We start from the raw sequence: 72089 nt of genomic DNA, 5'->3' as shown, positions 1-72089 counted from the left end.
AGAAACCTATGACTTGTGGGTTCGAATCCCTGTTCGCCCCGATTATGTTTCTAGGTTTGTCAGCACCATACCCTTGCTCGTGGGTTTCACCGAAGTGGTTAACGTCTGAGACCTGAGACTCCTCACTCTCTCAAGATTTTGAACATAGAAATATTTGTTTGAACAGTTTTACCAGCAATTAGAAGCTGAGTCCACCTGTTCGTTTCTGTGAACATTGAAACATGTACATTCTGTAAACTAATAACAACACTTCTCACAATCAAGCACATGTTGAGGAACAATCCATTCTTCATCTATACGCGCATGTACATCCAATACATCCTCGATTATCAAGTGTATTATAATCTGTTATGTCTACCCTGGAGATGCACCGCACCATAGCGTCCTTTAGAGCCCGAATCAGATGGCGAGATGCTAATAATAGCCACTTTGTCAAATTACTCATATTAGCGAGAATTGGAGATGGTGACGTCACTTCCGACATGAAGCTTTATGGTGGTGAATGGGTTCAAGATATTTATCATAATAAAATGGAGATATAATACACTCGATAAAAGAAGATGGTCCCGGTATAAACATTTGAATATTCTAAACAAATGTTCTTTTTATAACGAATATCTTGGTAATGCTTACAATAACAATAAATATATGTGTATATCTATGTTAACGAAATTACCGATTTGTCAAATGAACGGTCAGCCGACTTCTTTTTCCCACCAATTCTCTGCAACAGAACATAGCTTTAGTATAATTGATTTTTGTATAAAGGACGTTGGGATTGCCTTACGGTTAGAATGGTCGATGTTAAAGGTCCGGGACCGATGTCCTCCATGTGTACAACATGTGAAACCAAGTTAAGGCGTCTCTCGCCGTGATATTGCTTGAATATACATACATATCATTTATACATCTCATATATTTTGTGCAAACAAAGCAGGTGTGTTTGTCATGCTGTTGTATATGCGTGTTTCCATCCCATAAATTTGTTTTTCAGTTTTCATGTAGGAACAGGTTTGCATGCATCTGATACATGTTAAACAAGTACATGTGATTCTTAAAAACAACACAATGTCAATATCCAACTTCGTGTTAATAAAACACAGGATATCATAACTTGCAGTATGTGCATGTTTACAAAACCGCTGTATCGTCATACAAACTTATCAAAGAGAAAAGAGACTGTAAAGGTTATTCCACTGTTTACGTGAAAGTTTATAACATGATTTATTACGGTTAAATGTTCCATATTTCAGAATAGGTGACATGTATACGTACTCGCGGTAAACAGCAAGCGCATAAATGTGCAATCGTCTGAAAAAATGAAAACGAGCACCATTTCAGCAAATGTGTTCACAACTTAACTAGATACTCTTAAAGTCATTCTTAAAAATGATTATGATTTCAAAGTAGACCCAATTCAACTTGGGTAGTAAATAAAGAAGTTGTTATCAATACCATGTGTCTTCTTTGTCATCCGCCAACTTCTAAGTAATGCCTATCAAACGATTATGATTTCGTTATGAAATGATAGCTGCATTCCTGCACATGCTTTTTACATGCTTACCGAAAGTTTAACTGTACATGGTTGATCAAACATTTGACCGTTAATGTAAATCTTGTTTTCGTATGAGTTATTAAAATGTGTACATTACCATCAGCAAACACACGCCACACTGCAAAAAATAAATAAAAGGCGTTAAATTGATCTATTTACTCACTTCTTTCCTCAATGATAAATACGCATGATCATTCACTACTACACCTTCGTCGTGAGTCCGATTCAGGATACGCGACGATTTAAACAGCCTACCATTCAAATTACACCAACTAACGAGAGAAATCTCGTGCGATGTTTCTGATGAGAGAGATGTGGAGATGGAGATACTGAGGTCACTTCCAGGACGAAGCTATGGCGAAGCACAATGTTAAATAATAAAAATGTTAAAAATAAAAATAAATAATAAACCTGTCCTTTAAGATTCTTTTGTTGTTAATAAAGGGATGAAACAAGAAATTCAGAACATTGACACCTTCACACGAAGAATCATGTCAGACAATAGATCCCACCACCCTCGCTCTTAAGCTAGCCAAGGATGTGGGACATAATCTCAATGTCAATGTTGATTTTGTTGATGGTTCTGTACTGCTGGACAGTACAGAAATGAGTGTCAACCAAGCGAAGAGTCATCGAAAATCGGCCCAGACTCAGTTTTTCAAGGAGACGCTATCAGAACGACCAATGCATCGAGTTTATGTGCAGTGTGTTGAGAAAATAAGTGACCCTTCAGGATGAAGTCGGCTGGCCTGAAAAGTCACTTCCCACTCGGAACCGTCAATGTGTGATTTTGCTTCAAAATGTAAATAAATTATGAAATGTAGATTATGTAATGAATTTAAGAGAATGTTCAACATACTGTCAGTGGATGCCCTGCTTTGGCACAAACACAATATCTTAAGCGATAAGATTGTATTACTGTCTTCGCCATGCTTGTGGTTTTGACACAGAGGTCCATCCATGGTACGACCCAGAATATGTAGAGGGCTTCATGGAAAATGAGAAATACAAACGTAGACAACAAACCTGATCTTGTCCTTTTTGATAAATCCAATGAAATCATTTATATTATTGAATTGTCTGTACCTTTTGACACAAATGTGATTGGCAAGATTCAGGTAAAACATGGCAAATATGCAGACCTAGCTTTGAAAACGCATGCATCCCAAGTACCAAGTTGTCCGACTCCCAATTGTTCACGGTGCCTTAGGTTTGGTACCTCCAAAACTGTTGACTGACATTGGGAGAGTACCCGGATTTGCTACCAGGAATACAGCCCTTCTGACAATCTGTGTAAAATAATGAATAATTGTCGAGTGACCGAGGTCCGAGCAGAAGTCGAACCTGTGTACCTATCTACATATCACTTTGCCATGTTTCAGTTCTGTGTACCTATCTACATATCACTTTGCCATGTTTCAGTTCGGTGTACCTATCTACATATCACTTTGCCATGTTTCAGTTCGGTGTACCTATCTACATATCACTTTGCCATGTTTCAGTTTTGTGTACCTATCTACATATCACTTTGCCATGTTTCAGTTCTGTGTACCTATCTACATATCACTTTGCCATGTTTCAGTTCGGTGTACCTATCTACATATCACTTTGCTATGTTTCAGTTCTGTGTACCTATCTACATATCACTTTGCCATGTTTCAGTTCGGTGTACCTATCTACATATCACTTTGTCATGTTTCAGTTCTGTGTACCTATCTACATATCACTTTGTCATGTTTAAGTTCTGTGTACCTATCTACATATCACTTTGCCATGTTTCAGTTCTGTGTACCTATCTACATATCACTTTGCCATGTTTCAGTTCTGTGTACCTATCTACATATCACTTTGCCATGTTTCAGTTCGGTGTACCTATCTACATATCACTTTGCCATGTTTCAGATTTGTGTACCTATCTATATATAACTTTGCCATGTTTCAGTTCTGTGTACCTATCTACATATCACTTTGCCATGTTTCAGTTCGGTGTACCTATCTACATATCACTTTGCCATGTTTCAGTTCGGTGTACCTATCTACATATCACTTTGTCATGTTTCAGTTCTGTGTACCTATCTACATATCACTTTGCCATGTTTCAGTTCGGTGTACCTATCTACATATCACTTTGCCATGTTTCAGTTCGGTGTACCTATCTACATATCACTTTGCCATGTTTCAGTTCGGTGTACCTATCTACATATCACTTTGTCATGCTTCAGTTCTGTGTACCTATCTACATATCACTTTGCCGTGTTTCAGTTCTGTGTACCTATCTACATATCACTTTGCCATGTTTCAGTTCTGTGTACCTATCTACATATCACTTTGCCATGTTTCAGTTCTGTGTACCTATCTACATATCACTTTGCCATGTTTCAGTTCTGTGTACCTATCTACATATCACTTTGCCATGTTTCAGTTCTGTGTACCTATCTACATATCACTTTGCCATGTTTCAGTTCTGTGTACCTATCTACATATCACTTTGCCATGTTTCAGTTCTGTGTACCTATCTACATATCACTTTGCCATGTTTCAGTTCTGTGTAGCTATCGGCAGTCTGTAAATAACGGAGTCTGGACCAGACAAGGACATCGTGAGCATTGATCCACACAATTGGGATACGATGCCATGCACCAACCAATTAAGCGAGCCTGACCACCCAATCCCGTTAGTCGTCTCTTACGACAAGCATAGTCGCCTCTTACGGCAAGTATTGGTTGCTGAAGACCCATGCTACCCCAGATCTTCACGGATCCAGCATCAATGGCTATCATAGTGGCTACCATTGTGACTCTCATCTGGATCACATGGTCTTTCAGTCGCAGACTCTTGTCCAGATTCTACTGATTACAAGCCGGCTTGGTACCGTTATACAAAGTGAGTATACGACTGTCGTATATACGACTCATATAGCTTTACGTTAGTCTTAGCTCTACGGTGACTTTGTGAAATGGGGTCTAGTCACCTAAGTGCGTGTCATTTTTTCAGTCGCGGGTTTGCCTGATTCAGACGACATGTATATTTACAGGCCGCCGTTATATATATGTATACATTTCTGATGGAGTCGTAAAACACGTCTCACTTTTATCAACAAATTAATACATTACCGCCCCAACGCATTTATCCCAGCACGGCATCTGTAACAAAACCAATCGAAAGTGCATTTACATTCATGAGACGAAGCTGTGCGACACGAGGTCTGTAAGTTCGAGCAACATAATAATAAATAAAGGCGACCAAACCCTTTCCATGTTCATAAGAGCTCTCAGTCAAAAGCAGAGTCGACTGTACCATACCTACTATATCATGAGCATGTGTTTATGAATCACTATCAAATAATGATGTTACTAGTCGTTCCAGAAAAGGTGGCATCCATCACAAACACATGCAAAGACAAATCAAGTATTCACCTGATAAAACACGGGAACATATGGTATAAATCAAAATAGGGAATGGGATCGGACATCATTTTTGTCACTGATAAAACGAATTTGGAAATGTCCTCAACATGTATACCATACAATTTTTGAAAGCTTTACTGAAACAATTTAGCAATCTCAATAGACGAGTGTAAACACAAATGTGAAACATTATTTCTGTTCATGCATGAAATACACATCGATGAGTGCATATTAATGGCATACGTTTATCCTACCTTGAAGAGCCTGACTATGTCTGTCAACCAACGCTCGCAATTGCCTCGCATACCATGAGCCAAATGTAAGGTTGAATGTGTCTGAGAAGGAAACATGTGAACAGCTCACAGGAAAGATAAATACAGTCAGACGGAAATAGGAAATCTCGCCAGATGACAGGGCGCTATCTGAACATACAATAAGGATGCAAATTGATGACAGTGACTGTACTGAAGCTATCATACATGCATGCCGTTCGGGTTGGTGCATCTTCCCGAATCAAGGGCCTTAACTGACTATAAAAGTCCAGTTTCCACCCTTGCCGAACTAGGCTGTACTCTTCGTTACATTGTGGCTGGACTTACGAGTCTATACATAGTCCAATCACAATCGCGTAACGACCTAGACATCCGTTTCTAAAACAACATGGACATCACCGTGCAGACGTCCGTCGACTGCAGGATTTGCAGAGCATGTGTCCAATCAAATGGGGGTCGACAGATATTTTCAAAATTTTCTTTTGTGTTCAATCAAGGTGCTCAAGTAATTTAATACACTTTGCGAGTTGTGACCCGTTTCTTGATCTTGATTATCGATCAGATCCTCTTGTGTGGGCGCCGCCATTCTGTTTGAAACAAATGCAAGTGATATGAGAGGTGGAAGCTGATTGGTCAATAGTAGGGACATAGAAGGGTTATAAATAATAATTGCTACTGGTGGCGATACGATCGAGCCCAGAAATTCCAGCCTAGTTCGGCAAGGGTGTTAAGTGGCCTTTTATAAGTGGGTGAACCTAGTGGTTAAGTTATGTGCCCGTCTCTCCGATGCCCCGGGTTCACTTCCCCTCATAGGTACATTGTACAAAGCGTCAACCGCATTTCAGGCGTCCCCGAAGCGTGTTGTTGCTGGAATATTGCTCAAAGAGGCAACAACAACCATACACGTATGACTACGAGACATGACAAATGCATACGCTCTTCAAAAAAATGAAACGCACAGGTAGTATGTAGTTCATTGAACCTAAATACACAAAATATCCGGTATAAAAAATGGATATATATTGGAAAATGCTGGTGGCCTGATATTCGACAAACGGTGCGTCATTGTCGATTTGCAATGCCTTTAACGGCATTGTTTTCACACTTGTTAAAAAATGTCATGGAGAAAAACAGTAAAGCAAAATGCTAGTGCAAGTAATGGCATTCGTATCTCGTGGTAGTGGCTATATAAAGGCAAGCATGCATAAGCCAATAAGTTGTCATTCAATTGTCAACATTTTTCGAAATGTCGAAAATGCCGAGACTCAGCGCTGCCGATCGGAGCATCGCCATAGGACGTATCCAAAGAGGGGAATCGCAGTCTTCTGTTGCACGCCACTTCAACGTCCACCACAGCACCATTTGCCGCCTTTGAGCCCGATACACACAGTTCAGTTCCACTGCAGACCGTCCGAGAACCGGCCAAACCAAGAGTTACCGCCCCTGCACAGGATCGCTTCATTCGACTGTTCCGCCCACGTCATCGCAATGCCGCAGCTACGGAGACTTCAGGACGCATCCCTGGTTTGAGGAGGATATCGGACCAGACTGTCAGGAACCATCTTCGCGAGGCTTGAATCCGACCCAGAAATCCAGTTATTGTCCCTGTTTTGTAACAGATCCAGCGACAGCGACGCTTGCGTCGGTGTCATACCTTACAGCCTTGGAATTTCTTCTTCACCGACAAGATGGAGGACAACGTGTTTATCGTCGTCGAAATGAGCGGTTTGCCCCGTATTGTGTACGTGTACGTGAATTCGACGTGAATTTCGGTGGCGGTAGTGCCATGGTGTGGAAGGGGGTGGGGTTGACAGCAAATCACTGGATGAATCAAATTCTTCAACCTCACCTTCTTCCAATCATTGACCGCCAGAGGGAGCTGTTTCAACAGGACAACGCTCCACCGCACATACTCTTCCTTCATAATGCCAACATCAACGACCTGCCCTGGCCGTCGAGATCTCCAGATCTCAACCCAAGGGAACACCTCTGAGATGAACTCCATCGACGTGTACGTCAACATCAGAACACGCCGCAGACACTCACACAACTGGCCAACGCGTTACAAGCAGAATGGCGCAGAATTTCCCAAGAAGAATTCGTACACTTATCCAGTCAGTCCCGAGGAGATGCAGAGCCGTGATTGCTGCCCTGGGCGGTCACACGAGATATTGAGTTCAGCGCAACCTTGTGGCCTTATGTGACATGACAATGAACAGTTTTCAATGTCTTTGTACACCGACAACATGTGACTATCGAGCTTCAAAATTTCATATTTGTATCTATGATATTAAATCAAATATATCGACTTTATGAGGTTCGATAAATGTACTAAAAATCTACCTGTGCGTTTCTTTTTTTGAAGAGTGTATACATCCAGAACTAGAAGACTGAATAAGTTTCAATTCAATGGGAAGATCCTGCTGTGTATGTACATCCTAGTTGTAAATCATAGAAATAACTTTGCAAAAAAGTCCATCTTTTTTTTAAATGCCCTACCTCCATGGCAATAAGAATTGTCCCAGGAACCTTTGCTTGTTGTAAGGGGCCACTTGGTTGATTGAAGTTTCCTGTCCCCAAATGCGTGATTATTGCTCATACAATAACTGGTTTGTCTGGTCCAGACTCCTTTATATACAGACCGCCGGCATGTAGATGTCATATTGCGGAGTGCGGTGTCAAACAACAAACAAATTAATATATGTCTTCAATAGGATATCCAATCTGATTTTAAATATGATAGCCAAAAATATCTTTGTAGTACATTGCTTGTTCAGACGGTGTACCGGTTGTGTCACCACATTGTGTCACTAATTGTGTCAATCCGGAACGACCCGAGTTACGACTCGTGTCCTCTGGTGGCCATTTCATCAATTTAGTTCCCCTTTCGCGCACCTTCTTATACCATATGCGCCTTTGTAAGTTTGCAAGAATTTATCCTAAATATAACAAACAATTCAATCTGGAAATATGCACCAAACTGGCTTACATTAAATGTGCCCTTTTTTATTTAATCTCGTGTTAAACGGAAATACAAATGAAAAACGTATGACGTATAAATTGTTTTATTGTTCCACAAAGCAAATCACATATATAATTGATGAATATTAGATATTTGGCTAATTACATTTTCGAGTAACCTACAGTTGTTATTTACGCTGTATAATAGATGCTTGATGTGGGCACTGTTAATGGTGGTTTTATACTTTGTAAAAGGCTTTCCGTGAACATAAGGAGGATATCCTGTATGGATTAAAGGTATTGCGGAAGATATATGTCAAAATGTTTTAATGAATTTATTTAATTACACACATTCGATTTTTTCTAATTAATATTTACATTCGTAAGATAAGATCTACTTCTGTACTTGGGCCCTCATAGTGAGTTAGTGATTGAGTTTAGTTTAACGCCACTTAAAACGGCGTCTCCATTTGAAAGGAGTAAAGCCTGAAGTGATGCTGGTCTTTACGCTTTCAACTTATTTATCATATAAACAAACGTCGCCACCAACTCATGCCCAATATGCCCAGGGCTCACATTTCGGTAAGTTACTCTCAATAATCTCTCGATCCATTCGTGAGGTCTCGCGATCTCAATATATCCAACCATGATTTTCCTTAAAACATTTTCCGACCAATAAATCTCGAAATAAGGAAAACAAAAATTGGTAAGGGGAATTTGCCACCGCCAGTTTCAGTGGACATGAACACATCCTTTCCATCAAAAACGTTTTGGGGTTTTCAGCGTTGAATTTCTTGCAAACTCAATGGTAATCAATGGAACTGGCCGCCATGTTGTTGATATCGACCCCAACATTGAGGCTGGTTTCTAACTCCCATTCTCATTGGTCCGTTAGACCGAACAGTCTAGCAAATCAAATTGGTTGTGGAAATCAGGGGCGCGTAATTTGAGATCACGTGAACCACGGGAATGGCTCCAGGAGTTTGTCTACCAACCTGCTAGTCATATAACTACAGGTGGTATCCCTATTGTTGACATCAACTTTCGTCAGTTCAAATTATTTAAATATAGCTGAAAATATCGTGAACTGCAATACCAATTTACAATCATTATGAATGCTATCGAAGCGTATGTCAAACATGGGCTAATAGAAAATAGGAAACTGTTGATTGTCTTTCAGAGTAGGTTAAGTCAGTGGGTATGGTGTCATTTTTAGAATGTACACACCGAAAACTGGACACAGAATTGCAATAAAGTCATACTGTACTGGCCAGCCGTCATCCATAGTCTGGCTGCCCTACATTGCATGTTCGTACTTTTTCCAACTGACAAGGCCTATATCTGTAACATGTAAGCATCATTACATTATTTATTTGATCAAAGAACTTGGTATAAGTAACATATCAAATAAAGTCCACATGTTTGGTAACAGAGGAGTACATCTGTGACAAACATGCATCAGCACTATCACCTTTATGCTAGGTTCTAAAGCCTGAAGATATGTCCATTCCTCTTTTGTACTGGATGTCAAATAACATATCTGTAAAAAGAGGGACATAATGCTATAAATGTACCTCATATGCATTAATACAATCAAAGAACTGTCTTCACATGATCCATAAAAAGTATTTGAGACAAGTGGATTCTCAAATACTTGAACTAACTTCAAGTTTAGCAATCTCAGAAAAGAAGCAACTGCAATTACGTCAAAATATTTGATTTTTCAACTTTGTACACCGCCATCCCACACGAAAAACCTGAGGGGAAACTTCGTTCTTTGAACCATGGGTTTTTTTTCATTAAACGTGGTGATCAGGGTTAACAAGAATGTGCAGTCAATTTACTCTTACAATATAAACGATATTCCAATATCGAGTTTCTGTTCGTCTGGGCTAAAGAAGGAGCCTTCACCTCCCCTGAAGTGTGAAAAAACAAGCTTTTGGAGAAGACACTTGCCAAGAACTGTCATATTCTCGTGTTCAAAGCAGTGTTCCACGGCAATCGGCTAAAGTACTTCTTGATCTTCTTAAACTATTGGATTTGTTTGCTTCCACCGTGTCGATAAGAAACTTCCGTAATCTTTGTATCATCTGCATATTCTGACTCGTTTCTTGAAAGCTCTTGCAGTCAAGTGAGTACACCAGTGTGCCGCTCTCTCCAATACGACTTCTGGTCCTTGAAGATAGATGTGGAACATTGCTGATTGTGATTGCTGAGTGCTTGTAGGCACTTTCTATCACCACCAGAAACACGTCATGTCCATCTGAAGAACATATACTGCATATTTAGTCACTTAGTGGTTGCCAATATATTTTGATCAACGCATTCTTAAAACTGTCATCGTTAGGAATGCAGAAGTTTAGAGGTACTGCGCTAACCTTTATCAAACAATTGATATGAAAACTGCACTCTGTTTGACCGAACGCATATCTCAAATTTTGAGGTGTATGAGAGGGAATAGTGATAGCCAATTTTATGATGGATCATTTCTATGAATAATACACACTGCACTTTTTAAAACAATATATTTAATAAATCACTGTCTACATATATATCTCTCTGCTTATCATATGATAAAGTAAATTTAAACGACCATCTCTCAGCGAGTGAGTGAGTTACAAGTTAACGTCGCACGGGCATTATTTCAGCCATATAGCGACTCCATCTTTCGGTAAGCATACTAACCCAACACATAGTAAGACATATTAATACAAGCATTTGAACATGTTCCCTAAATAAAGCAAAGGTTACCTCTGGCTTGTCTGAGGATTGAATTAGCATCCTCATCAACACGGGTGTAGCAAAGTGTGAACACAATGAGCGGGCTGACAGACCTGACGTCAGATCTGGCACACTTCTGCAAGGGGAACTGCCCTACGTCCTGCACGAAGGTCAGTGTGTCTTGTTCCATGTGACTCCCAGGTTCAAAATAGAAGCAAACTGAAAAATGGTACGTTTATATCTGCAGTGTGTTTACAAACGAAGACATATTACCCAAAAACTGAAAAATGAAGCGTAAATGTCTAATCATATGTACATGTTCTACAGTGTTAATACAACGGGATGTACCACCTTACCCCTTACATTATGTTCTTGTATCTTGACAATGCCGGATATAGTACCACAAATGTTCGCACTTCAACTCTCTGTTATCCTCCTTTATTTCTGTGTTGCAATTCAGCGGCTTTTCTATTCAAACATTTATTAGTTAACAGTTTGTACCAGAAGTGAAATTCTATGTTGGAAAGGGGGGCACGGGTGGCCCAGTCGTCTAAGGCGCCGCGATTCGCTGTGCAGAGTTGCGTCCCTTGGGCACGCCAGAAAACCTATGATTGTGGGTTCGAATCCCGGTTCGCCCCGATTATGTTTCTAGGTTTGTCAGCACAATGCCTGTGCCCGTGGGTTTCACCGAAGTGGTAAACGTCTGAGACCTGCATCACTTCGGGTTTTCCTCCTACATTAAGCTGACACGCCGTGATATAACTGGAATACTGTTAAAAGCGGCGTTAAACCAAACTCACTCACTCACTCACTCACTCACTCACTATGTTGGAAAGCAAGTTGTTATCGACTGACAATGATCAAAGATTTAAAAGCTTGTTAGAGTCTGAGGAGTATTTGTATACAATAACACAAAGACAATTCCGTTAAATATTTGTTATTTTCGTGAAAATCTGTCGAAGTTAAAAATGAGGAACGAGCTATACAATTCATTATGTGTACGTTCATGATGTAATTTAAAGCGAACATCAGTTTTTCTTATTTTGTCCCATGTATTATGACTTACGACAACAATGCACCTTCTAGTCCACAAGAAACACTGTTGTGATTACGTTTGTATATATACCATGCCTACATGAAGCGCGCTGTATCAATAGGCGCAAGTTGAACGCACGTGCATATGGTCCGGCCTAGAATACAGCAAACTACTTGACATGGCCGCCTTTAAAATGCACAAGTCCAACGTGAGGAATCCAAACGTTTTCATATTTAGCTATCCCCAAGCTACTCTTCTATGACAAATTAAAATAAACAAATAATCATGTTGTTGTGTCCTGTTACGAATGACGCTTTGTTGAAAACATCATACGTGACCGACCATGAGATAAGGAACCTTATGGGTGAAAATTTTCATTTTAACTTTTCATTATATTTTTAAACTACGGCACCTTCGGAATATAAATATACAATTCACAAGCTTCAATTCATATTTGTTACAGAAATACATGACATCACACATGGCGATCTTCACTAAAGGAAGCTGACGTCAAACGTCTTGATGACGTCATAGCACAAGTGTACCCTAGCACCCAAAAGGTCCCTTTTCTCTTGGCGGGTCACTATATTATATAGGGTCACAATATGTTATATTAGTAATTATATTTACCTGGCTCATTGAGGAAGGGATGTCTCTGAAAAGTGACATGAGGCAGTATCATATGTCTATCAGCTGGCTTGACATCTGCCATGAACCGTTTTATTCCACAAAAGGCAATTTTATTGTCATTTCGGTAATCAGTTGATGCAAGGTTCATGTCAAAGAAGAACACACAAGCGTCTCCAATTAATCTCCTTGTGCTTTCCGCTATGAAATCGGACAAATGCTTGTTTTTTCCAGGGTGTCTATTGCTGACTTTAACCGTGACCACAAAAACATCATCGCCACCTGCAATGAACGTAGTAACAGGAGAATTATATCAAAGATTTGCAATAGTAACGGGTGTCCATTATGACTGAAGGTTAAGGAGCTGGTTCGGGTATTTTTGCGGTATTCTTTTGTAATTAATTTCAAAGCCGAGTAGACACCCAGGCCTCCTAATTAACGTTTGTGAGGGACCGATCATTAAATATTCGGGGAAGTTGTTAGGTGAGGTGAAATTGGGTTTAACGTCGCGTCGAAGATTATTGCACTTATATAGCGACGTGCATGCATGTGTGTGTGTGTGTGTGTGTGGCTGCTTGTACTAGTCCGGACTGATGCCGATTTAAAGTGCTAGCCCACTGAGATACAATGCCGCAGTTTAGCATGAATACCCCACTCAGACACAGTATACTGACTCCGAGCCGACCAGTCCTTGTTTTAGCCCCTTAATGCCGAGCGCCAGACAGGGTAACAACAAGTACCATCTTTTAACGTCTTTTGGTATGACGCGGCCGGGGATCGAACCCCGGACCTTCCGCTCTCCGGGGGGACGCTCTACCACTAGACCACGGAGGCGCTGGAAGGTGTTAGGATTCTGTATTGGTAAGTAATAATTTTTCAGCTACAGTTGCAAAATCATATTAATTTGAAGTTCAGAAAAGAGGTATTTTCATCGCAGTGAACATAACACTTGATATTTTACTGCAGTGAACAAAAACACTGAACATCAGACATAATATTTCACTGCAGTGAACATTACACTTCGACGGAACTATTGTCTTACAAGAGTAACCTCCCCGCCAATTAGCTCCCTTTATCGCAATTGTCTAGCCCGTACACAAACTGTTGACTTCCTATTGACGTTAGTTCCGCATTGACAAGGCAAAATAGTGACAGATGGTTATTTATGGCGTTACATGTAATATTGCTTCTTGTCGAGTGGTGGAAAATATTACTCTTGAAATTGTTTTGTTGTAAACTGTAAATTCTCATTTAACTCGTCAATCGAGGCTGTTCATTCCGAAAGGCACAACATTTGTTACTTGACATCAAATATTTTTTTGTTACTTTTGTTTATATTTTTTCAGATTTTAATTTAAATTACTTTAAAGTCGCACTTACAAGGGATGGTGAAACGACCCTGTGTGTTAGGTAGGGAAATTTTACGTTTCAAGGTTTTCGATTTGTTATGAAATAATTCAATTTTCCGGTAGCCAACTACACAAAAAAGTATTTAATAAATAGGATTTTCCATGTGTCGAGTGAAATATCATTTTCGTCTCATCTCAAGAAAATATCACCTTTTCCCCGTTACTCGATGAGAGAAGCATGATATTTCACTCGTCGCATGGAATATCCTCTCTATTTTTGTTTTAGGCCAAATACTACTTTTTAAAAAAATAAATAAATAAACAACATATTGCAACAATGCATTTTAGTGACAGACAAATGTCCTTGTTTTATTTTTTAAGCATTCTCTAGGACAATTTCTTTTTTAATCTTAGTCATCACCCCCATCCCAGAATATAAAATGGTCGGTCCCTAAGTTTCAAAGCCAAGTAGACAACAATTTGTAAGTCATGTGTTATGTGTTGTTAAGAAATGAAATCAAATGTTAATTTGTTTAATGCCATTGTGCGTATGGGTATCCTTCGTTGAATTGTGCATGTCAAGAATTCAAATGAAATGATACCTCTAGCTTCTTTAACGATGTCATTGACAGCCTTATCGATGGTAGTTGTGACCTCGCAGAAAAGAAGTAGGGGGCTGGCTTGGGAACGAGCTGACACCTTTTTCAGATTCAGCTTACACTTCCGCCTGACTTTGTCTTTTACCTTCTGAATCAGGGCCGAATCTTCCATCGCATAATATGAAACTAAAATTCATGTTTATTTCACTGCACGTTTCCCAAAGAACTGATTTGTCTTATGTCAACTGAACATCGTTACACAAGTGTTTGAGATATATCTGAGGGTGAATACGATATACGATGACCCAAGGTAAACGTCTACACCCTATATATCCTCTGGCTTTCCTCCCACGTCATATTCAAACACATGAATTATGAAATATAACTAAACATTCAACCCGTATTTGTATACACCACAGTGATCATGATCATGAAGGAATATGCATTGTGTGAATGCACGTGTATTCCTTGTTGCCATTAAACAAGGTGTGTTATGAGACCCTTTATCATTATGAGTGAGTGAGTTGCCCCGCTTTTAGCAATATCACAGTAATATCACGGCGGGGGCACCAAAAACGGGCTTCACATATTGTACCCATTTGGGGAATCGAAACTCGGTGTGACGAGGCCAGGCTACCCCGCCGCCCCTTATAATCATGAGTGAGTGAGTGAGTGAGTGAGTGAGTGAGTTGGGTTTAACGCCACTTTTAACATTATTCCAGTTATATCATAGCGTGTCAGCTTAATGTGGGAGGAAAGCCCGAAGTGATGGAGGTCTCAGACGTTTACCGCTTCGCTGAAACCCACGAGCACGGGTATGGTGCTGACAAACCTAGAAACATAATCGGGGCGAACCGGGATTCGAACTCACAATCATAGGTTTCTGGCGTGTTCAAGGGACGCTTATCATCATGAACAATATACATGTATACATGCAGGAGTGTGATTTACAAGCTGATTTAACTTTTGTACACCTATTTTAGGATCCTGATTAATGAACTTCGGCACAAAGCATCACCTGATGTCGAGCTACCCATGTTTCATCCAAGGGGTGTGTCACGGTCATGCTTCATCCAAGGGGTGTGTCACAGTCATGCTTCATCCAAGGGGTGTGTCACAGCTATGCTTCATCCAAGGGGCGTGTCACAGTCATGCTTCAGTCAGGCCTAACAGATAAACGGACACTCCCGCATTCACTATAAACAAACTTGACACGCTACCACTGTAACATTGCATGGCATGGCACATGCTTAAGTTTATACACGGGCTCTTACTGCCTCCATGAACGTATATGCAGTGAAACCAAAATACTGTGTTATGTCCTCGTTGTAAAATTCAAACAACGCATAGTTACAAGAAGGAAAATAGATGTCATGCTTACCTCGGTATTAGCGATTGTATTGTGTAAGGGACCTTTGAAATCACATTGTGTAGATAAGATGCTGATACGTAAACAATACGCGTTAAGGTCACCAGTATCGTCATATCAAATTTCATTTCCAGTGGAAGGGACAGACTTGACACATGATACCTGTACTATGCGCTTAATACTCAATGTGTATGTACAGACAGGTATATTCTACTCCCATACTAACACCAGAAATCGATCGATGCATATCTTTCCAATGGCGAAAAACAGGACTGACGACACGTCACTTCGTATTATGCCAAAATGACGTAATGAGAAATGACGTCATAATGCAGCGAACTCATGGATTTTGACAAAGTAGACACAATTTATGGATTCTGTTGATACAATTACCTATTGCCATAGATACACATATTCTACTGTATGTATAATTTTTCGATATATAAAACATGGCTTTCAAAGAACGTTGCAGGTAACTAAAGACATCTATTCAAGCTTGATGGAAATAAGTAGTATTTGTATGTATAAGGTGTTATCGAACAGAGCAATGATCTTTGAAGACGACCATATACATTTATTATCTATTCATTATAATAGTATAAGACAGTGAAGGGTAATATAACACTGTGAATGTGAAATGTATGGTTTCTCGATGTCGTTTATAATCGAGTAAAAACCCACATTGTTTTCTCGAACGTGCATTTAAATTGTCTAGTGGCCTCACATCCCCATTTTAAAAGTCCAATTGCTTATATCAGCAGTTACAATACCGGGATTGTCAATAAAAATAACAAGCAAAAGCATAAGCATAGAGAAGGACGTTGATCTGTAATTCCCCTCACACGTGTGTGGTTGTTTGAATGTATCAGAGGCATGTTTTACTGGCTTGGAACCTCCGATAATCCAAACCGTGTTGAATATATTATGTAAATGTGCAACACAGATATGTTTAGAATGCAGATGTAACCACAGAACAGAGAATAAATGACGCAATTGCAACAACAGTGATTTTCCACCACAAAATGATTATCACAAAGCCGTTTTAAGTTATTAAAATAATATTTGACCCGTGAAGATCCGGGGTAGAAGAGGTCTTCAGCAACCCATTCTTGAGCTAAAAGGCGACTATGCTTGTCGCAAGAGACAACTAACGGGATCGGGTGGTCAGGCTCGCTGACTTTGCTGATGCATGTCACCGTATCCCAAATGCGGTGGATCGATGCTCATGATGTCAATCACTGGCTTGTCTGGACCAGACTCGATTATTTACAGACCGCCATCATATAGCTGGGATACTGCGGCATTAAACAACAAACAAACAAACAAACAAACAAACAAACAAACATTAAAATAATATAATTTATTACAAAACAAAAAGGAGAATGTGTTATTGACAACAGAGTATGTTTATATCGAGATGATCGGCACCTACATATCATCATTTGTGTATATTTTGTTCGTGGTACATTGTAGATCACGGTGAAAACTTGAAGGTAAAATTGTATGTGATAAAACCATGAAAACGATTCGTCATAGTCATTCCGTTGATTGATATAATACAGGTAAATTAATTCAAAATATAAAAGTCAATGATATATGTTAATATATGTTCACCAATGCGACGCAAACTGATTTTAAATGCAGGGTTTATTCCTGAAATAACTCATACGCGACCAAATTATATTTTTCAGAGGGACATTAAGAACATGGAATTGAGTTAATACACGCACAGATAGCAGAGCCCATTTCGTTTCATATACATGTAGGTTTGAAATACCAGCTGTACAATGAACCCTGGTACACGAACTCACTCAATCACAGACAGAAACAATGTAATGTATGTCACAATGCATGCAAATATACAATCATTCACACGTACGCGATCCTAATGATCTACGTCGTGTAAGCTAGATTTCTGGTACATTTTAGAGTAAAGAGATCGGATGTACATTAATTTACAATTAATGCCTCTGTAAATTATTCTTAAAGATAAAACATCAGTTTTTGTCATCACAATACGTATAAAGCAAACGACAAATGTCTGTCGTCTTTTAAGATCATAGCCATAAGGCTTGCACATAACTGATTGTCGAGCGGCAATCAGACAGTTTCTTGGAGCACGTCGTTGTAAATGTTTATGCAAAGATTAAGTGCTTAATCAATTTCAACAACTGCGTCCAGTAAGAAGTGACGTAATCGCCTTAACATGTCCATATTGTCATCTGTTTCCTGGAACTTCCTGGAATCCGTAGAGTATGTAAGTATTCCACACCCACCAATGCGGCGCCTGTTCTTAGCAGAGAGACTGAGGGTGTTGTTGTAGGGTGAGCTTGGGTTTACATTTTTGATCACCACCAGAAACACATCATTACCCTCTGAAAACAGACGAACATAAAGGTCATCACTTTTCATACTCCAAATCAACGTGAACGGAATACGTTTTGTGTAGCGTTAAAAACATTAAAAGCATCTGGATAATCTTGAAAGTGGTACTATATTAAGCTTCAGCATTTGAAGCATGATACACATTATTTATATGCAATTCGAACGTCAATATCGCAACCAAACATTTAATGCGTAAATGGTCTCTTCTAACCAGGAACAGAAAGTAAAGGTTATTATTATTAATTTGGTGATGATTTGTTTTCTTTATCTGGAAATATATAATAAAACAGTGTAAATTCCTGTCTCTATCTGTCCAGTCTTTAGGTTTTCTGTCATGTTTCTGATTTTATTATGAATCATTATGTATCCAATACAAATGGCTTGAAACATTTTAGAATATATTCTCGTGAAATACAATCTTGGTAAATGTTATCTAAGACTTGTTTATATGAAACATTCATGCTTTGAGATGTTACTTGTCTAAAGCTGACCTCTAGCCTCGCTGAGAGCTCTGCCTGCATCTGCGTCCACTGAACTGTTGTTGAGACAGAAGACAATTAGAGGACTGACCGCTGTAACGTCATCAGTTTCGGTGTCTTGGAGCGACACGTGTCCAGAACGCTGAACAAACCTGATCATGGCCTTGCCAAAACGCTTATCAGCAACAGCAGAGTGGACCCGGAAAGCGACTGTTGGAAGAGGGTACTCCCAATAATCATATATACACCTGGACAAGAGTGAAGCACCACCCAATCTTTATTTTGGTGTATTCATACTTTCTTTCATATAAAATGTGCATGTCTCTTTCGGAAATATAAAATTGGGGTACTCATGTAATTTACCTTGATCCATCAACATAGGGTATATATGAAAGGGATAGATAATGTGCCTGGATCTATCAACATGGGGTATATGTAAGGGAGTGATAATACACCTGGATCTATCAGCATGGGGTATATATGTAAGGAAAAGATAATGTACCTGGGTCTATCAACATAGGGTATATATGTAAGAGATAGTTAATGTACCTGGGTCTATCAACATGGGGTATATATGTAAGAGATAGTTAATGTACCTGGGTCTATCAGCATGGGGTATATATGTAAGAGATAGTTAATGTACCTGGGTCTATCAGCATGGGGTATATATGTAAGAGATAGTTAATGTACCTTGGTCTATCAGCATGGGGTATATATGTAAGAGATAGATAATGTATCTGGATTTATCAACATGGGGTATATATGTAAGAGATAGATAATGTACCTGGGTCTATCAACATAGGGTATATATGTAAGGGATAGATAATGTATCTGGATTCATCAACATGGGGTATATATGTGAGAGATAGATAATGTATCTGGATTTATCAACATGGGGTATATATGTAAGAGATAGATAATGTACCTGGGTCTATCAACATAGGGTATATATGTAAGGGATAGATAATGTATCTGGATTCATCAACATGGGGTATATATCTAAGAGATAGTTAATGTACCTGGGTCTGTCAACATTGGGTATATATGTAAGGGATAGATAATGTACCTGGGTCTATCAACATGGGGTATATATGTACGGGATAGATAATGCACCTGGATCTATCAACTCAAGTGTATATGTAAGGGATAGAAAATGTACGTGGATCTATCAACATTGGGTATATATCTAAGGGTTAGATAATGCACCTGGATCTATCAGCATGGGGTGTATATGAAAGGGATAGATAATGCATCTGGATCTATCAACATGGGGTATATATGTAAGAGACAGATAATGTACCTGGATCTATGAACATGGGTATATACCTAAGGGATAGATAATGTATCTGGATTCATCAACATGGGGTATATATCTAAGAGATAGTTAATGTACCTGGGTCTGTCAACATTGGGTATATATGTAAGGGATAGATAATGTACCTGGGTCTATCAACATGGGCAATATATGTACGGGATAGATAATGCACCTGGATCTATCAACTCAAGTGTATATGTAAGGGATAGAAAATGTACGTGGATCTATCAACATTGGGTATATATCTAAGGGTTAGATAATGCACCTGGATCTATCAGCATGGGGTGTATATGAAAGGGATAGATAATGCATCTGGATCTATCAACATGGGGTATATATGTAAGAGACAGATAATGCACCTTGATCTATCAACACGGGGTATATATGTAAGAGATAGATAATGTACCTGGATCTATCAACATGGGGTATATATGTAAGAGAAAGATAATGTACCTGGATCTATCAACATGGGTATATATGTAAGGGATAGATAATGCACCTGGATCTATCAACACAATTATATATGTAAGGTATAGAAAATGTACCTGGATCTATCAACATGGGGTATATATCTAAGGGATAGATAATGCACCTGGATCTATCAGCATGGGGTATATATGTAAGGGATAGATAATGCACCTGGATCTATCAACACAATTATATATGTAAGGGATAGAAAATGTACCTGGATCTATCAACATGGGGTATATATGTAAGAGATAGATAATGTACCTGGATCTATGAACATGGGTATATATGTAAGAGATAGATAATGCACCTGGATCTATGAACATGGGAATATATGTACGGGATAGATAATGCACCTGGATCTATGAACATGGGTATATATGTAAGGGATAGATAATGTACCTGGATCTATGAACATGGGTATATATGTAAGGGATAGAAAAAATACCTGTATCTATCAACACGGGGTATATATGTAAGAGATAGATAATGTACCTGGATCTATGAACATGGGTATATATCTAAGGGATAGATAATGTATCTGGATTTATCAACATGGGGTATGTATGTAAGGGATAGATAATTTACCTGGATCTATCAACACGGGGTATATATGTAAGGGATAGATAATGCACCTGGATCTATCAACCCAAGTATATATGTAAGGGATAGAAATTGTACGTGGATCTATCAACATGGGGTATATATCTAAAGGATAGATAATGCACCTGGATCTATCAGCATGGGGTATATATGTAAGAGATAGATAATGTACCTGGGTCTATCAACATAGGGTATATATGTAAGGGATAGATAATGCACCTGGATCTATCAACACAAGTATATATGTAAGGGATAGAAAATGTACCTGGATCTATCAACATTGGGTATATATCTAAGGGATAGATAATGCACCTGGATCTATCAGCATGGGGTATGTATGTAAGGGGTAGATAATGTACATGGATCTATCAACACGGGGTATATATGTAAGAGAGAGATAATGTACCTGGATCTATCAACACGGGGTATATATGTAAGGGAAAGATAACTTATATGGATCTATCAACATGGGGTATATATGAAAGGGATAGATAATGTACCTGGGTCTATCAACACGGGGTATATATGTAAGGGAAAGATAACTTATATGGATCTATCAACATGGGGTATATATGAAAGGGATAGATAATGTACCTGGGTCTATTTACATAAGGTAAATATGCAAGGAATAGATAATGCTCCTGGATCTATGAACACGGGGTATATATGTAATGGATATATAATATACCTGGATCTATCAACACGGGGTATGTATGTAAGGGATACAAAATGTATCTGGATGTATCAACATGGAGTATATATGTAAGGGATAGATAATGTACCTGGATCTATGAACATGGGTATATATGTAAGGGATAGATAGTGTATCTGGATCTATCAACATGGGATATATATGTAAGGGATAAATAATGCACCTGGATCTATCACCATGAAATACTCGTGTAAGGGGAAGATACATCAACAGAGAGTGCATGTGTGAGGGGTAGATCATATTCCTGAATTCATCTTCATAGAGTAAATATGTAAGGGGTAGATAAATGTACCTGGATCTATCAACATGGGGTATTCCTGCAAGCGATATGCCTGTTGTTTTTGGTCACTTCCATACTTTATGGGCATTTTTATTTTTCTTCCAAGACAACAGCAGTACAGGGTCGAAGCTGTTGGGGTGTCATACTCGTCTGTAAATGAGGTTGATAAAATTTTAAGCAGTATTATATGATTAAATAATAATAATCCTACAGTGAATCTGTATTTACCCTTCTTATCTAACAAGACCGGTGTTGCTTACAGTTGCTACCACTGTTCAGATAAAATGTAGATAACACTATCACCCTGTTATAATGTCACAATCACCCCGTTATAACAAAACCAGGTACTATATATAGTAGAAGTTATTAATGTCAGTATGATCTTTACGCTACCGTGTTAATGGCAAGGTGATCCGAGGAATGAAACTATTTATGTCTAATACACATGTACAATGTACGTACATAAATAAAGTATTTAAGATAAACACAATCAAAAGCACCTTATTATAATCAACTAAACAGAAAAATACAGTGCAGAACTGAACTTCTTAGAAATATGACGTATTCATTTGGTATCCCATTTCATACGTACATGTAGCTTATACTGACCGGGAAGCTATTTTATTTATTTCAATTCATATCGTTCGAACGGGGACGTGCAATAAAAAATTAATAAGCGTTTAAGGAAGAACCGATGGATGCAAATAGGGAATAGATACAGGTACATACTGAACATTCGTGTTTACTACTTTTTTCATTGGGGCAACGGGGAAGCCGAGTCGTTAAAGCGTTCGCTTGTCACGCCGAAGACCCGGGTTCGATTCCCAACATGGGAACATGATATTGCTAGAATATTGCCCAAAGCGGCGTAAAACCATACCTACTCACTCAATTTGTTCATTAAAATGTTTCATGCCAACGTTATAACTCAATAAATATAAATGACAGAGTAACATACTAGTAGTTCCCTTTATTACGTTTATAGTTCTCCATGATCAGTGGTAAGATCCATAGAAATAAATAATAACAATAAAATGAAGTGTTTGTAGTCACAATTTCTACCTGCCTAAAATTATAGACTCAACTCAGGGTGGCTTGATATACGAGGCGCGTTCAATAAGCTAACTACGATATGAATATTTTTACTTGAATTCTCAATGACAGTTTTTTGTTTTCCAACCTGAGTGCTTTCACGTGCTTGGTCGTAGCAGCTTGCAACTACACCAGAACACTAGCGCGTGCTCTGGAATAGGTTTGATACATTTGACATAGTTTGGCCTACTTCATGTTACTTTTCTCAGCCTCTCAAGTAAAAATTTGCGTGGACGATTATAGTAGTATTTGAATAAGATTAAGGAAATTAAAGATTTCTTACCGCCATATAGAAGAGGCTGTGAAGATCGCTTCCCTGAAAAAACCGGCACATCGTTTTAAGTATGGATATAACGATGAATGAGTGAGGGGTAGCCTTGTGATAAAAGCGTTCGCTCGTCACGCCGAAGACCCAGGTTCGATTCCCCACATGGGTACAATGTTTGAAGTCCATTTCTAGTGTTCCCAGCCGTGATATTGCTCGGTTGTTGCTAAAATCGACGTAAAACCAGACTCACTCACCCACTTATTATATCAGACAGTCTCTTCGATGTGAATAGTGATGAAATATGAGAAAGCAACTGAATTGATCAACACTAAAGGGATCAAAAGTCAAATAATGATGAGTGATTGAGTTAAAATTTGAAGTCACGTCAGCACTATTTCATCAATTTATTGACCAAGTTACGATTCCTTCAATACGGTATAGCCCCATCTCAGTATGCAGAACCTTTGATAAGATCGCAAGGAAAAGTCTCCTTGTAAAAATAGGTTAGAGTGAGTTTTTTTGTGTTTGTGAGTCCGGGCCAGACAAACCAGCGGTTCGAACCACAACATCGGGGAACCGTGACACACAACCTAGTCACACCTTGACCCTAACCAAGCTTAGTCAGCTCTTCGGGTATGCGTGGCGTGTGGGCGATCTATTCGGGTCTGGAATCGAACGTCTGAAGTCTTGAATGAAGGAAAACAATGATTGCTTGCATGAGCCATCAATTTAGTACTAACGCAGGCTCCTGAAACACATACATGTAGGTCAGATACGTTGAATCCAATTTCCATGAATTACTGGTTAGACTAGCCTCAATATATATGTAATTATAAATTGTTAATGCTAAAGAATAACCAGCCTAGATTATCTGCTGAAACAGATGCCATTTGGCGTAAAGGGCAAAATAAATGTGGAAATTTAATGAATGGATCACTGAAATTCAGTGATGACACCAGGTGTTCGCGAAAAGGAAAGCATATCTGACCTACCGATAGCACCCTCCATTCATACAATTTGAATAAAAAAGTAAATATTTATTGCCTGACGCCGCACAACAGTACTCCGTCAGCCTGTAAACAAACTAGACGATCAAGTGATCGATGAACCAGAAGTATATTGTATTGTGCTTAAGAGATAACTACACGATCGTGACATGTTTGATAATGTGTCATCGTACCGCGGTGTACCTTCTATGAATCATGTCGCAGTGATTGCGTGCCTTCAGTTGTGCCATGAATCACTGACAGCGAGTTCAAACCCCAGATGTGCCCTGTTTCGATTGTTGGTCTAAATACAACGACAGAACCCATTCCATATTCATAAGAAATCTCTGCAAAAGGCAGAGTCGATTGTACGATTCCGACTATATCGTGACCATGTGTTTATGAATCACTGTCAAATGTAGATGATACCAGATGATACCAGATGATACCAGATGATTCCAGATGATACCAGATGATACCAGATGATTCCAGATGATTCCAGATGATACCAGATGATACACATGCAAAGACAAATAAAAAAATCAGAGGCGACTAACGGGATCAGGTGGCCAGGCTCGATGACTTAGATGATGTATGCAACGTAACCTAATTTTGTAAGACCCGTGAAGATCCGGGGTAGAATAGGTCTTCAGCAACCCATGCTTGCCGTAAATATCGACTATGCTTGTCGTAAATGGTGACTATCGGGATCGGGTGGTCAGTCAATCACTGGATTGTCTGGTCCAGACTCGATTATTTACCGACTGCCGTCATATAGTTGGAATATTGCTGAGTGCGGCGTTACACAACAAACAAACAAACAAACACTAACCTACATACGCGACGTTAAGACGTTACATCTCACCTGACTGTGTCCCTCCCATGTTGTATGTCATCAAAGGCCAATCAGGTAATATACATAATCCTTGCTGAAGTTTGAGCTACGCTAAATGGTCTCAAATCTGATGATTTGTATGGAAAATACCGTCAACATTTAACTGTTAATACTTATGTCTGATGTATAGAGATATACGATATGGCAGTTGAGTCAATCACACGTGGATGAGGGTCAAGATAAGTGTGCCTATGGATACGTACATATCATACACATGGATATTCGTAGCATTGTTGTTCACGAGCTATCGCACATACTTACCATATCTACTGTCTATTAATACTATAATTTCGTTTGAGGTATCGGCATTTCAAGATACATATAATGAAATGGCACAATTGTTAAATTAAAGTCAAATGGAATAAGCATGTATATGAATCTATGCATGTGTTTTTGAAGTGACATTTAGAAGCTGTAGTATTAGTTAAGTTTGTTTGTTTCAATTGTTGCTTAACGCCGCACTCAGCAATATTCCAGCTATATGACGGCAGTCTGTAAGTAATCAAGTCTGGACCAGACAATCCAGTGATTGACATCATGAGCATCGGTCCACGCAATTGGGATACGATGACATGCATCAACCAAGTCAGCGAGCCTGACCGCCCGATCCCGTCAGTCGCCTCTCACGGCAAGCATGGGTTGCTCAAGACCTATTCTATCCCTGCGGAACTTCAGGGGTAGAGGGCGACTTAATTGATAATTTAGGAAGACTCGCTGACCTAGTTGAGTGCGTATCAGCGAACCCTGACGGCCTGAAACAATGCTTACAATATCAGTCACTGGTTTGTATGGTCCAGACTCTATTATTTTCTTGTCGCCGTCATTGAGCTGAATATTGCCGAGTATGGTGTTAACAAATAAATGTACAAACAAATATTATTTTGATACGACGGTTGGGTACAGATACCAGTACCTTATAAGCACCTTAACTGGTTATATGTATCTGTAACGAAACGTCGGATCGCAAAAATATACTACTCAAAACAAGTTAAGGACCACCATATTCTTTCATGTTACTATAGTTAATCTGTCATGGCATAACAGATTAACTATAGTAATATGAAAGAATCGGGTGGTCCTCAACTTGTTTTGAGTAGTATATAGAAGTCGAAATCCATACGTCAATCCTGTCTTCCTTGTATTTACCTCTCTCTAACATATTCATGAGTAAATCGGTTTGCTATCATAGCATGCACATACCTAATGTTGTCATTGTTGATACCGCGGCCGTATCAGTGACACTGATAGCGCGTGAGCGTCTGGATATAGAGAATCTCACCCGAGTGACTTTTGATATCAAATATATCAACACTCGTTGATAAAAGTGGAAAAAATCCGAGGCTTGGCGAGGATTTTTGCCACTTTTATCAACGAGTGTTGTCATTTATCTTTCCAGAAACCCTGTTTCTCTCTTCAATTGAATAACAATGTGGATGCCCTTCGATCGCTGATGTTACTTTGACCGAGTATCACAATCAGATAGCTATCTGGTGATCACAATACGGCTGTTGTGTAGCTCTAAATGGCTTTCGACTCGGCTTAACACAAATATCTATAAAGTCACTGTCACTTTGTGATGGATTTCGAACTTAATTTACATATAAATCACTCAATGATGTATGCAAAATAAACAAAATATTAGTTTCTGAAAAAACTTTTCCCCATTAACGTCTGAACCGAAACCTACATCCCCTGCCCTGCTTCGTAGCGGGTAGGAAGATAAAGCATCTCATCTGCGAACAAAATGCATTTACGTCCATTCACGATGGGCACTAACAACACAACCTGACACTTGACATCATATGATTGGTTGGTTGGTTTGTCGTTTAAGGCCGCACTCAGCAATATTCCAGCTATATGACGGCGGTCTGTAAATAATCGAGTCTGGACCAGACTATCCAGTGATTGACATCATGAGCATCAATCCACGCAATTGGGATTGATGACGTGCATCAACCAAGTCAGCGAGCCAGACCACCCGATCCAGTTAGTCGCCTTTTACAAGCATAGTCGCCTTTTACGGCAAGCATTGGTTTTTGAAGACCTATTCTACCCCGGAATCTTCACGGGTCGACATCATATGAACATACGTTTTGTTGCCATGAGAGTTGTCTGACACCGCAACATGATGGTTGCTTTGTACCTACACTAACTAGGAGTCCTCGTGGGTCTTTTTTAGAAATAATATAACAATATCATATAAAGAAAAAGAGATGTTGAAATGATAAAAGAAATGGAAATCTATGGCAATCGTGTGATCACTCAGCCTGTCTAAATGCCACTTAGATAAACATATATGATTCATACCCAACTTTATTCCATATGCATATATTATTAACCTTCAGTTGTGATATTTTGTGCATATTCTTTAAATGTGTTGTCACGTTGTCATACAAGTTGTTTGAACGTCACCCTGTGAACAGCGGTTTCCCCAAAGGGTTTTACCAGTCCCAATTGGGAATTAAATTATATTAAGTCTATTTCAGAGTTATTTGTCACAGGTATATTTATCACTGTTTTAAAACATGACTTGAACATATCATTAATCGTACATGTGAATCTGGATTGGCAACTTTTAAAATATAACATCGTAAGTAAGGATAAGATATATGGAAGAAAAACTTCTTTATTACAATTAGGAGCGACGTTTCGGTGTAGGTTCTAACACCGTCATCAAGCAAGTGATGAACAGAGTTTGGTAGAAAAGCATATATACATGTATGAGGCAAAGTTTATACAGTTGGGTAGATTAGGATGTTGTTACACTGGGGTGGGGAAGCCTGTTACGTTTTGTTTGTTGTGTAACACCGCACTCAGCAATATTGCAGCTATATGACGGCGGTGTGTAAATAATCGAGTCTGGATCAGACAATCCAGTGATTGACATCATGAGCATCGATCTACGATATTAGAATACGATGACATACATCAACCAAGTCAGCGAGCCTGACCACCCGATCCCGTTAGTCGCCTCTTACGACAAGCATATGCATAGTCGCCTTTTAGGGCAAGCATGGGTCGCTGAAGACCTATTCTAACCCGGGTCTTCACGGGATGCATCGTATATGTATCAAGTGCCTTCACCAATCTGGAATTAATCTGCTGACTACGTGTTGGGAGATGATTCTCTGCACACCATCTGGCGGATTTACACAGTGTACACACCGGCTTTTCATTCGTGACCAACTCGTGTTATTCCGGGAAAAGCCGAATAGCAATTCGTGGCCCTCTCATGGCTATTTTTGCGACCGGGTTCCGTCTTGGCGCAAAGGGGCATACCTAAACCAATTGTCAACTCGTTGCGTAATGGTTCACATATATTTCTACATTATATATATTTCAGATGCAATTTAAAGCACACCGAGATGTTCGGAATTATACAGTATGCTTGAACATATTTAAATCTGTATTGGGTAAATGTTTAGATGCAAGACATATGTAAAATCAAAAATTATTTCTGAGGGTTTCTTTGACGAAGAACTTGAAATCATACGCGTATTCTGATTGGTTTGTCGTATTTTCGCCCATAGCATTCATGGATAGGAGGACGAGTCTTCTTGCAGGTTACGGAGAGAGACGAGTGGTGACGAATGACCGGCTTTTACATTTATATCTCCACACACACAAAACTACCTTACAGTGTAGGTAAACTATGGTTATAAAGAACTCAAAGTGACCACTAATTTTAGTTCGTTATAACTGTAGTACATGTCCATTGTCTCAGTCTCGAAGTCTGGACCTAAAATGTTAATGGACTCTTGACAGTGGAATAGTCTCCAGTTAAGTGAGTGAGTAAGTATTTATTTAACACCACTTTCAACAGTATTTCAGTTATGAGTACACAATGCCATTTAGAAAGTGGTCAAATGTAACAAATGTTATATTTGGGACAACACTTTCTTAGTGAAGTACATCCGGGATTCGAACCCACACTTGCCAGTGTGAGGCACCCACTCAGCCACCGAGGCTTCCACAAAAATGAAAGTCCGACAACTGGTAGTCTAGATCACGTACTTTGAGTACCCCTCTGACACGGTTCCCATGGCCGAAAGCTATGTTATGAGCTATTGTTAGTATTTCAGTTATATCACGACGTTCCAGCTTGACATAAGCAATGAAACACGCTTTACAACTTGGGTGAAATACACGAGCACGGGAACAGTGCTGACAAACCTAAAAACATAATCAGGCGACTCTGGGCTTCGGACCCACGATCATAGGTTCCTGACAAACCTATGAACAATGAATTGGCCACTGTAGGTGTCTCCGTCCCAATAGCCTGTCTTTCTTCTTTGAAATGATGCCAACATTCTTGCAAAATACAAACACAGCATATTTCAGATTGGCACCACATTTATTAATCTGTTCCTGAAAAGGAATCTCAACTAACCAGTACGTGGTCCATATGTCACATATACTTTATATTGTTTGATATTGATTCTCATCCTGCATCTACAAGTATATTACAGCACAACTCATTACTCGAGGGAATTCCAACTATCCTGAGGATTAAAAGAGGAATCAGTACGGGAACATCCATTTGATTTCTATTGCTGGTGGTGGGGCGGGGGATTGTTTAATTGGATAGTTTTTTCAGTAATATGCCTAAAATGAACAGTTTGTTGACCGTGGTGAAAAAAGGGAACAATTTGTGTGAATTTTCAAATCACATGGATCTTCCCTAACTCCGTTTTATCAAATCAGAATATTTAAATAAACATTGAAATATAATGCTTATTCTACAAGGTAAACAATATTTTCGCACATATAATAATTTCTTCCATAACCTAACAACCTATTGCATGATATATTTTCAGGCAAATAACATACGTTGCAATTACTTAGGGCCTGGAATTCCATTCAAAGATATCTCCTGTGTATGAATACAGCAACCCTGACGAATCTTTATTCATCGCTGCAAATGTATTCATACACTTGGAAATACTTTCTTCCTTATCTATCATTGCGTTAGGACCTCCCATGTCGGTCCTGACCCACCCGGGGTGGATCCCAGCCACCAACACCCCGTCCGGGGAAACTTCTCTCGCGAGAATATCGGTCACCATGTTGAGGGCACACTTTGAGCTGTTGTAAGGGTAGCGGAAGTCGTTTATTTTGTTGATGTGGTTGATAAGGCTCAAGATAGAAGAGAGATTGATGATGGCCGCTCTGCTGCAGCTGAACTCTACCTTGTCTGCGGCTCGTCTCAGTGTGGGAAGTAACGCTTTACTAATCAACAGTGGGGCTGAAAAGAGAACATGTCCTGTGAGACCACATAAAGGCGTTATCGAAATATTTAGGCTCATAATTATAATTTGTGAGGCTCGTTGACTTGATTGATGCATGTCATCCCAGTTGCGTGGATCGATGTTCATGATATCAATCACTGAACTGTGTGGTCCAGACGTCACATAGCTGTAATATTGCTGAGTGTAACGTTAAACAACAAAAAACAAACCACTGGCACGGCACAGTGGTCACAGAGCAAAGGGCATACTCGGGAAGAATATAACCCATGCATAGCGCACCGGTCTGATAGAGTGTCAGCACTTGAGACAACTAGACCACCTGTATTACCTACATCTTGTTGCGGGTGAAGAGACCTCGGGCAATATAACACAGTGTTTAAGACATAACGGCTTCAAAAGACAATACTATTGTCGAAATGTTACAATATTTTTATGCCCTCATACATGCCTCGACATATACGTCAGAAAGGAATATTTATAAGCATGATGTAAAAGAGATTATCTTACATTTCAGGTTTGGGTTATTTCAAACTTGAATATTTTGTAATTTGTTTTTATTCAGGCAACTCATTAAAAAAGATAATCAAAGTGTTATCACAACAAAAAGTCCAAGTTAGCTTATGAATGCATGCCTTGTTATATGTGAGGTGAGGTGAGATGAAATTGGGTTTAACGTCGCGTCAAAGATTATTGCACTTATATAGCGACGTGCATGCACGTGTATGTGTGTGTATGGCTGCTTGTACTAGTCCGGACTGATGCCGATTTATAGTGCTAGCTCACTGAGATACCATGCCGCAGTTTAACATGAATACCCCACTCAGACACAGTATACTGACTCCGAGCCGACCAGTCCTTGTTTTAGCCCTTTAATGCCGAGCGCCAGACAGGGTAACAACAAGTACAATCTTTTAACGTCTTTTTGTATGACGCGGCCCGGGATCGAACCCTGGACCTTCCGCTCTCCGGGCGGACGCTCTACCACAAGACCACGGAGGCGGTCCCTTGTTATATGTAGATCAATATGAAGCAGTATAATCTCAAGGTAATGAGATCATTGGCTATGCTTAAAAAATAATATAATGGACCATAAAGTCAACAAATCACATGCCAAGAGAATCATCTAGACACATACGTAACACGTAATTTAAATGTCAACGCCAGAGAATAACAATGCTGTCTCGATTATCCGAGGAAACAGATTCCATTGTACGTGGAATATTGCTGAGTGCGGCGTAAAACAACAAACCAACCAACCAACCAACCAACCATTGTACGTCACAGGCAAAATAGATCTAAAAAATACATGAATTGATCACACAAAATCAGTGATGACACCAGGTGTTCGCGAAAAGGGAAAGCATGTCGAACCCCACCACTCACAGAACTTGCATAATAATTAGAGGATTTGTTGCCAGGTAAAAAAAACAGGCAATCGTCTGTCATCGATAAATTAACCTACCCGTAACATTGCAGTCGAGGTGATAATTCATCTTCTCCCGTGTCAGTGGTTCGATGCCCTGTTCCTGTTGGTTGACACCGGCGTTGTTCAGCAGCAGATTGAGTCCATCATCGCCAACAACTTTCTCCACCTCCGCCACAGCCGCAGCGATTTCTTCGTCCTGTCTTACGTCCAGCTTTACCACGCGAATACTTCCATTCTCGCTCGCTAGCTGCGTCAACTCCGTGGCCTGGTCCGGCTGTCTACATGCTGCGAACAGGTGGGTAGGGGGATTCGCTAGACGCAGAAAGTGCTTCACAAATTCCAGCCCCAAACCCCTATTGGCACCCGTAATGAATACGGATTTTGGAGACAACGTGCACATGGTCATCGAAGCGAGTCTTGTTGCAACAGAAACGGACGTGTAAACAAAGGGAGATAACTACAATCGAAATTTTCTTAGCGGTGACCAAATTCTTTTCTCATTTATCATTTTAATGGGTCATTTTATTGGGTTATCAGGCATCATGCGATCTAGAAACGATCTGAAAAAATCGTTGAGAGTGTCAGTTCATCCTTAACTTCGTGGAAGGGAGATAGGCGACTGCACCAACTGCTGGCACTCTCAACCCGTGAAGATCTGTGAAGAGGTCTTCAGCAGCCCATGCTTGCCATGAACAGCGACTGTCTTTTGTAAGTGGCGACTAACAGGATCAGGTCGTCAGGCTCGCTGACTTGATTGATGCATGCCAGTGTATCCCTATTGTGTGGATCGATGCTCATGATGTCAATCACGGGAGTGTCTGGTTAAGAGGCGAATTTTGCAGACTTCCGTCAAATAATTGGAATATTGCTGAATGTGGCGTTAAACAAACAAACAAAACAAACAAATCATATCAATCGGAAAATATCCATTTAAAAATGCTTCCCATGTATTGCTAAATGCTGCGTACAACGGTACCAACTCACTCCTTACTCAATACTAAGTGATGTATGCCATGATGGCGTTTTCACAGTTTTCGCGCATGTCGCAGGTTTTGTAAGTAGACTTGTCATTCATTTTAGAAATGACTTTCACTTTGAGTGAGTTCATTGGGGTATGAACCTTCATAGAGTGAGGGCCAAACTGTATGAACGTCGGAACTGAATGATCAGAAAGATTAAGCTAAACAATTATATTACAGCAATAAAAGGAGTAGTTAAACAACACAAGAAACTGACCAGGGCCCACTTGCACAAAGCGATCTTAGCCCATACTTTAACATAGGCTTACAATAGTCTTAGCGCTAAGATCGCTTTGTGCAAGTGGGCCCAGATGCATAGACAGCCAAGTAAGTCGGTTGCGGCCGATTATCACCTGAGTCAATTAACTCAACGCTCTGATGAATGAATAACCTCAGCTGGGTTAAATAACGAGAAATAAACACTATCCCTTAAAATAAGTCTTAAACTTAAATTCAGACTTAAATTCCTAAATAGCTAGACAATATCACAGGAAGGTTGGTTCTCCCTGGATTACCAGCAAAACTGAATATTACAAACCTTAGTAACTAAGTTTAGTTCAGTACAACCAGACTAAGCCAGAATCTAGATCGAACCATCTCCCGAAAACCGCTTACTGACGAAACCTGAGTTTCGAACGTGACTATCCAGTAGCGAGACACTCGTGAACGATTCAGCGAAACCTGGAGAAACCTGAAGAAACGAGATCTAGAAATGGTCTCTATATTCAGCACGCGGTCATCAGGGAGACCATCTCTCCTGCACCGCCTCCTGAACTCTCCTCCCTGTCCTTCATCATGACCAGTATCTCCATCCTGTCCTTCATCACCGTCAGACACTCCTTCCTGTCCTTCATCACAGTCAGACACTCTTTCCTGTCCTTCATCACAGTCAGTCACTCCTTCCTGTCCTTCATCACAGTCAGACTCCCCTTCCTGTCCTTCATGTCAGTCATTCATTCCTGTCCTTCATCACGGTCTGACGCTCCTTCCTGTCCTTCATCACAGGCAGACATTCATTCCTGTCCTTCATCACAGTCAGACATTCATTCCTGTCCTTCATCACAGTCAGACATTACTTCCTCTTCTTCATCACGGTCAGGCTCCCCTTCCTGTCATTCATCACAGTCAGGCACTCCTTTCTGTCCTTCATCACAGTCAGACTCTCCTTCCCGTCCTTCACCACAGTCAGATATTCCTTCCCGTCCTTCATCACAGTCAGACTCTCCATCCTGTCCTTCATCACAGGCAGACATTCATTCCTGTCCTTCATCACAGTCAGACATTACTTCCTCTTCTTCTTCATCACGGTCAGGCTCTCCTTCCTGTCCTTCATCACAGTCAGACATTCATTCCTGTCCTTCATCACAGTCAGACATTTATTTCTGTCCTTCATCACATTCAGACGCTCCTTCCTGTCCTTCATCACAGGCAAACTCTCCTTCCTGTCCTTCATCACGGTCAGGCTCTCCTTACTGTCCTTCATCACAGGCAAACATTCATTCATGTCCTTCATCACGGTCAGGCACTCCTTCCTGATCTTCATCACAGTCAGACTGTACCTCCCGTCCTTCATCAGTCAGGCATCCATCCTGTCCTTCATCACAGTCAGACACTCTTTCCTGTCCTTCATCACAGTGAGACATTCCTTCCTTTCCTTCATCACGGTCAGACACTCCTCCCTGTCCTTCATCACAATCAAACTTCTTCCCTGTCCTTCATGTCAGTCAGACGCTCCTTCCTGTCCTTCATCATAATCAGTATCTTCTTCCTGTCCTTCATCACGGTCAGACGCTCCTTCCTGTCCTTCATCACAGGCAGACGCTCCTTCCTGTCCTTCATCACGGTCAGGCTCTCCTTCCTGTCCTTCATCACAGGCAAACATTCATTCCTGTCCTTCATCACGGTCTGACGCTCCTTCCTGTCCTTCATCACAGACAGACATTCATTCCTGTCCTTCGTCACAGTCAGACATTCATTCCTGTCCTTCATCACGGTCAGACATTACTTCGACTTCTTCATCACGGTCAGGCTCTCCTTCCTGTCCTTCATCACGGCCATACGCTCATTTCTGTCCTTCATCACAGTCAGGCTCCCCTTCCTTACCTTCATGTCGGTCAGACGCTCATTCCTGTCCTTCATTACGGTCAGACACTCCTTCCTGTCCTTCATCACAGGCAGAATCTCCTTCCTGTCCTTCATCATGATCAGTGTCTCCTTTCTGTCCTTTATCACGGTCAGACGCTCCTTCCTTGCCTTCATCACAGGCAAACTCTCCTTCCTGTCTTTCATCACGGTCAGGCTCTCCTTACTGTCCTTCATCACAGGCAAACATTCATTCCTGTCCTTCACCACGGTCAGGTACTCCTTCCTGTCCTTCATCACAGTCAGACTGTACCTCCCGTCCTTCATAAGTCAGGCGTCCATCCTGTACTTCATCACAGTCAGACACTCTTTCCTGTCCTTCATCACAGTGAGACATTCCTTCTTTTCCTTTATCACGGTCAGACACTCCTTCCTGTCCTTCATCACCGTCAGACTCTCCTTCCTGTCCTTTATGTCAGTCAGACGCTCATTCCTGTCCTTCATCATGATCAGTATCTCCTTTCTGTCCTTCATCACGGTCAGACGCTCCTTCCTGTCCTTCATCACAGGCAAACTCTCCTTCCTGTCCTTCATCACGGCCAGGCTCTCCTTACTGTCCTTCATCACTGGCAGACATTACTTCCTTTTCTTCATCACGGTCAGGCTCCCTTCCTGTCATTCATCACGGTCAGGCACTCCTTCCTGTCCTTCATCACAGGCAGACATTCATTCCTGTCCTTCATCACAGTCAGACATTCATTCCTGTCCTTCATCACAGTCAGACATTCATTCCTGTCCTTCATCACAGGCAGACATTTATTCCTGTCCTTCATCACAGTCAGACATTCATTCCTGTCCTTCATCACAGTCAGACATTACTTCCTCTTCTTCATCACGGTCAGGCTCCCCTTCCTTTCATTCATCACGGTCAGGCACTCCTTTCTGTCCTTCATCACAGGCAGACATTCATTCCTGTCCTTCATCACAGGCAGACATTCCTTCATGTCCTTCATCACAGTCAGACATTCATTCCTGTCCAACATCACAGACAGACATTCATTCCTGTCCTTCATCACAGTCAGACATTCATTCATGTCCTTCATCACAGGCAGACATTTATTCCTGTCCTTCATCACATTCAGACGCTCCTTCCTTGCCTTCATCACAGGCAAACTCTCCTTCCTGTCCTTCATCACGGTCAGGCCCTCCTTACTGACCTTCAGCACAGGCAAACATTCATTCCTGTCCTTCATCACGGTCAGGCACTCCTTCCTGTCCTTCATCACAGTCAGACTCTCCATCCTGTCCTTCATCACAGTCAGACATTCATTCCTGTCCTTCATCACAGTCAGACATTACTTCCTCTTCTTCTTCATCACGGTCAGGCTCTCCTTCCTGTCCTTCATCACAGTCAGACATTCATTCCTGTCCTTCATCACAGTCAGACATTTATTTCTGTCCTTCATCACATTCAGATGCTCCTTCCTGTCCTTCATCACAGGCAAACTCTCCTTCCTGTCCTTCATCACGGTCAGGCTCTCCTTACTGTCCTTCATCACAGGCAAACATTCATTCATGTCCTTCATCACAGTCAGACATTCATTCCTGTCCTTCATCACAGTCAGACATTACTTCCTTTTCTTCATCACGGTCAGGCCCCACTTCCTGTCATTCATCACGGTCAGGCACTCCTTCCTGTCCTTCATCACAGTCAGACATTCCTTCATGTCCTTCATCACAGGCAGACATTAATTCCTGTCCTTCATCACAGTCAGACATTCATTCCTGTCCTTCATCACAGTCAGACATTCCTTCATGTCCTTCATCACAGGCAGACATTCATTCATGTCCTTCATCACAGACAGACATTCATTCCTGTCCTTCATCACAGTCAGACATTACTTCCTTTTCTTCATCACGGTCAGGCCCCACTTCCTGTCATTCATCACGGTCAGGCACTCCTTCCTGTCCTTCATCACAGTCAGACATTCCTTCATGTCCTTCATCACAGTCAGACTCTCCATCCTGTCCTTCATCACAGGCAGACATTCATTCCTGTCCTTCATCACAGTCAGACATTACTTCCTTTTCTTCATCACAGTCAGGCACTCCTTCCTGTCATTCATCACGGTCAGGCACTCCTTCCTGTCCTTCATCACAGTCAGACATTACTTCCTGTCCTTCATCACAGGCAGACATTAATTCCTGTCCTTCATCACAGGCAGACATTCATTCCTGTCCTTCATCACAGTCAGATATTCATTCCTGTCCTTCATCACAGTCAGACATTACTTCCTCTTCTTCATCACGGTCAGGCTCTCCTTCCTGTCATTCATCACAGGCAAACATTCATTCCTGTCCTTCATCACGGTCTGACGCTCCTTCCTGTCCTTCATCACAGTCAGACATTCATTCCTGTCCTTCATCACAGTCAGACATTACTTCCTTTTCTTCATCACGGTCAGGCACTCCTTCCTGTCATTCATCACGGTCAGGCACTCCTTCCTGTCCTTCATCACAGTCAGACATTCATTCCTGTCCTTCATCACAGGCAGACATTAATTCCTGTCCATCATCACAGGCAGACATTCATTCCTGTCCTTCATCACAGTCAGACATTCATTCCTGTCCTTCATCACAGTCAGACATTACTTCTTCTTCTTCATCACGTTCAGGCTCTCCTTCCTGTCATTCATCACGGTCAGGCATTCCTTCCTGTCCTTCATCACAGTCAGACTATCCTTCCTGTCCTTCATCACAGTCAGATATTCCTTCCCGTCCTTGATCACAGTCAGACTCTCCTTCCTGTCCTTGATCACAGTTAGACATTCATTCCTGTCCTTCATCACGGTCAGACATTACTTCCTCTTCTTCTTCATCACGGTCAGGCTCTCCTTCCTGTCATTCATCACGGCCAGGCTCTCCTTCCTGTCAGTCATCACGGTCAGGCACTCCTTCCTGTCCTTCATCACAGTCAGATATTCCTTCCTGCCCTTCATCACAGTCAGACTCTCCTTTCTGTCCATCACAGTCAGAATGTACCTCCCGTCCTTCATCAGTCAGGCATCCATCCTGTCCTTCATCACAGTCAGACATTCATTCCTGTCCTTCATCACAGGCAGACATTAATTCCTGTCCATCATCACAGGCAGACATTCATTCCTGTCCTTCATCACAGTCAGACATTCATTCCTGTCCTTCATCACAGTCAGACATTACTTCTTCTTCTTCATCACGTTCAGGCTCTCCTTCCTGTCATTCATCACGGTCAGGCATTCCTTCCTGTCCTTCATCACAGTCAGACTATCCTTCCTGTCCTTCATCACAGTCAGATATTCCTTCCCGTCCTTGATCACAGTCAGACTCTCCTTCCTGTCCTTGATCACAGTTAGACATTCATTCCTGTCCTTCATCACGGTCAGACATTACTTCCTCTTCTTCTTCATCACGGTCAGGCTCTCCTTCCTGTCATTCATCACGGCCAGGCTCTCCTTCCTGTCAGTCATCACGGTCAGGCACTCCTTCCTGTCCTTCATCACAGTCAGATATTCCTTCCTGCCCTTCATCACAGTCAGACTCTCCTTTCTGTCCATCACAGTCAGAATGTACCTCCCGTCCTTCATCAGTCAGGCATCCATCCTGTACTTCATCACAGTGAGACCCCCCCCCCCCCCCCCCCCCCCCACCCCCGCGACAATATATGCCGTAACACACCTTGGACGCTACCTTAAACCCCATTTCACCTCGCCTCAACTGCCTCACCTCACATGATGGTATGGGACAATCGATTTTCTGTTAAATCGACGGTATGCCACACAACGAGCACTTTTGTATGTTAAAAAGGTATGCAAATACAACATTTACACATTTAGTTTTGTGCTAGTTAATCCTTAATTTCATTGAAGGTCTTGCTTTGGAACTGATCACTATATTCATGTCATTTACAACTATAAAGCAATGATAATATTTCTTTTTCACTCACTGACGATTATATTTAATAATTAATGCATAACAGTGATAAGGATATGTCAATTCTAATCTATGCAGCTATATTTTCTTTGGTTATAGTTATTATCAGTTTTGAAGGAACATACTTATGAATTGGTTCGTTATCGTCTTGTGGGCCTGACTGTTGTTTGTTCGCATATTTCTTATTTATGACACATTTGTTTTTAAATTCACACTAAAATTTAATAATAATTTTACATTTTACATTCACTATATAATTTATTTTACATGTATATTCCACAATAAATATCACAACAGCTTACCAATATTTTAGACGTTCATGGAAATTGAAAATGTCATAAAACTGAACTTCGATGCACTCTTTCATTGCTTCTCTTTGATATGTCACACAAACGAATCTAGGGTACTGTGTCCGTGCATTGACTGACGTAACGGTATTTCACAGAAAAGTTTATGCCCATATTCGATCCTTCTTCTGGGCACATTTCGTCATAAGAAGTATTATAACATCTCATTATAAAAGTCTTAAATATTATCTTAAAATAATTTACTTGTAAATTGCGATTTGAGCATTTACTGTCTCATATGGACGTGGCTTAGCATATTGGTGTAACTTTACGGTAATTATGACTGCACATTTTACTGTGACAGCTGAAACATTAATTCCATATCTACTCTGTAATTATGACACATAATACGCAAATGACCAGCATACCAGTCTATATGATGTCTATGCAAAACATCGTCGAGATCGGGATCGTCAGTGTGTTCTTGTAAACTGCTGGAATCGTCGGCAGTATTCCTGTCGTTCGTTTTGGCAGATATAGGTTCAAATTGAAAAAAGTTTGTACTTCTCTGTCATTTTCTGTTTCTGGTAGAATAGCCAAATCCATTTTGGCCCTGTAGATCAAATTATTAGTCAAGATAAAAGCAGGGCTTAGTGAGGGATTCGGGGAGGCATCGTTGCAATTTGTGTGTTTTGATGCTACAACTGTCCGGTATGATGTCACACGATGACGTGACTCGCTACCTTATTATCTTACGTAACCGACAAAAGCTCCCATGGGACGTCCATTTTAGATTGCTAATTTTAGCTGTATGATGAAGTGTTACTGTTTAAAACTGTCTTTTGTGTACAGCATATATACCTAAGTATCCATTTATAGCGAGTATAAAGCATGTGTAGTAACCTTTTTAAGAATTCTTTAAGTAAGTGTGTATTTGTTTAACACCACTTGAACAGTATTTCAGTTATATAACATCGTTCCAGGCGGAGATGTGGGAGAAAAGCAATGATGCAGCCTTTACAACTTGGGTGAAACACACGAGCACGGGAACAGTGCTGACAACAACAACAAAATAATCAGGCGATTCTGGGGTTCGAACCCACGATCATAGGAACAATGTTGCCTATGAACAAGACATTGGGCGCTGTAGATGGCTGCGTCATCCTTGTCTAAATTACCTGTCTTTCTTCTTTGAATTGATGTCACCATTCTTGCAAAATACAAACACAACATAATTCAGGTGGAACCCCATTTATTAATCTGTTCCTGAAAAGGAATCTTAACTAGCCAGTACGTGGTCCATATGTCACATATACTTTATATTGTTTGATATTGATTCTCATCCTGCATTAACAAGTATATTACAGCGCAACTCAGAAACGTATTACTCGAGAGAATTCCAACTATCCGGAGGATTAAAAGAGGATACTTAGAATCAGAATCAGAAACATCCATTTGATTTCTATTGATGGTGGGGCGTAGGCTTGTTTAAATAGATAGTAATATTTGTTCAGTAATATAGCCAAAATGAACAGTTTGTTGGCCGTGGTGAAATATTCAAATCACATGGATCTTCCCTAACTCCGTTTTATTAAATCCGAATATTTGAATAATCATTGAAATATAAAGCTTATTCGACAAGGAAAACAAAATTAAACGATTGAATAACTTCTTCCATAACCTTACAACCTATTGCATGATATATTTTCAGGTAAAAAACAAACGTTGTATTTAACTAGACCCCGTAATTCCAATCAAAGATATCTCCTGTGTATGAATACAGCAACCCTGACGAATCTTTATTCATCGCTGCAAATGTATTCATACACTTGGAAATACTTTCTTCCTTATCTATCATTGCGTTAGGGCCTCCCATGTCGGTCCTGACCCACCCGGGATGGATCCCAGCCACCAACACCCCGTCCGGGGAAACTTCTCTCGCGAGAATATCGGTCACCATGTTGAGGGCACACTTTGAGCTGTTGTAAGGGTAGCGGAAGTCGTTTATTTTGTTGATATGGTTGATAAGGCTTAAGATAGAAGAGAGATTGATGATGGCTGCTCTGCTGCAGCTGAACTCTACCTTGTCTGCGGCTCGTCTCAGTGTGGGAAGTAACGCTTTACTAATCAACAGTGGGACTGAAAAGAGAACATGTCCTCTGAGACCACATAAAGGCGTTATCGAAATATTTAGGTTCATATTTTTTATATTATTTTTTTAATCTGGTTTTACACATTCAGCATACAAAATCCCATCCCATCTGAGTGCGGCATTAAACAACAACAAACAAACTATTCGGGAACGATCCGTTTAGATCCTGGTTAGAATAGGTCTAACCCATGCTTGTCGTAAAAGACGACTCTACTTGCCATATGATTCGACTAACATGATAGGGTGGGCAGGCTCGCTAACTTGGTTCATGCATGTCATCGCATCCCAATTTCGTGGATTGTTGCTCATGACATCAATCACTGAATTGTCCGGTCCGACTCGATTATTTACAGACCGCCGTCATAGAGCTCGTATATTGCTGAGTGTAGGGTTCAACAACAAACAAACAAACCACAGGCACGGGCACGGGCCACGTGGTAATAGAGCAAAGGGCATAGTCGAGAGGAATCCAACGAACGCATAGCGGCCCCCGTCTGATCTAGTGTCGGTGCTTGAGACCACAAGACCACCTGTTTCACCTACATCTGGTTGAACGTGACGAGACTTCGGGCAACATTGCACATTTTGTATGACACAACGGGTTTAGATGATGAACAATTGTGGGAATGTTATGTGTATAGTTTATTAATGTCATCATAATGTCGTCTGAACACTACTCTCCTCGACATACACGTCAGTAAGGCATATTTAAATACAAGACAGACATGCGCTTGCATTTCAGGATTGGATTATTTGAAACTTGAATAGTTTGTAAGATTTTATTTATTCAGACAATTAATTAATAAAGCCAATCAAAGTCTATTCAACTGAAGACCTAGTCCAATATAAGTTATGAATGCATGGCTTGTTATATGCAATCAATATGCAGCCGTAAAATCTCAAGGTCAAGGTAATGACCATAGAGTCAACAAATCACATACCAAAATGATCAGCGACACACAAAACATATAAAGTCAACGCCAGAGAACAACGATGTAGTCTCCATTATCCATGGAAACAGATTCCATTGTTTGTAAGAAGCGAAATAGCGGTGAAAAGTATATGAATGGATCACTGAAAACCAGTGATGACACCAGGTGTTCGCGAAAAGGGTAAGCATGTCCTGTCCACGCCAATCAAAGAATTTGCATAAAAGTTAAAGGATCCGTTGCCAGGCGTCCAGCAGTCGACCTGTCATGTGACGGTGGCATTTAAACAAACCAGGCAATCACCTGGCATCGACGAGGAAAACAACAAACAAAACAGACAAGAAACGCGAGTTCTCGTACATGCATGAGAACAAGTGATGATGGCTTCAAAATAAATTAACCTACCAGTAACATTAATGTCGAAGTGAAAATTAATCTTTTCCCGAGTCAGTGGTTCGAGGCCTTCTTCCTTTTGGCTAACGCCGGCGTTGTTCAGCAGCAGATTGAGTCCATCATCCCCAACAACTTTCTCCACCTCCGCCACAGCCGCAGCAATTTCTTCATCCTGTCTTACGTCCAGCTTTACCACGCGAATACTTCCATTCTCGCTCGCTAGCTGTGTCAACTCCGTGGCCTGGTCCGGCTGTCTACAGGCTGCGAACAGGTGGGTAGGGGGATTCGCTAGACGCAGAAAGTGCTTCACAAATTCCAGCCCCAAACCCCTATTGGCACCCGTAATGAATACGGATTTTGGAGACAACGAGCACATGGTCGCCGAAGCGAGTCCGTTGGAGCAGAAGCGGACGTGTACTTTAAGGGAGGTAACTACGATCGTCAGATTTGTGAGCAGGGACCCTATTCTTTATTCAGTGACCATTTCATTGGCGCTTCATGCATTAAGCTGCACACGATATATTCAATTTGCTGTTGTATCGTTGTGAGAGTCAGTTCATAATTAACATCGTGGCAGAGTGTTATGCGACTGCACCAACAGCTCGTCATACACCATCAACGTTCCCATTAAATGATTAATTAATAGATAAAATGTTGATCTATCATGTGGATAACATTTAAACGTTATTATTCTTTGTTAGTTGCTTCGTTTTTTCTGAGTTATTCACAATGGGAAACATGTCTTGGTTGTAAAATTAAAGTGAAAAAACATTTCAGCATTTGCAATTGGTTGGTTGGTTGGTCGGTTGGTTTGTTGTTTTACGCCACACACAGCGATAATCCAGCTATATGACGGCGGTCTGTAAATAATCGAATATCTAAGTGTGAGACGGGATCCAACAAAGCTCCATCTGTTGCCCTTCAGTCTGGACCAGACAATCCAGTGATTGATATCATGCGACATCGATCCACGCAATTGGAATCGATGACATGCATCAACCAATTTAGCGAGCCTTACCATCCGATCCCGTTAGTCACCTTTTACGACAAGTATAGTCACCTTTTACGACAAGAACGTGTTGCTGTAGATCTATTCTACCCCGGATCTTCACGCGTCTTCAGCATTTGAATGGCATTTGAATTATTCATACATACATACTACATTAGTCGCTATATGGCTGAAATTACGCCGATGCAGCGTTAAATTTTAATTCACTCACTCACTTTTACTACATTGCCTCTACTCTTTTGATATGTTTACATAACATAACAACGGTTAAAATTATCATTTGATCAACACTGAACCCAAACTGTCGGCACTCTTTTCTGTTTTCAACTCGTGAAGATCCGGGTTAGAAATGATCTTCAGCAACCTATGCTTATCATCAGAGTTGTTGGGTTGTGTCGTATTTCCCACCTCATGCATTTCATTGCTTTAGAACCGGCTTTCATGTGACGATCGCTTTCTCATGAAAAAGGAACTCTTGCTCTATTGTTAGCTTAGCAGCCATTTGGAATGTACTTGGGTACTACTTTGTTTCCCATTTAAGTGTATACTGATCACAATCCACTGACTATTTTTTCATAAAATGAAGAACAAAAAACAACGCCTAATGCGCTAGAGCCTGTCTTTGCAAGAATTTGATTTAGACATCAACCATATCAAAGGTAAAGACAAAGTTTTTGCGGACGCATTGTCACGGGTTGGTTGAATGTGAAATAAAGTTATCACTCGTTCAAACCTTCTTCCACCGAAGGGGGAGAGAGTTTTATGGCAGTGTATTTTATTTTATTTTATTGAAACTATGTTACATTGTTTTTGGTTTAGAATCGGTAGACGCTCATACCATTGTATTTGGACAGTGATCAGTCGTCAGGAAGCAACTATATTTAGATGCTAGTGTGGTGTGTATACTTCCTGTCTGGTACAACGCGGACCATGATGGTATGTTGGTGAAATTTCTTCAATGTTCTTGTGCCCATGGACAGGTGAATTTTCCAGAAGATAGGTAGATTGTATATAACGGGACAATAGCGTGTTTGCGTATCTATTTCACATTTCGTCTCTTAAATGTTCGCTTTAGAACCATCTTTCATGTGAGGATCGCTCATCATCCCAGATTCCCTGCCTAGCCAATCTCGGAAGCTTAACCACAGTCACTGCTGGGTGAATATATACTATTATCACTGACTTTTGCGACCACCACTGTATTTTTTTTTTTTGATGCTGATCACTGCCATCATATTATATATTGCCATTGAATATTGTACTCCACTCTATTGTTTAATTGCTGTGCAGTAATTTGCATTGATTTGTAACCTAAGTGAATTTTGGGAATCGACACGTAACACCGTGAATGATTTTAACTCACCCGCTCACTATTACTACACTGCCTCTACTCCTTTAATATGTTTACCGAACATAACAACTGTTATAATTATCACTTGGTCAACACTGAAGCAAGAACTGAAGATCCGGGTTAGAATTTATCTTCAGCATCCCATACTTGTCGTAAGAGGCGGGATCGGGTGGTCAGGTTCGTTTACTTGCTTGATGCATGTCATCGTATCTTAATTGCGTGCATCGATGCTCTGGATATCAATCATTGGATTTACAGACCGCCATCACATAGCTGTAATATTGCTGTGTGGCGTTAAACAACAAACAAAAATGTTTTACGGTACTCAAAAATGACCCACTTATAATTTTATTTATTTATTGAAATCTACTTTAGCTTAATATGAACCCATTTATTCAACTATTCCTTTATTCCAGCAATCGAACCTTCAAGTAAATTAATGCTTTAACCATTCTGAAAATGCCACTTCATAATACTGTTCATGGTGGTTCTTATCCTGAAAATGAAACACTCATTACTGTAGAGAATGTCCCCTTCCAACTGTCAGTATTACTGAAAAGAGTCAATAGAGAATCAATATATTTTATCCAAACGGATTTCTTGTATCAAAATTGAAACATAATGCGTAGCCGACGAGGTTAACATTATCTGATAATTTCTTCCTTTACATGATAATCTACTCAGTGATGCAAGTACATGCAGTCTACCAGTCGACTAACGGGATCAGGTGGTCAGGCTTGCTAACTTGGTTGATGCATGTCATCGTATCTCAATTGTGATCGATGCTGATGTCCTTCATTGGATTATCTGGTCAAGACGCGATTTTTGCAGACGACCGTCATATATTTGGTATATCCCCGAGTGTGGCATTAAACAACAAACAAACAAAACAAACAAATCATACCAATCGGAAAATATCCATTTGAAAATGCTTCCCGTGTAGGAATACAATCTTTATTCATTGCTGCAAAATGTAGTCATTTACTTGTAGGAGAAAAATAAATTGTGCTTAATAAATTAGAGATTTCAAACTTTGATACGAAACGAATATTGTTAAATACTGTGTAAAACTACATTCACTCACTCCTTACCAATACTAAGTGATGTATGCCAATTGAGTAGTGTATAATTACCTGATAATGCAGTTACATTGTCTCAGTTTCGAAGTCTGGACCTAAAACGGTAATGGACTTTTGACAGATGAATAGTACCAACTTAAGTGAGTGAGTATTTGTTTAACACCACTTTGAACAGTATTTCAGTTTTATCACTGTGTTCCAGGCGGAGATGTGGGAGAAAAGCAATGATGCAGGCTTTACAACTTGGGTGAAACACACGAGCACGGGAACGGTGATGACAAACCTAAAAACATAATGAGGCGACTCTGGGACTCGAACTCACGATTATAGGTTTCTGGCAAGCCTATGAACAATGAATTGGCCGCTGTAGGTGGCTCCGTCATCCTTGTCCCAATACCCTGTATTCCTTCTTCCTTGAAATGATGCAAACATTCTTGCGAAATACAAACACAGCATATTTCAGATTGGAACCACATTTATTCATCTGTTCATAAAAAGGAATCTCAACTAACCAGTACGTGGTCCATTCAGAAGATGTCACGTATACTTTATATTGTTTGATATTGATTCTCATCCTGCATCAATAAGTATATTACAGCACAACTCAGAAACTTATCCAGAGGATTAAAAGAGGATACTTAGAATCAGAATCAGAAATATCCATTTGATTTCTTTTGATGTGGTGGGGCGGGGGCTTGTTTAAATAGATAGTTTGTTCCGTAATATGGCCAAAATCTACAGTTTGTTGACCGTGGTGAAAAAAGGAACAGTTTGGTTGAATTTTCAAAAAAATGAATGCTCCCAAATCCGATTATTTGAATATATATTGAAATATAATGCTTATTCGACAAGGTAAACGAACTGAAGCGTTATGATATTTTTTTTCCATAACCTATCAACCTTTTGCATGATACACTTCACTTTCAGGCAAATCACATAGTTGCATTTGACTAGGGCCCGGAATTCCAATCAAAGATATCTCCTGTGTATGAATGCAGCAACCCTGACGAATCTTTATTCATCGCTGCAAATGTATTCATACACTTGGAAATACTTTCTTCCTTATCAATCATTCCGTTAGGACCTCCCATGTCGGTCTTGACCCACCCGGGGTGGATCCCAGCCACCAACACCCCGTCCGGGGAAACTTCTCTCGCGAGAACATCGGTCACCATGTTGAGGGCACACTTTGAGCTGTTGTAAGGGTAGCGGAAATCGTTTATCTTATTGACGTAGTTGATAAGGCTCAAGGTAGAAGAGAGATTGATGATGGCCGCTCTGCTGCAGCTGAACTCTGTCTTGTCCGCAGCTCGTCTCAGTGTGGGAAGAAACGCTTTACAAATCAACAGTGGAGCTGAAAAAAGAACATGTCCACAAAAAATATAGCCATCTTTCTCAGCACCGACCCACTCGATATTTTCTTATCTTGGATATCCCAAATCCGGTTCCGGGTCCAATTGTTTTGAGTTATTTTCATTTTTTATCAAAATTCGGCGTTATCGAAATATTTAGACTCATTATTTTTATTTCATCAAAAAAGGTTTTGCAAATGCAGCTGATAAATTATTTACGCTCCGTAAACAAAATCCCATCACAGCCAGAATATGAAATGGTCGGTCCATATGGGATCGGGTGGTCAGGCACGCTGACAAATGCGTGGATCGATATCATGATATCAATCACTGGACTGTCTGCTCCAAACTCGATTATTTACAGACCGCCACCATATAGCGACCCAACCACCTGATCCCGCTAGTCGCCTCTTAAGATAAGCATAGTCGACTTTCACGGCAAGCATGGGTTGCTGAAGATCTATTCTACCCCGGATCTTCACGGGTCTTTGTGAAAAGGGAAAGCATGTCCTGTCCTGTCCCCGCCATAAAATTTGAAGGATCCGTTGCCTAGCGCCACACAGCAGTACTCCTGCCATGCGACGGCGGTATGTAAAAAAACCTCAGGCAATCATCTGTCATCGACGAGTTCTCGTACACGTGACGATGGCTTCATAATAAATTAACCTACCAGTAACATTACAGTCGAAGTGATAATTCATCTTCTCCCGTGTCAGTGGTTCGATGCCTTGTTCCTGTTGGTTGACACCGGCGTTGTTCAGCAGCAGATTGAGTCCATCATCCCCAACAACTTTCCCCACCTCCGCCACAGCCGCAGCGATTTCTTCGTCCTGCCTCACGTCCAGCTTTACCACGCGAATACTTCCATTTTCGCTCGCTAGCTGCGTCAACTCCGTGGCCTGGTCCGGCTGTCTACAGGCTGCGAACAGGTGGGTAGGGGGATTCGCTAGACGCAGAAAGTGCTTCACAAATTCCAGCCCCAAACCCCTATTGGCACCCGTAATGAATACGGATTTTGGAGACAACGTGCACATGGTCGTCGAAGCGAGTCCGTTGCAGCATGGGCGCCCGTGTAAACAAAGGGAGGTAACTGTGACCGTCAGATTTGTGAGCGATGACCCTATAAGGCTTCATTGATCATTTCATTGTGTTATCAGGCCTAATGCTACGATATTGAATTGATGTTCTGTTGTTGTGAGCGTCAGTTCCTCATTAGCATCGTGGCAGATCGATATGCGAGAGCGGCAACAGCTCGTCATGCATCGTCAACCTTATCATTAACATATTAATTAAACAGATCAAATGTTGATCTACCATGTAGATAAGCTTTAAAGGTATACTTTTAGTGAGATGTCTCGGTTTACAGAATTATTCATAATCAGAAACATATCTTGGTTATCAAATTAAAGTGAAAAACGTTTTAGCATTTGAATTACCGCTCGAAACACAAATACCAAAAAAATAAATATGTTTTGTTGCTGTTTAACGCCCTTCTCAGCAATAGTCATGCTATATGACTACGGTCTGTTAATAATCAAGTGGGGTGGTCGGGTAGCCTAGTAGTTAAAGCGTTCGCTCGTCACGCCGAAGACCCGGGTTCGATTCCCGACATGGGTACAGTGTGTGAAGCCCATTTCTGGTGACCCCCGCTGTGATATTGCTGGAATACTGCTAAAAGCGGCGTAAAACCATACTCACTCACTCACTAATAATCAAGTCTGGACAATGCTTGTCGGAAGAGGCGACTAACGAGATCGGTTGGTCAGTCCCGCTGACTTGCTTGATGCATGTTATAACATGCCAGTTGCGTGGACCGATACTCATGATATCAATAACAGCATTGGTCCAGACTCGATTATGTACAGACCGCCATCATATAGCTGAGTCGCTATATGGCTGAAATAATGCCGATGCGACGTTAAATTTTCACTCACTCACTCATATAGCTGAGTGTACACGTGGCGTAAAACATCAAACAAACAAATGTTACTGGTACTCCAAGAAGCGGCCGGAAAATCTTCGTTCCCGTATCCTCAGGCAAATGCACTGAATGAGGTGAGGTGAAATGGGGTTTAACGTCGCGTCCAAGATTATTGCACTTATATAGCGACGTGCATGTATGTGTGTGTGTTTGTGTTGGTTACTTGTACTAGTCCGGACTGATGCCGATTTATAGTGCTAGCTCACTGAGATACCATGCCGCAGTTTAACATGAATACCCCACTCAGACACAGTATACTGACTCCGAGCCGACCAGTCCTTGTTTTAGCCCCTTAATGCCGAGCGTCAGACAGGGTAACAACAAGTACCATCTTTTAACGTCTTTTGGTATGACGCGGTCGGGGTTCGAACCCCGGACCTTCCGCTCTCCGGGCGGACGCTCTACCAAAAGACCACGGAGGCGGTCCTGCACTGAATGAAGCCACAACGAATTAATGTATCGTTCCTCATGTCTCCTTTGGCAATGAGTTGACGATAAGTATCAAATGATTAAATGTAGCAACATTATCACATTATTAAACCGTCTTTACCAAGATTCTAAAAAAGCTGATTGTTTCTTCATAGATGGTGGTTAATATCAGTTATTCAATGGTATTCATTCTCTCAGGCGTATTGTCTATTCATGGTATAATGTAGTTTAGTCTGGGCCATGTGTCAAGATGCGTTATCGCATTCCCTCGTTCATGTATACATGTTTTTTCTATTTGCCACTGTTGGGGTCATGGATCTCAACTTCTAAGTTACGGTGTGGTAGCCTAGTGGTTAAAGCGTTCGCTCGTCACGGCGATGGCCCGGTTTGAGTCCCTATAGATGTACAATGTGTGAAGCCCTTGTCTGGTGTCCTCCGGCGTGATGTTGCTTGAATATTGCCAAAACCGGCGTTAAACTCGTCAGTAAATGCTGCCAATGTGCGCTTTAGGATTCATATCGCCCTTTCGGCATCATCAATGCAAATCACATAATGTGTTTTAAAGTTTTGTACCTAGCGCTACCGTTATCACCTACATACAGGCGGAGACCTGTCGAAAATTTACCGTGAATAAGGACTGGTAGCAGTTTCTACTTGTGCCCGCTCGAATTATTAGGCTTCGTGAATGTGTGTGCGCGCGCACTAATGGTAAAAAATGTCCAGTTACTTGTGCGTAGTAATAATTTTATTCTACCTGTAACATTACGGTCGAAATGAACATTCATCTTCTCCCGTGTCACTGGTTCGATGCCATGTTCCTGTTGGTTAACGTCGGTGTTGTTCAGCAGCAGATTGAGTGCATCATCCCTAACAACTGTTTCCACCTCCGCCATAGACGCAGCGATTTCTTGGTTCATTATGACACGCGAACACTCCATGGCCTTGTCCGGGTGTCTTCAGGCTGCGAACAGGTGGATAAGGGGGTCCGCAAGACCCAGAAAGTACTTCACAAATTGTCAGCTGCAAACCCCTATAGGCACCTGTAATGAATTTGGAGAAAACGTGCACATGGTGGTTTAGGGGAATATTTTCCCTAAGGACCATAATTCTGCAAAACAATCCAATTACCTGTTTTGTTCAACTTTCGCTCTACGTTCATTCAAGTACAAGTACGATTTTGTTAGGCCTAACTGTGTTTCACGCTGTGTTAATAAATCAATACACCACGACCATAGTACAGGGGCCCGTTCCACAAAGCGAGCCCAGCGCTGCGACTATCGTAATCCTATGTTAAAGTATATGGGAGTTACGACCACATAAGTGCTACGGTCGCTTTGTGATACGGGGCCCAGTTGCAGGTCGTTGGCATGAGTGGCTTGCTTAAGATGACTAACGGCATTTGGCTTACTGCCCATGTATACTTTTTCAGTGAGACACTAGTAGTTTGGTTTTAATCCATTATTCAGCAAGACAACATTAGTTTCCATCTATTTATTACCCATAGGTGGCGAAAACTATAGTGTTTTAAACTTCCAGTTTTTGCATACATGTATGCACATTTGATACAAAGGCTGTTGTATTTCTTCAGTAATCATTGAAATCATGTAAATTGTCACAAATTTACCCTTTAGTCGTGTGCGGAATGTATTCAGCTACGTTTCTGTATTCATTTCTAAAAATGACAATGAGTAATTTATACAGGACAACTCAGTTAAACTTACACGATCGGGATGCACGCTTCTCGTCTGTGTAGACGGAGAACGTGTTATTGTAATTACATCAATACGCTGTTGGAATTTTAACATTGGCAGACGTTGTAGTGTCGTTGTCGTTGTAGATCTAGCGCCTACACTATATGTCAGCGCTATAATAAGCACATGAATTTTATTAAACGCCGTAGCTAGCAACATCCCAGCCACGGCATATCGGCCTGTACATATGGGAGTCTCGATCAGTCAAAATCATGATTGAAAGCATGGACAAGGGTCGGAGAGAGCGTGAGTAATGACAAGTGCTTCCACGACACGGTGCCTCGCAAGCCAAGGAGCCTGATCACTCGGTGCCCAATTCAGCTGGCTTGAGTGAGTGAGTGAGTGAGTGAGTATGGTTTTACGCCGCTTTTAGCAATATTCCAGCAATATCACGGCGGGGGACACCACAAATGGGCTTCACACATTGTACCCATGTCGGGAATCGAACCCGGGTCTTCGGCGTGACGAGCAAACGCTTTAACCACTAGGCTACCCGACCGCCCCAGCTGGCTTGAGAGCTACAGATACAGGTGAATGTGATTGGCAGTAAACTGAAATGAACCTGACGAATATCGTAACAATTACATATGGTTTACGATATTGAGTTTATGTTTTAGTATGGAGCTGATAGAACAGAGGTCAACGCGACCCGCCTACCCATGTCATGTTGACCTCTTCCTGGTATAAATAATACACAAACATATCTTTAACATGGCATTACGCAATATGGCCCGTAGATAATATTCATAGACGTCCGTTAATAAAAAAATATGCATAAATTGATTTGCAAAGTATTCGGGGAGCGTGGTTTAACAAGAACAGGTGAACGATGTACTTTTTCATTGCTCGAGAATTACGAGTAGATCATCCTCGACAGATATCATCTGTATGAATGTCAATAGTCAATGTCAGCTCTCAACTTTCCTTTTATGTCGAGCAATAGCTCAAATCTGCGACGTTCACAGCAGTAGATGTGAATTTTGTGAGTCTGTGCCAGGTGAATTGATATTAATATTAATTCACTCATGTTGCGTGCGTGCGTGGACCAGTACTAATACCAGTCCAGAGTTATGTCGGTGAACTGGCACAAACCCATGGATATCTTACTCGAACACATTACACAGACTTCTTGCCGACCAGTCCTTGTTTTATCCCCTGAATGTTGTACTCCAGGCAGGTAACAAGTACGATCTTTGACGTGTTTTGGTATGACGCCTCCGGGGCATCGAACCACCGACATTCCGCTTTCTGCGCAGATGCCCCATCCTCTACGCTACGGAGAGTAGGTACAAGACTCCTTGATGTCATAAGCAACAAACAAACATGTACCTCTCTCTGGGGACAGATTTATATTAATTTATTTTATTATGACGTCGGTCTGTAAAATAATCGTGTCTGGACCAGACAATCCAGTGATTAATATCATGAGCATCGATCCATCAACCAAGTCAGCGATCCTGACCACCCGATCCCGTTAGTCGCCTCTTACGACAAGCATAGTCATCGATCCCAATTTCGTGGATCGATGCTCATGATATCAATCACTGGATTGTCTGGTCCAGACTCGATTACTTACAAAGACCGCCGTCATTAAGCAGTAATATTGCTGAGTGCAGCGTAAACCAACCAACCAAAAGCGTGTGTTCCCAACGGGTTTCGAAGCTGCGAAACCTATACATTCAGTGACAACATCAACACGTCAATGTCGTGTTCGCGGTGTGTGGGCGAATGTGATCGAGCGCCCACATATTCCAGATGTTGATATCATGGTGGCCTTTAAATACGCAAGTCTGGATCAGAAAAACCAATAACTGTACACACGAGCAATGTACCACGCCATCCACGACGCCATTTACTATATTGCTGTAGATTAATGTCATCACCAACATTGTGTGTTTAGCTGTGGTTGTTAACTCTAATATATGCTTTTCAACACTCCACTGAACGTATGAGTACATGTCATGTTTAATTAAGTCAATTTCTTGCATATACTCAACAACAAAAGTTCCTGTGACACAAATATTTTAGTGTATTTTTCAAACAAGTAAAGTTTGGTTTTCAATATTGTAGTACATGTATGGAATCAAGTCACCAACTGCTTCAGAAAAGTATGCAAGCCCCATGCATTTCACTCCTCAATAATGGGTATGAAAACGTGCGTTAACGGGATTCAATATGCATTGTACGCAATTATTCAACATTACGAAATGCCACGCCTGTCCGAAAATGAGGGCCTGCGAGCCATTGGTACATGTATGCTTGAAGCAGGATCGAGTCAACGTGATGTTGCAAGACAATTTAACGTCCACAGAAACACCATTTGGTGTTTATGGCAACGTTGGCAACAGACGAATGCGGTCAGAGACCATCCTCGGAGTGGCAGACCACGCGTAACCAATAATTGACAAGACAACTGGATTCGAACAACACACCTACGAAATCGATTCCAGCCAGCAACAGTGACTGCAAGAAGCATCCCTAGCATTCGACGAATATCTTCACAAACCGTACGTCGTCGCCTCAGATGTGCAGGGATTGTCACCAGAAGACCCGCCAGACGTCCCATTTTCACAGGAAACCACCGCCAAGCACGACTACAGTGGTGCAGACAGCTTCTACTCTGGACGGCCATGCAGTGGGGACAAGTTCTATTCACTGACGAGTCTCGTTTTCACCTCAGCCACAGCGATAGACGGATTCGAAAGTACCGACGTCGAGGTGAACGTTACGTCAATCATTGTGTCATGGAAGAAGATTGGTTCGGGGGCGGCAGCGTTATGGTATGGGATGGGATTACGGCAAGTTAGAGGACCCGTTTGATAGTGGTAGAGGGAAATCTCTTTTTTGGAAATTGTTTTGGACAGCGCTACCGCGACGAGATCATCGGCCCTGTTGTTCTACCGTTTTTTAGTCGTCATGGCCCAGGCATTACCTTTCAACATGACAACGCCCGGCCTCATATTGCTCGACTTGTTCAGGATTCTCTTCAACAAAACAACTTGAATGTCAACCCCTGGCCGGCTCGCTCTCCTGATCTCTCACCAATCGAGCACATGTGGGATGAGATGGATCGGCGCCTTCCACGTCAACCACGTGTTCCACAGACACTCCAGGAACTTCGAAACATGCTCCATCAGATATGGACAGATATCCCACAGGACTTTGTGCGACGCCTGGTCCATTCCATGAGGCGAAGATGTGCTGCTTGCATCGCAACCAGAGGTGGACACACACGCTATTGATTTGTAAATTGACATTTTGGCATGATTATGCTTTTTTATGAAATCACGCATTTTCTGAAGTCAGTTTGGCAATTTGAACTATTTGAACACTTACAGGAGTCTTTTATCTGTTGCAAACAGAAATTGTTTCAGATTTGGTAAAAAACTTAATTTTGCATTAAATCTTATTCATTGTCACAGGAACTTTTGTTGTTCAGTATATATACAAAATTACGAACATAACCATCCAGGTACAACAAGAATACTCATGCTGTTTTTCATATTAACACATTAATCTAATTTGTTTGTACACCAGGTAAGAATATGTCCCGGCAACCAAGCCTCGTTTGTGAAAGCGACTAAATGGATCTGGTGGTCAGGCGCGGAGACCTCGTTGCTCATATACAGTACCATAGCTTTGCAGATAACCGCTGCATTTCTCTCACAGATGTGCAGATAATCACTACATTATTCATAAAGTTTTGAATATAATAACAACATTTAAAAATTATAAATTGGGGCGACAAATGCCGAGATGTCATTTGACATTACACGATCGCACGAAAAGATGGAAAAAGTAGCTGAGATGTAAGTTGACAATTTTAAGAAATATGTTTGATGATTTTATGTATTACTTTAGTAAATATATTTACGGTTTTCGTGAAACGTCTTTACATTGCTCGCTAACAGGATCATGTTTGCTATGGACCAGTTGTCGAAGCATGTCCCCTAGATCAAGTTTTTTCAATAACATTGCGGGAAATAAACTGACGTCCAAAAGAAACTTTACCAACTGAAAATAAAAATTTCAGACAAAGTATAATTTTTTTTTCGATGAAGTCTATCTAAAACACATAACCTAAATACAACAATAGTGTATGCAGAAAATGTTAATCGTCTGTTACATGTTTGCGAGATAACACGCGAAAAGGTAAAAAACACGTGCACCACGGACAACTGCAAATGCACGTGCGGGTAAGGGTATAAAAACGGCAAGTCAGACATCCACAGTGATAAAAAAACACAAAAGAAATGCCACGACTCACAGTCGAACAACGTGAACGAGCCTTGGGTATGGTACATATGGGAGCCACCCACGCCCATATTGCACGAACCTTCGGTTGCTCCCGTGTTGCCGTTACCAACTTGATGCAACGTTACAGACAGACATGGCGGACCGCTGACAGGCCAAAAACAGGCAGACCCAGGGTGACCACGCCCCATGATGACACTTGCGTACCTTGCACCTCCGAAATCGCTTCCTGACAGTGACGTCATCGGCGACAAATGCCTTAGGTCACAGGGTTAGTCGACAGACAGTGGCCAGGAGACTCAGGGCTCATGAAATCAGGGCTTTTAGACCATACAGAGGACAGCTATTGACAGCGCAACATCGTCGTCTGCGATTGAGATGGGCCCTGACTGTACGACGTTGGCAGCGACGTGACTGGCCGAGGGTTGTCTTCACTGACGAAAGTCGATTCTGTATGTTTAGGGCTGATGGAAGACAACGTGCTTACCGCCGAAGGAGTGAACGAACGGCGGCGTGTTGCGTGCAGGAGGTCGTACCATATGGTGAATGGAGTGTCATGGTGTGGGGAGGGATCTCTGGGCAGGAGAGGACACCGCTGGTCATCGATGACAGAAACTTGACAGCTCAGCGTTACATGGATAACATTCTTCGTCCAGTTGTCCTACCATTTCTCCAACGGCAGCCACGTGGTGTCATTTATCAGCATGACAACGCTAGAGCCCATACAGCCAGAATTGTCACTAACATCCTCGAAGCAAACAATGTCAACGACCCCCATAGAACACCTCTGGGACTTGATGGCAAGAACTGATCTTGGCCCTCCAAGAAGAATATTGGGCGGTCGGGTAGCCTCGTGGTTAAAGCGTTCGCTCGTCACGCCGAAGACCCGGGTTGGATTCCCGACATGGGTACATTGTGTCAAGCCAATTTCTGGTGTCCCCCGCCGTGATTTTGCTGGAATATTGCTAAAAGCGACGTAAAACCATACTGATTCACTCACTCACTCCAAGAAGAATGGCGTCAAATCCCACGTGACCTCATCAGACGACTGACTTTTTCTGTGCGTCGAAGAGTTTTTGCGTGTATTGAGGCATTTGGTGGTCACACACGATACTAATGACTTGTTATTGAACGTGAGCGATTGTTTATCTACTCTGCCTATTGTCCATGATTCTGAAAGCTCGAGTTTTGTACCACACCCAACTTTGGGGGGCTCTGACGTCATTCTCGGTCGCGGTATGATTGTCATTTTCAGTGTTGATTATGTTGATATATTGATCTTCTGAATACACTTTACTTCATGCATGTATGTTTTGTTGTTTTTGAGCAAGAGTGATTTCAAACTCTGGTAAAGTTTCTTTTGGACGTCAGTTTAGTTAATAATTGTAAATCTATTGATAAAACATGATAAATTGAAATGAAATACGTATTTTCCGACTTTGTGAACAGTGATAGATTTCATAAATGAATGATAGGTAGGTTCATGAAGCTGTATATTTATTTTGACGTGGCTACGGTGTTAAAAGAGTTAAGAGCGGAGTACTTTGAGTGAGTGAGTGAGTTGGGTTTAACGCCGCTTTTAAAATCATTCCAGTTATATCGTGGCGTGTCAGCTTAATGTGGGAGGAAAGCCCGAAGTGATGCAGGTCTCAGACGTTTACCACTTCGGTGAAACCCACGAGCACGGGTATGGTGCTGACAAACCTAGAAACATAATTGGGGTGAACCGGGATTCGAACTCACAATCATAGGTTTCTGGCGTGTCCAAGGGACGCAACTCTGCACAGCGAATCGCGGCGCCTTAGGCCCAGTGCCGCCCCCCCCCCCCCCCCCCCCCCGGAGTACTTTGAAGCCGGACCCTGTTTCACATAACAATGTCAGTGTCATGATTCATGTATCATGTTTACCGTTTACAAGCGTATAGTTGACAAAGTCATCTATATCCCCCCACCCATTTTAACCCGTTCTGGTCCCAAACCAGGTAACTGACCCTACATTTCTCTTAGCCATTGCCAAAAGAGCTGCAATGGAAATTCTAAAATAAACATTTCTAAAACTCCTCAATATCAAATGGCACTAGTTCAGTATGCGCTTTATATATAGACATGCAATGTTTGGCAAGGAAATATTTAACAGTTTATTTGTTATACTCCTTAAGTAAACCAGTCCTATATTAAATTAAATCCAACTTGTTGTCATGGAAACATAAACAATAAAAATTTATAAAAGTGCTATATATCAAAAGGCACCAGTTCAGTATGTGCCTGGTAGACATGCAAAGTTTTGTAAGAAATTATTTAACAGTTTTTTAGTTATGTTCCTGAAACGAACACCACCCTTATAGAACCTAAGTCCAACTTATTGCCATGAAAACGTGAAAAATAAAAAATTCTAAAATTCCTAAATAGCAAGAGGCACCAGTCCAGTATGTGTCTGGAAAACATGCAAAGTTTTTGTTGGAAAGTATTGAATGGGTTTTGAGTTATGCTCCGGAAACAAATTCTACCCTATAGAACCTAAGTCCAACTTGTTGCAATGGAAACGTAAAAAATAAAGTGAGAAATAAACCCTAGTTTATTTTAATTTAAACGGCAATGCCATGGCATCTGATTTAGTGTCCATTAATTTTACAATAAAGGGGAGACAATCCAGACTGTCAATTGCTGATTATGCTGTAAGCGGTATTTGTTTTTTATTGTTGCAAGAGACACGTCACAGGCGCCAAACGTAACATGCAAACTACATGTTGTTCAGGAATTTGGTGAATTTTCTCAGTCTGTTTGTTTACCAACCTCCCACCCGGAGGTTTTATGTTTCGATTAAACATTTGTCATTATTAAATTACCTTTGCCCCCAAGAGGAATCGTTTGTTTCCTTTTCCAGCCCATATGGCACTGGCGCTTAATTTCTTGTTGTTTGTCGTTTAAGACAATTACATTGTCCGTGTACTACTAGCATATGAACCAAGGATTGGATGATGGAAATAAAAATTTATAAAATTCCTAAAAAGCAAAATGCACCAGTTCAGTATGTGCCTAGTAGACATGCAAAGTTTTGTAAGAAAGTATTTAACAGTTTTTGAGTTAATTATGTTCCGGAAACGAACAACACCCTTATAGAACCTAAGTCCAACTTGTTGCCATGGACACGTAAATAATAAAAATGCATAAAACTCCTAAATAGCAAAAGGCACCAGTTCAGTATGTGTCTGGTAAACATGCAAAGTTTTGTAAGAAATTATTTAACGGTTTTTGAGTTACGCTCCGGAAACGAACAGCACCCTTATAGAACCTAAGTCCAACTTGTTGCCATGGAAACGTAAAAAATGAACATTTATAAAATTCCTAAATAGCAAAAGGCACCAGTTCAGCATGAGTCTGATAGACATGCAAAGTTTCGTAGAGAAATATTTAACGGTTTCTGAGTTATGCTCTTCGAACACTGTTCACCATTCACCAACACTGTCAATCATGTGTATTAGAGCGACCTCAATCGTATACTCATACAGCGAGAGACCTTACTGTGAAATGGGTGTTTACTTTGGGATGGAATACATAAAAGTCTAAACGTCTAAAGACCTCTTCCGTACAAGATAACAAACATAAAAAACACAGTACAGCAATCCTGAAGATGAGGAAAATGACAAGTAAGAGATTCAATAATTGTAATATTACTATCATATTGTAGATGAGCATTTCCAAAACAACACGGTCTTGATATTAAAGCCCTTCACATGTTGATCTGATGTCACATTCAAGAAAACATGGGCTTAGTTTAGAAATGAGCTTTACGCAAAGTAGTCATTTCAGATTCTTCGGAGTCTTCGGAGTGATGAAACCTTTAGCCGCCCAATCAAATCAGAGACATAAAACAATGGAATGAGACAGTAAAATTACCCTTGCTGAGAACATGAAACTAACAGCGAAATGCAACTGACGAATGTAGTATTCTGCCTCGGCGACATGAACGACATGTTATGAAATTAACAACTAAATATTTGCTTACTCATAGTTTATCCGTTTATGAATGGTGAACTATGTGTTTTTTGGCAGTACGTTTTAAGTTATTCTATGCATTGTACGTACGTATGATTTGGTAGCTTTTTGTTCAAAGACACGGAACAGAAAACAAGGATATTACTCTCTTCGTGATCAGGGCCTATGTTTGCTCATAATAGGCCGATCAACATGTGCAAGTACTATTCAGGTGATTGCTAAATGTGCTCGAGTTGGTCCTAAATGAACCGTTTACTTGCCCCGGGACATGCAGTTATAACCCAAGTTGCCAAAGAGCTAGGAACACGTGCAAAAGGTTCGTGTTGGTTGGTTGGTTTGTTGCTTGACTCCGCACGTAGCAATATTCTAGCTACATGTATATGACGGCGGTCTGTAAATAATCGAGTCTGGACCAGACAATCCAGTGTTTGATATCATGAGCATCGATCCACATTGCGTGTGTGTGTGTGTGTGTGTGTGTGTGTGTGTGTGTGGATATTCTAACGAAAAGCAACGTTTACCTGAAGCAGAGTTCTGTTGTCTATCACTAGCCTGAGGTACCCAGTGACAGCAGTGTTCTGTGGCTCTGCAGAGCGTCTTGAATCCCTCTGCTGTTAGTTTGTTTGTTGTTTAACGCCGCACTCAGCAACCCAGTGATTGACATCATGAGCATCGACCCACCCAATTGGGATACGATGACATGCTTCACATAAGTCAGCGAGCCTGACCACCCGATCCCGTTAGTCGCCTCTTACGACAAACATAGTTGCCTTTTTCGGCAAGCATGGGTTGCTGAAGACCTATTCTACCCCGGATCTTCACGGGCCCACACTGCTGACTCACGGCCCTTTGCCTTGTGTTTAATAACATGGTAAATGTGTGGTAAGCTGGTACACTCCTGTGAGACTCTGTAGTATGGTTAACGTTCAAGCATTAGGCAGGTGAATAAAGACAAAAAAGGCTTGTTGAAATTTTTTTTTTAATAAATACCAAAAGAGGAATATTCAACAAAATATAAAATTGAGAAATCCAACAATCACACGGACAAGAACCTGATACATGTCTATTGTTTACCGCATATTTTGTACATACTTAGTCCTAACCCTAATTTTCCCCAAAAAGAAACTCTTCACAAACTTTATTAAAAATAGATCTACCTACTTACTATTCTACTTACATCCTTATTAACTGTACGAGAACACGAAACGTGATGTCTTGAAAGGAATTGAAAGTGTTGCTATTACCACTCGTGGTTGGTCACGTGCCATCGACAGCTACGTTACAATAACTGCACATTCTTTCAGCGGAGCGTGGTAAATGGAAAATCCTGTGTTAGAAACACGACCCCTTCACCAGTGCCATACTGGAACAAATTTAGCTAAAGTTCTGACTTCAGCTTTATCAGAATGGAAGATTGACAGGTTTGAAAATATTGCTATATCTACTGACAATCACTGGATTGTCTGGTCCATACTCGATTATTTTACAGACCGCCGTCATATAGCTGAAATATTGCCTAGTGCGGCGTTAAACAAACAAACAAACAAACAAAGCAAGCAGCATTGTTAGTGCTGCCAATGAGTCACCCAGTCTCAACCCTCACATTAGATGTTTTGAACAATGCAAGTTTAGTGAGAGTTTGAGGAGTCATTTTTTCACGGAAGCTCTCATGTTGCATCTGTCCTGAGAACCAAACAGTTACTTACCTGTCACAAACTCATACAAGATGGTTCCACAAGATGGAATTCGACCCGGGGTAGAATAGGTTTTCAGCAACCCATGCTTGCCGTAGAAGGCGACTATGCATGCCGTAAGGATCGAGTGGTCAGGCTCCCTGACTTGGTTGATATATGATATGTCATCGTATCCCAATTGCGTAGATCGATGCTCATGATTTCAGTCACTGGATTGTCTGGTCCAGACTCGATTATTTACAGACCGCCGTCATAGAGCTGGAATATTGCTGAGTGCGGCGTTAAACAACAAACAAACGAAAGCAGTGGCATGTGCATTAAAGTGAAAGGTATTTATTTGTTTACTTAATGTTTTGTCTGAATTTCTGGATATTAGTGCATTAAACTATTAAACTAAAGTTTGAGAACTTATTATAAGCCTAGAAAATGAAACAAGCATAAATATTTGGGTTACAAAATTTCTTGAAAACACTTCTTAAGAAAAACAACATTGACATAGTCGATGATTATTTTCAACATAAATTACAAAAAAATAAAAACTGACTTTTAATTAAGAAGGTTTTCTATATATTAACTCTGAAAACTTGTTGCAGACTGAAGAGGAAGAAGGTGAACCTCTTCATGCTGAGCCTGAAAGCCAACCACTATCACCACTACCATCTGTGTCTGACACTGACATTGAGGTGAAATCTGAGAGTGTGCCAGTCTCACGCCACTGACGAACCATGTAACAAGAAAATCAAAACTGCCATGGAGGACATTTTGTTTTGATAGGTGTTCGTCAAATTTATTAACTGCAAATCCCCTGGAATGGTGAATGGCCAATGGATATCGCTTCCCTTACTTAGCTCGTTTGGTCAGGCATTAACTTCGAGTCCTTGTGATCTCTGTTCCCAGTGAAAGAGTGTTCTCAACTGCAGGAGACATTGTCAGTACCCAAAGGGCATCCCTGTCCCCTGACAATGTTGACATTTTGATATTTCTGAGAAAAACTGAAGCTGAACCATTCAGACTGTGAACTGTTAAGTACACTGAATATTTCTGGTGTTTGAAGTCTTAAAACCTAATAAAAGCTGGAGTACTGTTATCTGTTTTGTGTGTTTTTGTATCGTTGCGTATCGAGAAACGTATTGTATCGAGACCAGAATATCGAGATACGTTTCGTATCGTGACCTTCGAGCGTCATGGACGCTGGGCCTCAGAAAAGGTCAAAGACGGTGACCTTCCCGTAGCCCTAATTTTAGTATTAATAAAATTTCAGGATTTTTTTGTATTGATAATTTTCTCGTGCATTGGTAACATTTAAGTTTTTATCTTTGACTGCCCTCTATATACGTTCGAGTACCTGTCCATCTCTCAGTTTAGAAATAGTTTGACCTTCGAATTCGCTATTGCATCTCTTAGCTTCAGGAGATCTACGACAAATAGCGGATCTAAGCATTGTCTTAACATTTCAGTTACAAGTGAGCAATGGATACAGGTTGGTTGCAAGATGGGCATACCTTGTCATAGTGCTTTTTGTGACCAAATCACAGGCGTGAAATGGCTACTTCAACTTTCTTTTCATTAGAGTATGAGTATGGCTTTTTGTGGCTGTTGGATTGAATTTTATATGGCCGTCTGCCGATCTTTCTTGCGTCCCATTTGGCTTGTCATATTTGGCTTATGGAGGCTTTGATTTTGAATTTGATTTCTAATTTTCTGAAGGGAATAGGCTGTATCTCTACTTTGTCAAGAGCTATCCTCGCGAATGTGACTGCATGTTGTTCTTTCCATGAATATCTATGTGTGAGACGGGATCCAACAAAGCTCCATCTGTTGCCCTTCAGTCTGGACCAGACAATCCAGTGATTAATATCATGAGCATCGATCCACGCAATTGGGACCGATGACATACATCAACCAAGTCAGCGAGCCACCCGATCCCGTTAGTCGCCTTTTACGACAAGCATAGTCGCCTTTTACGGCAAGCATGGGTTGCTGAGGACCTATTCTACCCCGGAATCAAAGAAAGACAAAGACAGCTCGCAAGTGTGACGTGAAGGCCTCAAGTGGTGCATCACACTCCTTGCCCTCTGCACTGCAGCTCACCACTGTCATGTGCACAGCATTCGTTCACGTATTTACCCCATAGTAAACACATTTATGTTTTAATTCACTATGTTCAAATGAACATAAAACATTTACTATGTCAACACACTCCACTCATGGGTAATGCCTGAAGCAACTCGAATTAAAAGAACGGGTCCATGCAGCAGATATATTTCAGCTGTTTACAATCCCAACAATGATGACATCTCAACAGTTCAGATGCATCGTCTCTGACATAACCGTCTTTGGCCTTATCTGAGGCCCAGTGTCCATGTCGCTAGAAAAGTATATCTGTAACTCCTGCGTTAGCTGCAGCAGTCCCTCCCACCTGAACAGAAACTGTGAAGGTCTTGTGACATCTTCACCAATTTAGTTTGAATTTTTCAATAAAGATTTCCTTCACTCTGGGATATGATAAAGGTTTATTACTTTGAGTACATACGATTCACAGAAGAAAAGTTAATGAAAAATATATTCATTAGAAGTTTCGGCGAGATAGTACTTGTCTACTGCTTTGCTTTGTAGAGCATATCTAATAACCGTTGTCACCAAATGCACAGGGGTGGACAACCCCATTGATATCATCTGGCCATGACTGTGTACAAAATATCTACTGCTTTTTTGCCAGGGCACCAAGATCAGGAATTGAATCTGCCCATCTTAGGATTAGAATGAATGACTAGCAAATCTATCAACAGTGTGGGCACCCCAATTCTGATCCCACAGCCTGAAGACAGCATCAGTAACAATCCAGTTCCTTCACATTTCCCCAACGCATCTTTATGTCGATTTCTGAACGTGGAATCAAGCTAAACTTTATCATGATGTTAGACATCCTAGCCATGATGAACACTGACATAGCAAAAAATCCTGTGACGATGAACTGAACCATCAAAAGAAGCAATTTGACAGCAACCCTTGCTATCTGTGAACCACGTTACAATCTGATTACACAAAGCTTCTGTGAAAACGTTCAAAGATTATTTAACAGCTTTTAACTCCCGCCAAGTTGAACTCTTGGCCACTTTGCTTTGCTTTCTATCCCTAATTCAAGCTCTTTGTATAACTGAATAAATACGTCTAATCACAAGTATGTAACATCGCCAAAAACTGGAGAAAGAGATACTTTTTACTTCTATACTACCAAATGGTTACGTGCTGCGAATTGCGGTAAGGCCGCTAAGAATCCTGTACATGAGTTTCTCACATTTTCTTATCTTCTAGGAGGAATAGATATCGCGACTGCATCAGGATTCCAATTAAGCCCGAGCCATTCAAGATATCTTGTGTTCATTACAAACAAAGCCTACTCTGCACAAAGAAGATTTAACAAAACCTGATTACTCCCTGCCTAATGCTTTGAATGAAGCAAACCCGAATCCATCGTCTAAGTAAACTACAACATCTACAGAATGTTTTCTCCAGTATCTAACTCATGGACTAAGACACTCAATGAAGATATGCAAAAATGTGTAACGAAAAAACACACCATTAATTGACCAAGAAAAGCCTAAAAACGTGGGTTGACGAGGGTTAATTTCTATCTATGTGGTGATACCAAGACTTAAGATAAAACTTGTATCCACAAAATTCAAAGCAACTTTGTAATCCTCAAAGACTATCTTTTCTTTCTAAACATATTTGTTTATAATTCTTAGGTCTAAAATTAACCTTTTCTTACCAGAGCTTTAAATAGAAACTGATTGGAGGTTCACAACCTGATGTCAGTCTACACCTACATGTACAACAATACAGTTGTTTTACATGAGATCCTGGATAGTCTCAGAGACAAGGTCACTATGTTTGACAGCAGAGGTGTTGTTCTTTCTATGAAACAAGGGAGGCGACAAGAGGAATGATGTAACCATCTGTAATAGTTTAAGTAATGAATTCTGGAGCATCTATATCCTTGTACCTCTTAGGATTACCCATCAGATGAACATCAAACTGTGACCTACAACTGACACTGAACTGGAGACCTGTGGGAAATCTGCGTTAGTATGTTTTTTAAATATTTCTACTTGAAATCTGATCCCCTGAAACATATGTGATACAATCGTAATCACGGTAGTAACTTTAGCCACTAATAGCAGAGTCAACCTGATCCCAAATACGAATGTTGAACTTGTATTGTAACTGATTTCCTTTGAATCCGAACAGTGATCAAAGTCTTATCTAGCTCTCTTAATAACAGAGAACAGTGTTCGAAATACCTGCCTGCCCGACCGTCCGAGACGGGTTGATTTCAACTCGGGCTGCCAGATTTTTAAATCACCCTGCCCGACGGTCGGGTTATATTTCATATGTGAAAATATTCTAAATATTTCCCGATGATAAGCATTAATTCACATGTAAAGATGAATGATAAAATGTAACCAAAAAGAAACCCCGTTAGCTAATCCTGAGAAACATATGATTATAGTGGGCAGGCAGGTTTTGGTCAGGGCTGGCAAGTATTTCAGATAGCCAGTCCTGTGGTCTGGCTGAAATTTTTGGGAGTTTCATACCCTGCAGAGAACGACCTTTCGTACCCTTCAACAGAATCCTGAGCTTTGTCATGTTGACTGGAAAGGTGGAGACCTTCAATGGAATCAAGATTTTCTTGTTGTGGTGACGAGAGAGGACAAAGACAGGCCTCGAGTCGTGCTTCACACTCCTTGCTCTCTGCACTGCACCTTAATCACGTGACATACTCACTTTCACGTGTACAGCATTTGTCTTCAAATTACATTCGTTTCCGTATTAACCCCATAGTAAATACATTGACTCTGTTTGGTCTCGAGTTCTTTCGCTGAGCACTCAGCGAGTCTGACAGGAAGACTGCCTTTGCTTCCGGTAGTTCCAGCATGAACTTGAGGGCATGTGGAATTGCCCCCAATTCAGCAGTGAATAATGACTGACCGTTAGTCAAGGGGACCGAATGTGCTTGCTGTTTGGAGCTATGGATATGAATCACGCAACAAGCAGTGTTGTTGATGGGATTTTTAGATCCGTCAGTATATAAATGGACCAAGCTCCTAGGTAGTTTGAGTGAGTTAACATTTAACGTATTTCAGCCATATAGCGACGAGAACAAGTTGATATATACACAGTTGGGTCATGAATACTAAGTTATATACACAAAGAAAAAAGTTAAGCACACCCCTATTTCTGAACCATGACAAATGGCAAAAATCATGGCATGGGATGGCTGACCACTGGAGCTGGACGATACCAATGTCAGCGGATAGAACAAACATTTGACAACAAATAAAGAAGATATTGGTGAGTTGTGATTGAAATGTACTGACAAAACATCATGGTAACACAGGTACTGTTTTGTACTTAGACAATAGCTTAAAAAAGTATGGAGCTGCAGGATTAAGTAAACGAGTTACGTTTGATGTTTCATGTGACCATGTTCCTTAAAGTCTCTACTTGACATGACACGTGAAACAGATCAGTAGCGGGTATAACCGCCACGTGCTCGGATGACACATCCACCCTATGTCTCATGCCTCCAGTCAGACGTTGGATCTGTTGATGGGTCAACAACAACAACCACTCCTGATGCAATGCTGCTTCAAATTGGCGTAAATCTTGTACAGGAGGATCTCATGTCTGTATGCGCCGCCCCAGAATATCCCAAACATGTTCCAGGGGGTTCAAATCTGGGCTCATTGCTGACCAGGGTAGAGTCGTTATTGCATTGGCCCTCATGTAATCCACGACTGTATGCGAACGATGAGGCCTGGCATTGTCATCCATGTACTGAGGTCGAGTAGCAAAGAGGGTGGTTGTCAAAATGAGGAACGACGACTGGCCCCAAAACGTCCCGGATGTACTGAGCCCCTGTTAAGTTGCCCCTTTTGGTGACCAAATCCAACCTGCAATCATGAGAGATACACCCCCCAAACCATTACCGAACCCCCGCAACAGTCGTTTTAATGTTCCTAGGGGTGTAGGCCGTGTTCCGGTACCTCCAAACTCTCGTTCTTCCATCAGTGACGTGGAGCAGAAAGCGACTTTCGTCTGACCAATTGATCCGTCTCCAAGTTCTCAGATTCCAGTTCTGTCGCGCAATACACCATGCTAAACGAGCAGCTCTGTGGTGATCTCTCAACAAGGGACGTTGTATGCCTCGTCTTGCCATCAGTCCTGCTGCTTTCATCCGGTTCCTGACGGTTCTGGTGCTGAAACAACGATTAGGCAACCACAGCTGTTTCAGACGAGTACTTGTTAAAGAGGGTTCTCGGCGTATGAACGTTCCTGTCTTCGCGATGTGTCGTCACAGGAGGTCTTCCGGATCTGGGACGGTCCTGTACATCAGCATCTTGTTGCGTTTGATAATCGCCTTCCTGCCATGGTCATACAATGTCATGGAATAACTGTTTAAAACCGAGCTTAAGAAAGCAATTTTAACGTTTGGATATACTGCTTTTAGAGATACTCGCATGGCACGTGAGCTTCCCTCACACATGACTGATTACATCATCTCGAGAAAACATAATTCTTCCCGTAATTATATCTTTCATGACTGTTACTAATATTGGGACTAAACAATAATGAAATATATTAGGGTGTGCTTAAGTTTTTTCTTTTGGTCTATATAAATGCCCAGGTAACTTGAATTTTAGTGATAGCTACTGATCGTCGTAGGGTCGGGTCTTGGTTTTTAGTGACTGCTTATGTTAAAGCAGTGTTAACTTTGGGATTTTTAAAGTCCAGGTGGGGTGTAATCCTTTGTAGTGACTTTCTAGTGGATGAATGTCTTCACAATTTGACCGGATGAGTTCACATGCTGATATCCCAGAAGCCTTTAGTGAGGGTTCTTCCGAGCTTGAGGTTCATCTCGGCTGTTTTTGTCTTGCGATATCTCTTTCACTAAAAGTGTTTGATGTTGCACCCCAGACGGATAATATTGCCTGCTCTCTTCTTATTTTCAATGGGAGTTTTCCGGTTTCTACGTGTCGTGCTTCTAGTGAAATACCCGTTGCTGCGCCTGCCGTTTGCATAGGGATTTGAATTGTATTCTGCCAAGGCAGCTCATGCCGGTGGTTGATGCTGCGGGGAAGGCCTCACAACCATAGTCTAATTTCGATCTGATAAGCGATTTGTAGAGGTCCAGCTGAGCACCCTAAGATGTGCCTGAAACTGTCCGCAATACGTTACGATCCTTATGATATCTGTTTTCCACATATTATATATGTTTGCACCAAGTGAGGTGGTGATCTAGGAGCACCATATATAATTTGTGCGGATATTTATTTATAATTTGACTGGTTTACCTTGGAGAGATGGGGTATCAAAGCATCTCTCCCCCTGCGTTTAAACAGAGCTCCCACAGTGTCTTCTTTTGAAAGGGTGAAGCCCCGTGAACTGAATGATGCAGTACCAGGTCCTTATATACTACTAGGCTGACTCGTGACCTGGTCTACCCGTGAAGATTCCGGGGTAGAATAGGTCTTCAGCAACCCATGCTTGCCGTAAAAGACGACTATGCTTGTCGTAAAAGGCGACTAACGGGATCGGGTGGTGAGGCTCGCTGACTTGGTTGATACATGTTATCCATCCAATTGCGTGGATCGATGCTCATGATATTAATCACTAGATTGTCTGGTCCAAACTGAAGGGCAACAGATGGAGCTTTGTTGGATCCCGTCTCACACATAGATATTCATGGAAAGGAACAGGCTCGCTGACTTGGTTGATATATGTTATCGTTTCTAAACTGCGTGGGTCGATGCTCATGATGCCAATCACTGGATTATCTGGTCCAGACTCGATTATTTACAGACCGCCGTCACATAGCTGGAATATTGCTGAGTGAGGCGTTAAACAACAAACCAACCAACGTGACCTGGTCAGAGGTAAACCCCTGCCGTATAGCCATTAGCCAGCAACGCGCGATAAACAGGACGTTCCTACCATATTGTGCTCGGCACGTAGGAAAACCCATACATCCTAAATGACCAAAAGGAGGCTAATTTACGGTCAAAACTTGAGTAGTAAGAGAGACAATCGACTGCAAGGCACATACAACTTCCAGACGTACTTATATCAAATTTACATAATGTTTCTTATTGGTTCTAAAACAGCTACCCCATGTCCCTTGCCCCATGTGATTTCCTAAATTTGCTATACCGCACACGTTTAATCATTGATTTGGTCAGTTTACCGATAAAACATCCGATTCTCGTGACCTGTTCTGTACACAGAATGGGCAAATGAGCAGAAAATTGAACTCTTCCATCACATTCTGGCTGCAACGTATACTGAGCAACAAACTTGGGACTACCGTTGTGTTATAACGTTGATATTGTGTTTCCAAAAGAATATAACCGCCTCCGTGGTCTAGAGGACGTTAAAAGATGGTACGTGTTGTTACCCTGTCTGGCGCATGGCATTAAGGGGCTAAAACAAGGACTGGTCGGCTCGGAGTCAGTATACTGTGTCTGAGTGGGGTATTCATGTTAAACTGCGGCATGATATGGTATCTCAGTGAGCTAGCACTATAAATCGGCATCAGTCCGGACTAGTAAAAGCAGCCACACACACGCACACACACACGTGCATGCACGTCGCTATTTAAGAGCAACAATCTTGGACGCGACGTTAAACCCAATTTCACCTCACCTCACCTCAAAAAGAATATTATGAGACTTACAAAACTTTAGCAATAGATCTTTCTATCTTTATCATTACATTATTCTGATTGTAGGAGCCGTTGACATAGGTGCGGTCGAGATAGGTTACCAAGTTGTCTATTTCAGCGGGACTGTCTTTGTTGTAGTGAGGAACCAGTCCAAGATTCTGTATTTAATGCCAGGCTGCTTGTGTAAGATGGAAGAAACAGCCGCGGGAATTAATATCTCGACCAAGGACAGACACCACGGTACGCAGGATACTGTACTCAAAATCTGGGACAACCGTTTCAACAAACGGCGCAAGGTCAAGCTGTTCACTTTTATGAACTACAGCTTAGAAAAGTTCTTCATAGCAGACACGAGTCTTGATGGAAAAGAGAGTTATTTCCAAACCTCCCTTGTTGGTCTTAAGAACGTCCATTTTGGTAGTGTCCTGATAACACATAGAAAGCTCTGTATACCATTTCACTCAGAAGCCAGTTTCACAAGGAGCAAGTTATCAGTAAACAACTTGAAATAACCTGTCCATCATTTCTAAAAAACAAAAATAGACATTTGGCAACCCGATAACTGTATCATCAACTAATACGTCATATAAAGTTACGAAAATAACAATAATAAAACAAATATCAAGATTTTCTACCACAAATATACCTGTAAACCCACTTTTATGACGCTTGAACTGCTAAATTCATTGATATCAAATATGAAGAAAGTTAAACCTGATATGTATCCCTGTAGGACTCCAGAAGTTGTCGACAAAATCTCAGTTTTACAACCATCAATACGAACGCAAGCTTCAATTTTAGAAAATATGTCACTTAAAACTTCATATATATTTCCATGGATACGTTTAGAATACAAAACATACAACGATTTTTGTCTATTTACCACTTCAAACGTCATTCAGGAATCAACAAAAGCTTCATAAAATTATTTTTTGGTTTTCTTGAGGTATGTTTAACAGAGAGATTGTAGTACAAATATATTTCTCTACGTTGTATATTTGTTTTCCTGAAACCAGCTTTATTTAATTAACTTAGGTTATTATGTGTTCAGAAGACATATTCGTCTATAAATGTTAGGATCTAAAGCATCACCTTTCTTGATTAGCGGTATAATCATTTAAATAGTCTAACTGTCACGGAAGGTATGCTTCTCAAACGTTTCAGTACCCGTGAACCATGCTGGCCGTAAAAGGCGACTATGCTTGTCGTAAGAGGCGACTTACGGGATGGTGTGGTCCGGCTTGCTGACTTGGTTTGATGCATGTCATGATATGTCAATTGCGTGGATCGATGCTCATGATGTAAATCACTGGAGTGCCTGGTCCAGACTCGATAATTTTACAGAGTGTGGCGTTAAACAACAAACAAACATCAAACGTTTCAGGAGGTATACCAACACCAGGAGATTTTCCTATTTTCATAGCATTAATATCCTTCATAGGTTAGTGTGGACTGTCACTGTCAATCAAGACACGGATCAAGTCGATAGTTTATGTGTGATTTGCGATAATTTTGTAGCAGGAGTCTATTATTTATGACGCTCTTTGAAATCTTTGTAGAAAGAGCATGCTCGATTGTACCTCA

The 72089-nt window shown here is 41.0% G+C and overlaps 6 protein-coding genes across 11 annotated transcripts in view; all 6 read right to left on the bottom strand.

Annotated features, from left to right (window-relative positions):
- The window catches only part of LOC124135438 (interferon-induced protein 44-like), a 12487-nt gene extending 7207 nt beyond the window's left edge, over positions 1-5280 (bottom strand). The window contains exons 1-5 of one of the 3 annotated variants that reach the window (XM_046500763.2): positions 5217-5280; positions 4669-4698; positions 1653-1673; positions 1276-1311; positions 677-724 (exon numbers count right to left, since the gene is read on the bottom strand). In XM_046500763.2, coding sequence (XP_046356719.2) covers positions 677-724; positions 1276-1311; positions 1653-1673; positions 4669-4698; positions 5217-5267 — 186 coding nt within the window. In that variant the 5' untranslated portion in view covers positions 5268-5280. Of the gene's footprint in view, positions 1-676; positions 725-1275; positions 1312-1564; positions 1674-4668; positions 4699-5216 lie in introns of those variants that run through there. The other 2 variants (XM_046500764.2, XM_046500765.2) reach the window with 2 other exon arrangements.
- A 3003-nt stretch (positions 5281-8283) lies between these two features.
- Positions 8284-16016, bottom strand: LOC124135439. 2 transcript variants are annotated; one of them, XM_046500766.2, is made up of 6 exons: positions 15909-16016; positions 15546-15693; positions 14531-14713; positions 12583-12861; positions 10947-11135; positions 8284-10458 (listed from the first exon to the last, which is right to left on the bottom strand). In XM_046500766.2, the coding sequence occupies exons 2-6, from the start codon at positions 15562-15564 to the stop codon at positions 10175-10177; spliced, it is 954 nt and encodes a 317-aa protein (XP_046356722.2). In that variant the 5' UTR covers positions 15565-15693; positions 15909-16016; the 3' UTR covers positions 8284-10174. The 2 variants fall into 2 exon arrangements, with proteins under 2 accessions (XP_046356722.2, XP_048242578.1); XM_048386621.1 differs by lacking the exon at positions 15909-16016 and having other exon boundaries at positions 15546-15899.
- Positions 16017-17241: 1225 nt separating this feature from the next.
- On the bottom strand, positions 17242-26632 carry LOC124135441. Of its 3 annotated transcripts, none has more exons than XM_046500768.2 (5): positions 26580-26632; positions 23514-23546; positions 22151-22288; positions 18773-18970; positions 17242-18271 (listed from the first exon to the last, which is right to left on the bottom strand). In XM_046500768.2, exons 1-5 carry the CDS (start codon positions 26590-26592, stop codon positions 18051-18053), a joined length of 603 nt encoding a protein of 200 aa, XP_046356724.2. In that variant the 5' UTR covers positions 26593-26632; the 3' UTR covers positions 17242-18050. The 3 variants fall into 3 exon arrangements, with proteins under 3 accessions (XP_046356724.2, XP_046356723.2, XP_046356725.2); XM_046500767.2 differs by lacking the exon at positions 26580-26632 and adding an exon at positions 25350-25546; XM_046500769.2 differs by lacking the exon at positions 26580-26632 and adding an exon at positions 24689-24873.
- Positions 26633-29714: 3082 nt separating this feature from the next.
- LOC124135523 (C-factor-like) lies at positions 29715-32500 on the bottom strand. The gene is made up of 2 exons (XM_046500920.2): positions 32091-32500; positions 29715-30624 (listed from the first exon to the last, which is right to left on the bottom strand). Exons 1-2 carry the CDS (start codon positions 32458-32460, stop codon positions 30221-30223), a joined length of 774 nt encoding a protein of 257 aa, XP_046356876.1. The 5' UTR covers positions 32461-32500; the 3' UTR covers positions 29715-30220.
- Positions 32501-40689: 8189 nt separating this feature from the next.
- On the bottom strand, positions 40690-43306 carry LOC124135508 (C-factor-like). Its single transcript, XM_046500906.2, has 2 exons — positions 42898-43306; positions 40690-41550 (listed from the first exon to the last, which is right to left on the bottom strand). The coding sequence occupies exons 1-2, from the start codon at positions 43259-43261 to the stop codon at positions 41147-41149; spliced, it is 768 nt and encodes a 255-aa protein (XP_046356862.2). The 5' UTR covers positions 43262-43306; the 3' UTR covers positions 40690-41146.
- A 3475-nt stretch (positions 43307-46781) lies between these two features.
- LOC124135442 (C-factor-like) lies at positions 46782-48754 on the bottom strand. The gene is made up of 2 exons (XM_046500770.2): positions 48347-48754; positions 46782-47678 (listed from the first exon to the last, which is right to left on the bottom strand). Exons 1-2 carry the CDS (start codon positions 48708-48710, stop codon positions 47275-47277), a joined length of 768 nt encoding a protein of 255 aa, XP_046356726.2. The 5' UTR covers positions 48711-48754; the 3' UTR covers positions 46782-47274.
- Positions 48755-72089: the final 23335 nt, after the last annotated feature.

The sequence above is a fragment of the Haliotis rufescens genome, unplaced genomic scaffold, assembly GCF_023055435.1.
Source record: "Haliotis rufescens isolate VD_foot unplaced genomic scaffold, xgHalRufe1.0.p SCAF_6, whole genome shotgun sequence".
NCBI classification, from domain to species: domain Eukaryota; kingdom Metazoa; phylum Mollusca; class Gastropoda; order Lepetellida; family Haliotidae; genus Haliotis; species Haliotis rufescens.
Note: the sequence above shows the minus strand (reverse complement) of the source record. Positions and strands in the feature narration are given on the sequence as shown.

Coding starts and splice junctions, on each gene's coding strand:
- LOC124135523 (XM_046500920.2), bottom strand. CDS start 32,460: ATGACCATGTGCACGTTGTCTCCAAAATCCGTATTCATTACGGGTGCC. Junction 30,625..32,090: donor CCTCGACTGCAATGTTACGG/GTAGGTTAATTT, acceptor TTCTCTTTTCAG/CCCCACTGTTGATTAGTAAA.
- LOC124135442 (XM_046500770.2), bottom strand. CDS start 48,710: ATGTGCACGTTGTCTCCAAAATCCGTATTCATTACGGGTGCCAATAGG. Junction 47,679..48,346: donor CTTCGACTGTAATGTTACTG/GTAGGTTAATTT, acceptor TTCTTTTTTCAG/CTCCACTGTTGATTTGTAAA.
- LOC124135441 (XM_046500767.2), bottom strand. CDS start 25,380: ATGACATACAACATGGGAGGGACACAGTCAG. Junction 23,547..25,349: donor CATGGGAGGGACACAGTCAG/GTGAGATGTAAC, acceptor CGGTTTTTTCAG/GGAAGCGATCTTCACAGCCT. Junction 22,289..23,513: donor ACAGCCTCTTCTATATGGCG/GTAAGAAATCTT, acceptor CCTCATTTACAG/ACGAGTATGACACCCCAACA.
- LOC124135508 (XM_046500906.2), bottom strand. CDS start 43,261: ATGTGCTCGTTGTCTCCAAAATCCGTATTCATTACGGGTGCCAATAGG. Junction 41,551..42,897: donor CTTCGACATTAATGTTACTG/GTAGGTTAATTT, acceptor TTCTCTTTTCAG/TCCCACTGTTGATTAGTAAA.
- LOC124135439 (XM_046500766.2), bottom strand. Junction 12,862..14,530: donor CATCGTTAAAGAAGCTAGAG/GTATCATTTCAT, acceptor CGTTCATTGCAG/GTGGCGATGATGTTTTTGTG. Junction 10,459..10,946: donor AATCCTCAGACAAGCCAGAG/GTAACCTTTGCT, acceptor TATGTTCTTCAG/ATGGACATGACGTGTTTCTG.